General features: G+C 25.7%; 2 protein-coding genes across 2 annotated transcripts; one reads left to right on the top strand and one right to left on the bottom strand.

Annotated features, from left to right (window-relative positions):
• Positions 1-26,508: 26,508 nt before the first annotated feature.
• Positions 26,509-30,337, bottom strand: LOC145845165 (uncharacterized). Its single transcript, XM_082952587.1, has 5 exons — positions 30,100-30,337; positions 29,047-29,227; positions 27,698-27,833; positions 27,197-27,346; positions 26,509-26,847 (listed from the first exon to the last, which is right to left on the bottom strand). The coding sequence occupies exons 1-5, from the start codon at positions 30,335-30,337 to the stop codon at positions 26,689-26,691; spliced, it is 864 nt and encodes a 287-aa protein (XP_082808713.1). The 3' UTR covers positions 26,509-26,688.
• A 12,407-nt stretch (positions 30,338-42,744) lies between these two features.
• On the top strand, positions 42,745-64,460 carry LOC145843849 (rho-related BTB domain-containing protein 1-like). The gene is made up of 10 exons (XM_082951092.1): positions 42,745-42,950; positions 43,552-43,618; positions 45,745-45,848; positions 51,089-51,274; positions 54,901-55,053; positions 59,520-59,703; positions 61,417-61,908; positions 62,368-62,530; positions 62,750-62,940; positions 63,225-64,460. The coding sequence occupies exons 1-10, from the start codon at positions 42,796-42,798 to the stop codon at positions 63,330-63,332; spliced, it is 1,803 nt and encodes a 600-aa protein (XP_082807218.1). The 5' UTR covers positions 42,745-42,795; the 3' UTR covers positions 63,333-64,460.
• Positions 64,461-72,089: the final 7,629 nt, after the last annotated feature.

Raw genomic sequence — 72,089 nt, 5'->3', positions numbered from 1 at the left:
TTAAAGTTTATGTAACAAAGTTTTATTCGATTATTTTTGGGCGTCACATTTTTGGCAACAAATATAAATAAACGCAAAATTCCAGCTATGTTGAAACTTAATCGATTTTTTTAATGAAGTTTATCCGCATTATTTTCTAAAATTAAGTCAGCATCAAAATATTTAAATAGAGTTCATCACAGAACTGGCGATGAAATAAAAACATTTTAAGTTATCGACTGTTTTGTATTAGAAAAAAAAAAGTTATGTAAGTTTTTAAGCTTATAAACTTTTTTTAGATGGTTTAAATTTTTAGATAAGTTAATGAAACTGTTTTTTTTACTGAATATTTTTATTGTATGAGAAGTTTTTAGACTAAATTGGTAGAATTGTTGAACTAAATGTAAAAATAAAGTGATCAAGTGTTACTAAATTTTACTTAAAACAAAACAGTAAGAACTTATCACAAAATGTAAAAGTTCATAATTTTCTCAATTCTTTAAACATATTTCCTTTTAAACTATTTAGTTAGTCATATATGAATAAAATCTATTTATGAGTTAAGCTCTTAATTAAAGAAATATTTTTAAAGTCATACACTTTTTATAAGATCAAAAAGCTTTTTTAATACAAAATAAAACAATTAGGTGTCTTACTTTAATATTTTAAACAACCAAGTTGAAAATCAAACAAAATAAGCATTCAAAGAAGTTTAAACTATATTTTGTATTTAAGACAGTGTAGCATTTTATTTTAATTTTTAAGATAGAAAGTATAAATCTTCATTAAAAAACATCAATACTATATAACGGAAAAAGCATGTGAGACAATTATGTGCAGGAAAACGGGTAACGTTTGCACGGCGTCACTTTTGAACTAGTCGTAACTTTTGAACTGGCGTCACTTTTGCACGAATCTCGACTTTTGCACGAGATCAAAGTTAGGGTCTGAGTTAAGATTAGGGTCAGGTTCTGAGTTAGGGTTAAAGTTAGAGTCTGGGCTAGAGTTAGGGTCGAGGTTAGAGTTATGCTTTGGTTTAGGGTTAGAGTCAAGATGAATACGTAAAAGTAACTTCAAAGCAAAAATGACTCCTGTGCAAAAGTGACGAGTCGTGAAAAAATGACACCAAACCGTATAGGGAGGCAGTAAATGTACGTGATGACAATTAACAACCAAAATTATTATATCAATTTCAAATAATAAACGTCTTATTTTTTTATTGCAGACCGATGTGCGCAAAGCATTCAAAACACCAGCCGGGTCAGAACAACCAATCAGCTTCGAGAAGTTTAAACGGCGGCTTCCTATTGGACAGAATTTACTCGTTCAAAACCTTCCTGCAGCGCAAGCCGCACGCCAGGCCGGGAATATGCACGGTGGCGGTGGGACTTTCCCTCGTCATCGCTTCCGTTCTCCTTTTGATTGTGACGTCACGCAACGTCGTCGCCGTCTCCGTGGCGCTGCTCGGCTCGCTGGTGGTTTTGGTCGGAGTTGGGCAGATTTTCCTGTTCTTCCGTCGCGGCAGCTCGTCTCTCGACTGCGCCTCTCAAAATTGCGGTCTCAAAGAAAACTGTGTTTTTTCGTCCGCTAGCAGGCGCTATGGCGACGCCGAAAACGTCATGTGCACTGAGGCATGCTCGGTCGATGACGTAAAAAACTACGACGCGTCACAGAACAATTGTGACGGCATGAAAGGTGTTGAAATATTCAGGAGGTTTCGGGACCCGCTGGTGCTGAGGACTCCGACGTCGATCAACTTCAAGTGCCAACTGGAATTTCCCGCCAACATCGTGCTAAGTTTCCCGCCAAAATGTGAATATGAAAGCAGAAGTTTGCAGGGCAGGGAAAGCTTCACTTGGAAAAACCAGGGAATTGATTTTTACTTTGATAAGGAATTGCAAACTTAAATGTTTTTCATGGCTTTTAGTGAACATTTGTCAATTGTTTACTTGTTTTCTAATACATTAATATAGAACAGGGTTTTCCAAAGTGGACTATGGTCCTCTTTGGGGTCATAAGCTACGAATGGGTCACATGGGGGCCAAAATAAAAACTTTACACTAGATTACTAAAGTTGACGGCGAAGAGAAATAAATAAAAAGTCTCAGGCGTATGTAAGGGTAGTATGTAGTTTTTTTTATACTAAATATTCTTGAGTTCAAGATGAAGGGCAAAAAAAAAGGTCCTAGGCGCATTTGACATTAGTTTTTTGAAAGAGGGGGCCATAACTTTTTCAAATTGTTTTTCAAAATGGGCCTTATTAAAAAAAAATGGGAAATCCTGATCTTTTATTAATTTTAGTTTTAATTTTAACAAAATAATCATAAAAGTTATCGTTTATTTACATTTTTGTTTATATTTTTTTTTACACAGGACTTTTAAGATTTTGCAATTAAAACGAAACAGATTGTGTTATAAAAATCATACTATTTACTAGAGTGACAAAAAATAATAAGTTTCCGAAAATAAAATACTATTAAGATTTAAATAATACAACTATTTTATAATTTTCTTAGATAGTAAAACTAATCGATTGTTTTTTAAAAGACTTTAAACTTGTTTAACTTGTATAAGTTAAAAAAAAGTTGTAAATACTAACAAACTATTTAACTTTTGTTAAAACAAGATTTTTAGTATTTTTATTGCCAAAATACTTCTATCATAGTTTTATAAGACCACTTATGTCAATACTTTGATTTAATTTTTTCAAATGTTTTAATTAAACTTTAGTTTATCAATCATTTTCGAAATTTAAAAAATAGTTTGATAAGTTAAAGCTTTTCAGACTACCTTATAGGTTCTGGGACTTTATACTTTAACTGTTTCTCACACTACATGTGCTGTAACTTAAATATAATAATCAAATTTTATAAAAATAAGTGTTTTAATTTCAAATACAAATACATTATTTTGACAATATCTGTTCGTAAACTCTTTCATAAAAGTGACTATTTTTTTTTTTTTTTGCGTTTAATTTGGTACCAATACAAAACTTTTATTAAAGTTATAGTTTAATAGTTTTATACAGTTGAAATCAAAACTGTTTGTTTGATTTAAGAAAATAAACTATTAAAGTAACTAAAAGATTATGTATTAGTACAATTAAAATTAGATTTGTACAGTTAAAATCAAAAACTATTAGTTAGTTGACATCAAAATCTTTCTATTAAAAAAATAAAATATAAAGTAACTTAATTAAATACACTTTGATGTTTTAGTATAATAAATCTATAGATATACGTTCTTCGTAATCTGTAAACCTGTACACAATAATGAAAACAAAAATTAATTTACTTTCTAGAGAAAAATTCTAAAAAAATATGCTTAGCTAGGTTTTTTTTAACTTTCTATGTTTTTATAATTAAAGTTATTTTGTAGAACTTCTTAGTTCTTTTTAGCTCGTTTTATAGACACATTAGATTATTATACAACTTACTTTCAAAGTACGAGTAGGTGTTTAACTATAAAGTGTGTGCAAGATTATGCTTTAAACAATATTGTTAGTACTGGTAACTACTGCATTAAAGTATTAAGAAAAAATTTTAGTAGTCACTTAACTAAAGTATACTTTACTTTTCATGTTTAGTGTATTATTAAATTGAAAAACCTCAAAAAGTTTATGAAATAATTAAGTTTTTTTTGATAAACACTTAGAAAACATTAAAAAGAAGATGTTCAATAAGCTGACAGATTGTTATAAATTTAATAATTTTGAAACAAAAGTTTACAATTTAAATAATAGTATAAGTTGTGTTATAACCTACTCCTTTTAATATAAGGTAAATTATAATATAAACATAGCTAAATTTGTTTGAAACTTGTTATGTATCGTTGAAACTTATTTTCTGTTAAAACCCAAATTTAAACAGACTGAACTATTGTAATAATTACACTATAGTATGTCAACAATAAACTACGTAATTTATTTGTAAGAAAAAATAATGAGCGGCATAAAGCAGTGTTTGAAAAATATTAGTTAGCTTAGATAAACTCACGTTCTAACAGATGTAAGAATACAGAACGCCGTAAAACTTATTGCAAATTATGTAAAGTGCTTACGGCGTTTGTTAAATTTGAAACTGTTTCTTTTATTAAGTAGTAGAAAAACAGTTTGTAGATTGAAGAACACTTGTTTTTTTTTCAATTTCGACTTAGTGACAAGCTCCAATAAGAACGAAACCCGAGGAGTTTCAGTCTACCGAAATTTTGTGGTTTGACGATTCAAGGGGTGTGATCTCTGTGTAAACTTGAGTATGTCTAGGCATTGGCTCTGGTAGACTTTCGCCGATTTTTTCTTTTACATTTACACTTTGACAAGAACTTTAAGTTACTGCTAAACTTAAATACTACCAGACAAACAAAAGGTTTCCAAAATAGTTTTAGTTTTTGTAAATACAGCAGTTGTAAATGCTATGATTCCTTACAACTAGATTGTTATAGTTTTTTCAAACTTCAAAGTGCAAAAAAATAATCAATTTTTAGAATCACTAGAATTAAGGTAGCTTTATTTATAACGGCTTTGCTTTGAATAAAAATCTAATGCAAATCCGACTTGGGTTTGCGAATAGTCAATATGCTAACAGGTCTATGCTAGAGTAAAAAGCGCAGTTTGCATAACTTTAGTTTTTGTAAATTAAGCGTTTTTCAGGGCGTCTAGTTTTAATAAAAAGCTAGATTTAAAGCAGCTTTACTTGAGAATGGCCTGCTAAGAAATAGTTTTATACTGGTAATAAAAATGAAATCAGACAACGACTACAATTAAAACTAAATATTTTATTTTATAACTAGAAGAAACAAACTTTGTTTAACTTTCAAATTTAATATATAGATTGTTCTTGCAATAAAAGTTATAGGAGTAGTTTTATTGAAGGAAAAAATATAAAATTCAAACAAAAACATTTTTTATGCGTTTCTAGTAAAAAAATGCTTCTTTTCTTTTTAGGATCAAAAGTAAAGAAGATTAAAAATGATAAATAAATTTTGTCGAAGTCAACAACAATAGATACAACAAAAAAAAAATTAGAAAACTATGATTTATTAGTTAAGAAATAAAAAAGATTATAAGAACATTTGCAAGTTAAACAAACAACATTTTATAACTTTATAGAGTTCTATTTTTTAGGAGATCATTATCAAGCTTTTAGTATTTTACACTAAAATTTTATTAAATAAAGTTAAGTATTTGTACAAAAGTCTATATTAATGATCTATATGATTTTTTGCTTGACAGTAAATCTAAATCAAAAATATGTAAATAATAAAAACCATTATTAAAAGTGGTTTAAAACATTTTACGTTTGTTTTTATTACAAATTTAAATTTTTTTAAATACGAAAAACGAAGATATAAACAAAAGCGTAGATAAACGTAGTTATCATGATTATCATATTAATTGGTTGTAAAAGTATTGTAACATAACGTTAGCAAAAAATACAACCCTGTTAAAAGACTTTGTCTAAAGCTGTTACTATGTCTGTAACTCCTTATCAAAGTAAAAGTCAATTCCCTGGTTTTTCCAAGTGAAGCTTTCCCTGCCCTGCAAACTTCTGCTTTCATATTCGCACTTTGGCGGGAAACTTAGCACGATGTTGGCGGGAAATTCCAGTTGACACTTGAAGTTGATCGACGTCGGAGTCCTCAGCACCAGCGGGTCCCGAAACCTCCTGAATATTTCAACACCTTTCATGACGTCACAATTGTTCTGTGACGCGTCGTTGTTTTTGATGTCATCGACCGAGCATGCCTCAGTGCACACGACGTTTTCGGCGTCGCCATAGCGCCTGCTAGCGGACGAAAAAACGCAGTTTTTTTTGAGACCGCAATTTTGAGAGGCGCAGTCGAGAGACGAGCTGCCGCGACGGAAGAACAGGAAAATCTGCCCAACTCCAATCAAAACCACCAGCGAGCCGAGCAGCGCCACGGAGACGGCGACGACGTTGCGTGACGTCACAATCAAAAGGAGAACGGAGGCGATGACGAGGGAAAGTCCCACCGCCACCGTGCATATTCCCGGCCTGGCGTGCGGCTTGCGCTGCAGGAAGGTTTTGAACGAGTAAACTCTGTCCAATAGGAAGCCGCCGTTTAAACTTCTCGAAGCTGATTGGTTGTTCTGACCCGGCTGGTGTTTTGAATGCTTTGCGCACATCGGTTTGCTGCAATAAAAACCAGTTAATAATTAGTAAAGTAAAGATAACTGAGTTTTGCTGCTTAATTTTGATTCTTTAAAACCTACAATATTTGTTTTGTTATAACTCTTTTAATTTATCACAGAAGTTTGATTATCAGACCACAAGTTTTTGCTAGACTAGTCTCAACTGATAGCCGGGTTTTGTTCTTATTTAAACTTGTCAGTCAGCTGCAAACGAACAACGTGATTCATTAACCTACAAATGATTAATTATGTTTTACCATGAAGTTACCGTTTGCTGGTATTGATCAGTGACGCCAGCTTTGACGCAATGTTTAATACATTTTCTACTAGGCAAGACAGCTGGTATGTTCGATTTGAACACGACCAAAAAAAATCATCGGAGCCTAAGCCTGGACTTTCTTATGCCGAGAGAGCTGGTCAATACCAGCAAACGGATGCTTTATCTATATAGGCTCTATAGACTTTCACTGATGTTTTCTTTGATGCTTATCAAGACGATCGTACCAGCTGTCTTGCTTAGTAAACAACGTATTCAACTATTACTTTTATTTTATGTTAAGATAGAAATTTAAAACTTTAATAAAATATAGACTTGATACAAAAACATCTTTATAACATGTGAAATTAATTTCTAATACTTTACCAAACTTGTTCTATCTTTGTGAAAAGTATTATAGATAGTTTTTAGAACCTTTTCAATATTTAATGGCAGTTCTGATAATTTTACTTTTGATATTAATACTTTATTTAGTGTTAGCAGTTGGTAGCTGGTATTGAATAAAACTTGAAATTACTTTTTGAACAGAATTAAAATATCTTAGGTTTAACTTAATAGAAGTTCAGTGAACAAATTTCTATTATACTATACCTTTTCATCATTTTAAAATAACAATACTTATAAATATAAGCTGCTTTTTTATTCAACTTGTTTGCTGAAGAAGAATCTGAAAGTACTCCAAACAGTATGAGTATAAGATTAAAATTTTATAGATTTTTTTGAAATATAATAGTTATTAGATATAGTAGTAAAAAGTTTACCTTTTCATTATTTTATACAACGATATGCTTATGATTATTCTAAATCTAGAAAAATTGTTTAAAAAAAAGCCAATAGCTAGTAAGATTTATTAGAAAAAAAAGTTATATTACTGAAAAAAGTTGAAAGTTTAATAGTCGTTTGAATACCTGCATATATTCTTTTTTTATAGAAAAAAATTAATGTAATCATCAGTTTTGTGACAATTTATTTATTTTTGTTTGATACTGACTTTATTTTAGAATAAAATTCCGAAAAACCTCATCAGAAAATCAATAAAGTTTCAACATAGCTGGAATTTTGCGTTTATTTATATTTGTTGCCAAAAATGTGACGCCCAAAAATAATCGAATAAAATTTTGTTACATAAACTTCAACTATCACATGAGGACATTGTGTGACAAAATTGAGCTGTAAATTTTGTTTTAAACAAACTAAAAATATAACTAGAGCTTTTCGAAAAAAACAAAACAAAATTTTATGACCTAGTTATTTATAAGAACAACTATATTTATTAAAAACTTCAAGCTTTGTGTATCAGTTTTACATAAATAACTAAAATTATATTTTTATGTTTTTATGTTTCGTATATTTAACAAACTTAACTAGGAAATTAAAAAAATCACAATTTATAATTTTACTATTTCGAAGCTTCATATTGTTTTACACACCAAGTCATTAATAAAAAAGTCATAATGTTTTCAACTAACCCCTCACTCTTCCTTCCAATTCCTTTAAGAGCCAAATTAGTTGTTTGGTTGTTATGGTTACCTCCATCACCAGCTGCCTGAAAAAAGTTAGTGTGTTTATTTTAGCTACCATATTGCATAGCTTTTATAAAACTACAGATAGATGTCTGACTTGCAATTACAAATAAAGAAGTATACGCTTGAAATACAGGTAACAGTTTTTGTTTTATAATATTGAAAAAAAAAATCAAACACCAACATCCGTACGTAGTTTTAATTAAAATAAATAAAATGTCAATTAACATTTAATTCACGTGTGTAATTAATGTTTAAAACCTGTACTTAATATAACTAAAAATGAATACATTTTAAACCAATAAAACTGACACTCTATTAAGTAGTTTGAAATATAGTTTTTATAACACTTGTGTTGTTATTATTTGGTCAAAAAACTAAGTTAAACTACTTTGGGTCTTTTAGACAACATTTTATAAATGAAGCTTAAAAAATTTTGGGAGTGTTGAAATATAAATATGAATTTAATTATAAAGAGTCCGCCAAGTTAGGGTATAAATATTTAATAAGATATTGTGTGAGAGCATGCTGTTTGGAAAATTTTCAATGCAGTAAAAGAAAATTCCATTTGCAATTATATTTGTATGCAGGAGTGGAGTATGTGTCAGTAAAAACTGTGGTTTCATTTTAGAAATAATTTAGAATAATTAAAAATAAAATTATGCTGTAAAGATTTTATTTTATATGTCAAACCACTTCAAAATATTTAAGTTAAATTTTTCTATTTTATCTAATTCGTTGCTTTAAAATTTTTACTACTTTACTTTAGCGCTTTAACTAGTTTTTTAATAAAAATAAAAACATTTGCTTTTAAATTTTTTATTCATTAATATAAGTTTTAAGATAAAACAAAATTATTACTAAGAAATACAACTAAAAAGTTTAAAGCAACGACTATAAATAAATCGACTAAAAAGCATAAAAATATTTCAAAAATAAATAATGTTGCAAGCTTTTATACTTTTTCAAACTTAGAAAATTTACATTTTACTTTAAAGAATCATAAAATAAATACATCATAATTTTCTTATGATTGATAAAACTCATTATGTTAAACAATTTATTTGACTTCTTTAATGTTTAAATTTGGCAAAACTACAATAGGTTAATCCTAACCTAACTAAGCAGTGTACAATGTGATTGTAATTAGTTAATCTCATAAAAAGCTGGACACTCTTTCAGTATCTATTGTAAAAAGAGACCAGCAGTTATGCATCTTTAATAGTTCAAACAAAATTATTCAACACATCTATAAAACTTTCTTTGTTTTTAAACTAATTTACTAAAACATAACAACTATTCATACTGAAACATGAAAATTTAAATTAAGTAATAGTAAGAAAATGAATTCAAAGTACATCTTCAACTAAAACAGAACAAAACAATATTTATTTATTTTCATACAGCAAGTGACCACGCTTGTTTTGGAAACATGAAGTTTTGAAATCGATTCTTCACAACAAGCTAAAATGACGTCATATAACACTTTGTTGAAATTTATCGATTCTGAAGTAAGTGTTAAGATCAAATATTGTATTTTGCATGATTGATCATTTTGTGAATGCCTTAAAATATAATGTGACAACATTAATAAAAGTTTGGTAGTTTGTACAAACTTTCAGTTGCTTTGTTTTTAAACTAATTTACTAAAACATAACAACTATTCATACTAAAAGATGAAAATTTTAATTAAGTAATAGTAACAAAATAAATTCTAAGTACATCTTCAACTAAAACAGAACAAAACAATATTTATTTATTTTCATACAGCAAGTGACCACGCTTGTTTTTAAAACATGAAGTTTTGAAATCGATTCTTCACAACAAGCTAAAGTGACGTCATACAACACTTTGTTGAAATTTATCGATTCTGAAGTTAGTGTTAAGATAAAGTATTGTATATTGCATGATTGATAATTTTATGAATGTTTTAAAATATAAAATGATTTCATAAACAAAAGTTTGCTAATTTGTACAAACTCTTATTTGCTTTGTTTATTCTAACCGGAGTTTAAAACTAACTTGTCGTTTAAGCAAACTGTTGCTTAATGAATAAAAACAATAGATTTAATTATTAAAGGTTAAGTGTTCAACGTACAAGTTTTTTAATAACTTTGAATCAAAAAAACTTTTAAATTTAGTGACGATCAAATATAAGTTAAAGTATTTTAATAATACTTTTTGTTGTTTAAAAAACATTTAATAGAAAAATTAAGTATTGATATCTGTAGTTGTTGATTTTTTAAAGTTTTAACACTTATTTTTAAGCAATAAATAGTGTTAAGAAAAAAATAAAACAGTTGAAAAATATTTTTTTCCAAACATTTAAATGAAAAATACATGTAAATAACTAGTTTAAAGAGATTTTGTACATGGTAGTACTTAAATAATTTTATTATTTTTATGAAGCAAAGTTTATGATAACAACTTACTAAATAGTGTTTGTCGTATATTTGAAAATTTTTACGTGAAACTGTTGCAAAAACATTAATTTTTTTGTTATTAAACATTTTTTAACAACAGTAAAAACTGTAGAATAATAATCATATCCGCTTAAAAACTGTTACAAATTAATTCCTAGTAGCTATAATATTACTAACTTACAACTTTTTTTTTAACACTGTGTGCAAATTTAAAGAAAGTTACATATAATTTTAAAATCAGGTGTTGTAAGAAAGTTTGTTATGAAACTAAAGTTTTTTCCAATAAAAATAACCGATCATAAAAATTTATAACTAACATGTGTAAAGCGAATAAACACTAAATTACAAACTGGGAGTTTTTTAATACTCTGTTTATTATTCATACTTTTTTGTATAAGTCATTTAATATGAATTTCAAAAACCTTTAAATGACACAGGTATTTTTAGTAATATAATTATCAAGCTTTTATGATTTAGAACAAATTCATGTGATAAAGAGTATATAAAATACTAATTGTATTGTGTAAAATGTGAAATTTTTATCTAATTATGGTTTTGTATTAGTTGGGTTATTACTGAAAACCAACTTTTTATTTATTTTACTGTTTAATAAATCTTTAGTTTAGTTTAATATTTTAAGTTTAAACTCATAAAAGACTGAAAATTAACTTTAATAAACGACTTTTTAGAACTAAAAACTTCTAATTTAATATTCATTTTATTTTTTTTAAACACTTCACACTTAAAAGAGTTTTAAAATTTTTATAGAGTTTTAAAAGTTATTTCAGCAGAAGATATAAAAAATAAAAACACATGACTCATAATAAATTTCAAAATTAGTGAATCAGTTATTAAAGAAATAATTTATTATTTTTAGTTGGGAAAAAAATTAGCAACTAACTTTAAAACATTGTTAACATAATCGTAACATGTATCAAGAAAAATTGTTTTAAAGTTAAAATTTACAACATAGCTCAAAGAAGTATCAAGAGATCTTTACAAAAATCTTATTTATATTAAACTACTTTTCGTTCATACAAGCTGAAACATTTTATTTACAGCTACATAAGGACTCTATTTTAGTTTCAAAATAAGTTCGACAAAGTTTATTATCAAAACCTTCTAGTTAAAAACATATAAATAAAATAAATATTAGCACTAAACTAACATCTGGTGCTGAGTTTTGTTTTTTCATGGTAATAATTAGTTTTAGAACAGGAGTATAAACAATTTGAAGATCGTTTAAAACTAAGACGACACTTATTTAAAGAAATACAAGACGTAGATTCTTTTTTTATTCTCTCATTTTTTTTCTTAAAAGACTCGTGATTCTTGCTTTAAATAGCTTCTTGAGACAAATATTACAAATATTGTCAAGACAAGGCTTTTAAACTGATATAGACTATAACTTTAACTGAACGCTGCGTTTAAAACAAGTAATATTTATTTTTGTAAAATAATAATAAACAAGTGTGTTCCACCGTTATGGTTTTTTTTAATCTTCACATATGAGTTTTTTATCATGTGTTTGAAACTAGAGTAAACTTTAAACTAAATAAATTAAACTATAAACTGTAGAAACTGCCGATTTACTTAAAGTAATTTTAGTTATAAAAAATATCATATGCTTAGTTAATCTGCATTATATAAGTCACAATTTAAAGTTATAATATGATAAAGTGTTTATGACATAACAGGATCGAAACTGAAAATAGTTTATCACTTCAAAATAAAAAAGTTATAGTTATAGAAAAAAACTAAACATTTAATGAGTCACTTTTTGTAGTGTTCAAATGAACGTACTGAAATTTAATATTTCTTTTAGCTTTTAACGAAGCTTAAAAATGAAGTTTTAACACTTAAAGTTTGATTTATTTTATTTTAATTTCTGATGTTATTTAAAGACCATGAATTTTTTTTTTTTTTAATTTTTTAAGTTTCAGTTAAAACTGGTAACATGTTAACTAAAAATATTTTGTTAAACTATATTATAACTTTTGCAATTAAATTTTTTTAGTAGCTGTTAAATTAAGTTTATAAATTATTAAGAAATTAAAAAAGAGTTAATGTAGTTTTTAAATAAATTTAGTTATATAAAACTTTCTATGATTTTGCTTTTATTAAAAGTACTTTTACAATTTATATCTTATCTTTAGATATAACTTATCTTTTAATAAAAGTTACTATTTATTTTTTATTTTCTTTATGTCAATTAAACATTTTTTACTTACATACTGTTGAAAAGTAGCAAGTAATAATTTGGTTTGAACACATTGTGCACCAAAATTTAGAAAATAAAAACAGTTCCAACAATTAAAAAGTTTCAAGGATCATATTGTTCTAAATTTGTTTTAGAATTTTGTTTAATTTTCTAAAGATTACATAGTAACTTGAGTAACTAATCTAAAAATTTGTATTAAATAATTTAATTTTTATTACTTTTTTTTAATAACCTGTATATCCAGTTTTTTGTTTTATTACAAAACATAATTAAATAAATAAAACTAAACTCAAACATATTTTAAACTTCATATGCAAACAACCTTTTTTGTATCATATAATACAGAAAAACTTACACATATTAATATTACGAAGCGAAAAAAAGTTGTGTACATTATTATTCTGTTTTAAGTTATTTATTTTATTATGTTATTTTAGTAGCTTTGTATAAATTTCGTACTTTTAATAAAGAGCTGCATTTAAAAAATTTAGTTAATCGATTTTTTTGTACAATTATTTAAAATTGGTTGTAACACAACAGCTTTATGTTTTACAGAAAACAAACTTACCATTGCTTTGTTTGTTTTTTAAGTTTTCGTTGCTTGTCCAGTAAAAGATAAAAATAAAGTCTATGTTCTTTAAATAATAGATTCAAACCTGTAAATTTAAAGTATAAATCAGAACTTGTTCTTTTTACTTGAATACCTAAATACCTTTTAGTCAAATAAATAAACAAATAATTTGTATGTTTATTTTTTTTAAAAACTAAAAAAGCAAAAAATTATATCAATAGTTATAAAGTAGTATTTCACTTAAATAAAATGCTTAAATACTTTTCAGTTTAACTTTTAAAAGATAAAATAGTAACATCTTTATACACTATTGAGTAAATTTAAGTCTTGCATTAGACTAAAAGTAGGTTATGTAAACAAAAACAATTGAATAGTACCAAAAATTAATTAAAAACAAGTTTGTTTTAGTTTATCAAAAACAACTTTAAACATTAAACTTTACATTTAAACTATAGCAATAACCAAAATCTCAAACCTAACTAATTATTCTTAAAAATATAAAACCAAGCAAATTTTGAAATAGCTAAATGTTATTAATCTAAACCGAATGAATTAATGAAAACGTAGCATGATGCCAAGATGTTATAAATTACTGTTGCTAATTACCCTTTTATACGGTCTAAGTGGCTAAATTTTATTAATTAAAAAGTTGGACAACAGCTCACAAGTGGTAAGTAATTCTTTACACTAACTGATGCAACAAAATTTTGCTGTTTTTGAAATTATCTCCAACTGATAACTGTGATTATTTTATTTAAACAAACAAATAGTTAACCCTTCTGTATATTTTCCAGAAAAACTTAGTGTAACACAAGCTTGATTTTAAAACTTTTTTTTTAATTAGAAATACCTTTCATTAATTAGTAGAAAAGCAAACAAAGTGGCAATAATCGCGTCTAGACTACAACATCACTAAGTGTTTGACTCAAACTAAGTTTAAAATTCATTGCATTTAAAACTATGATTTTAGGTTTCTTGTTGATAAAAAAGTTGAACTAACCAATCGAACTTAAATCAAGTGACTTTTTTATGAGTTGTTTATACTGTAAACAATTTGCATAGTTGTAAATCTTTTTTTTACATAAATTATTATCAAAAAATGTAAATTTAAATACTTAAAAAAAAAAACAATTTAAAAAATAGCAATTTTCAATAAAAACTGTAAAAACATCATACATGTTACCGTAAAATCAAATTTAATTAGAGAAGAATATATCGAAAAAGTATTTTAATCTATTTTTAGCATCTAAACAAAGAAAACTGATAACAAAAACAAGAACATAATACAACATCTGCACATATAACAAAAAACTCAAAAAAAAAAAACTTACAAATAAAATTGACAAAAGTTTATTTTTCCAACACATGCTAAACTTTACTAACGTAGTTATTGGCTGCATATAACAATACTGCACTGCAAATTTAAGCCTACCAACAATAAGTATACAACATCGAGTATAAAATCCAATATGTTGTATTGATTTACTTCTTACTACACGTTTCTACATCTGCACACAAGTAGCTTCCTGTATTCACCGGCTCGCATAAGAGCTCAAAACGAGTTACACAAGCATTATTGCAAACCAGGTGTTACGCTGGGCGCCCTAACTCTTAACTGACTGTACTAATTTTAGAACCTAGTTTTGACTGCTCACTAAAAGATGTTTGAGTATTTTAAGAAAGCACTAATGCAAAGTATGTGTATGGCTTGTCACAATACTTTTAATTAGTTGTAAAACCTTTTTCTATACTGAATCAAAACATTTTTTTTGCATAAGAAAGTTAGTGTAATTTTCACCTTTTTTTTTGTGATAAATCTCTTTCATAAGTTCATTTGCATTTAGCTATGAACCATGATGAACTTTTTTTTTTGGTATCAACTTTACACGGTCAAATCTTTTCTTGGATGCTATTCACAAAGCTAAATTAAGCTTGGAGATTTCATTGATTTTATGTTTTATGCTAAGCTTTCACACTAACATAGCAGATTTGTTATGAAAAGATTTACTTATGTAATTACAAGAAACGTTCCAAATCTACCCAGTAATTAAATTTTTTCCAAACTCAAAAAAGTTGACAACAAAAAAGTTTTATAATTGCATTTATGTACTTTTTGAACGTTTATAAAACATTTTATTTTTCTACATTTGATTTTATGACATTCAATTATTTTTTAACTAATAAAATCAATAAACAATGTTATTTCTTTTCCATTTTCTAGCTTTTTACTTTAGTATTAGTGTACTTTTAAAGTCTTTTTTAAATATTATGCGATGTTCTTCTTCATTAAAACAATCGTTTTTAAATACAAATAAATGGTTATTAAACAAAGATCAATTGCTTTATTCTGTTAAAACTTATTTCAATTGAATTTATTGTTAATTTTGTATTGAAACTTATTTTAAACTTAGTCATATTTTGTTTTAAATTCTTTGGTCAATTATACATGAATTATTGTCACTATCACTGCTTTAACTAAATTTGTTGAGTTTTAAAATACTACATAGAATAGTAGCTTTATAAACTTTTTTATCAAACAAAAAATATAATGACTGAATTAATTACTTCAATATACTGTATTTTTATTAGATTACAAATTACACCAGTTAAAAATAAAGCTTTAATATATAATATTAACAGATTATAATTCACATTAAAGATCAAAATACAAACCATTCGAAGTATAAAAAAATTCTAAAGTCAAGTAGCGTTACCACACATAAACTTATATTCAAATAGTTATATTGGGAATTAGTATTATTGAACTAAAACTTCGATAAAAACCAACAAACATAAAAAGAAAAGAAAACAAAAAACGCCAATTTTTTTTTTTTTTTTTCAGCGCGTTTTTACAAGTTAGTCTAACTTATTCTGCATTTTTCCGTACAATTAATTGGCTCTTTTTATTTATTATTGATGCAACTTGAATATTTGTTCTTGCTACTTTTTATTTATATTCCAATCATACTGTACAACTTTTTTCGCCTCTCTTTTGATTTTTTTCCTGTAAAACAATGCATTCAAGCTTTCTGGTGTCTGGTACATAAGTTTTTACACACTGTGAATTACTTTATCATTTTCTTACAAACTTTTTATTAAGTGTTTGTATTTTCTTAAGACAACTTAAAAACTATTTTTAACTTCTATTAAAACAAATCAACAGAAAATTGTTTAGACTAATATGATTTATTGCACTACTAACTTTTCTTCTTGTAAACCGGTATTATTGTAACCCTGTAGCTCCATTACTAGTCTAAAAATTTTACAAGTTTTTTTAAAGTGTAAGTAAGTCTTTGATGTAGTTTTAAGAATAGTTCGAGAAACATTTCAAAATGAAAGTTTAGCAAAAATCAAGTATATTATGTGTTTATGTTTAAAATATTAGTTTTAAAAAGTACTCATACCTTATTTTAACACTTTGAACTGAACAAACTTTTACAAAGCTTAATTCAATAGTAACTGAAATGCTTAAGAGTTGCAAAAAAAATTTGAAGTTGAACATTAGTTAAAAAATGATCGGATTTTTGTTTAGCTTACAAAAAACCAAACCTGCTTGTTTTTGTTTTATTGGCTTCATTATGCTTATTGTTCGTACCTATAACAAAATAAAACTTAATAATTTTAAAACAAACTTTATAAAAACTCTGAAGAAGAGTTTGTTCTGATGTGTTTGAAAAAGTTACCAATAAAAATGTTAATGTCAAGTTATACTAAAAGTTAGTTTAATTCGTCAAAACTTACCATGTTCTGCTCCAATATTTTTGTCTGATTTTTTTTTCTTCCTCAACTTTTTTTCATCTTGTTCTTTCATAACAGGTCTTGTTTGATATTGCGGGTTATATTTAGACGGGGCTTTCAGTTTTTTTCTAGGCGAAATTTTTTCACTGCTTTTGGGCTCAATTGGATTTTTATCCTTTCGAGGACGCCCTTTACAACTTTTCGCCAGTTTTGCTCTACCAGCCTGCTGCGGAACAATTCGTGCATTGCGGGGTTTATTCTTCCGCATTTTTTTCTGTTTTTCTAAAAGCTCATCAAACTTTTTTCTTGGCAGAAAATATTCCTGCAATTCGGCCGGTGTGGGAATTATCGGTGTCTTGCGAAAGTAAGTCTTTCTTCTTCTGCTGCCCGTGGGAGCTCCCGCATCTGATTGAAGATTCTGCTGGTCGGCGTTTTGAAAGTTCTCGAAGAGTGGAGGAGTCTGAAGATCAGTGTTATCAGAGGGGGCAATGTTCTCTTTATCCGGTCGTTTCGATTCAACGTTTAGAACTTTTTCCTCAGATTTTTCTGACCGTTTACTTTTTGGCATGCTAGAATTTAAACGAGGTTGCTGCAATTTTGCTGAGATTTTCGTTTTTATTTATTTAATAATAATAAAAAAATTAAACAATATATTACCTAAGTTATTTTTTTTTTTAATTTGTTTAATGTTAGTCAAGTAGCAATTTTATTTTATTATGAAGCATTTGGCAAACAAAAACATAACGTAAATTTGATATATTATAGTTCTTTAAGTTTTGTTGATATTTTAACACATTTTAGCTTGTAGCAGTTGTAATTTAAATAAGTTTGGTATGAATTTTAATTAAAGATAAAGTTTTTAAACTTTTACCTTAACTTTGATTTTATTTCAGCAGCTTTATAAAGTAACTATATTTTAAAAACTACATAGATTATTACTTTTAATTTTTATAAAATTAGGTTATTTTATTTTCTTGAACTTAAATTAATAATTATCTTAAGATTTTTGATTTGTTGTGTATTGAAAGCTTAGTGATTTATGAACTTGACTTTATTTAAGCCTGACTCATGCTTTTAGCTTTAATAATGCATTAAACTACTTTTAAAAGTATTAATTATTAATAATTATTTACAAAGTTATTATTGCAACTTTATTTAGAAAGTAATCACACATTTTTTCCCTATATTATCTGTTAAACTACTAGAGGCACAAGAAACTTAAATATACTAATTGATCATTTATACACAAAAGTTGTACTAATTATGAAATAAATTTTAAAGCTTTTTAAGTAACTATTTCATACTAAACATTCAAAACATTTATAGTAACCAATAAAAACTACTACTTTTGACCTTTAGAAAAGTTTAGCAGTTTGCTTATTGTATATAAAATTAGCCATCTATTGGTTTAAAAAAATCAGTAAAGTCATCTTTTGTGTTAACAATTATAAAATTGAACATAATCGAACATATACTTAAAGTTTGTAAAAATATAAGTTCCAACAATAATACTTAGCACATATGTTTTTTTTAAAGAAAATAAATGTAGAGTAAGTCCTGGACAAGACATTAAACTGTATCCAAGTGGTGTAAAACTCGATATCCGAAAGGATTTTTTCGTGCAACAGGTCCGTAGACCAAACTTTTGAGCACTTTTTTCGGTCTAAAAATAAACAATGAATCTTCAACTTAACCTTATTTTAAAACATTTTAGATACGAAATATTTTCTTGGTTTTTATTCCAAAGTTTTGTTTTAAATTTGAGTATTTATATTAAGGATCTATTTAAAGCTTTATACATTTGGCAGAAACTTAAGCAGATCCTTTAAAATAGATTAAGTTTTTTTTAATTTGCTTAAAAAACTAATTTTTCAAACTTTAATAGATTCTGAAAGAATAGTTATAAAACTGACGTAATTACTGAAAGAAAAAGCTGTTTTTATTAGCCAGTTAGATTTGTGTAAAAAAGACTTTTGAGTGGTTACTTTTACAAAACTATATATTTTGTAGGTATAATTAGAAAATATGGGATAAAAACTTGAAACTGCTCACAAATAATACAACTTTCATCAATTCAAGTATAAAAAGTCTGAGTTATCCAAATTATTATCAATGTATAATATTTTAGGTAAAAAATTAAACTTAAAAGAATGAAGACTTCGTAAGAGTTTCAAAGCTGGGGGTTGCAAAGACTTTTTTTTACTTTATTTACAAAAGATTTATATTACATTATTTGAATGTATAATTTAAAACTTTAAATTCAATTACTTTTTCGACTATAATTCTATAGCTAGATAGCAGTAAAGTGCTCAAACAAACAAATATAACTAAAGAATACATAGGCTCAACTGGTGTTTCTTTTAAGACCAGATACAATATAACCAGCACAAATCCAGCCTGAAGCCTAACAATCCACACAAACAACGTTGTCAGTATAGAAAACAACTCAAACCATACTAAAATCTCATGGACTAGAAGACTAATCCTTATAAACCAGAAGCGTGTACTTGGAAAAAATTGCCATCGCAGAATTGAACGATATACTATCAAAATCCACCCGATCAAAATCCACCATTTTTTTTACATTTTCTTTGTTTACTAATTTTTATTTCTTTTGTTTTATATTTTTTTTTTCTTTTATTTATTTTTCACTATCACTGTTACCCTTAACCCTTAGCTCGTTCGGTAAGCGGTTTTCGAATTTGACTGGGTGGATTTTGAACGCGGGTGGATTTTGAACGTGTCCCAATTGAACAGAGAAAGATCGTGGAATCAGCAAACAGAGCTCGCTGCCCTGGGCCCCCTTTTCAGATCGTGCTATTTTTAATTTAATTTAAGCTTGTTTTATTTAGTGATAGTTTTTGGTTTGTTTAAATCGCCTTTTTTATTTAATTTACTTATTTCATTTTAATTTCGTCGTAAATGCTTAATTTAGTTTAACTAGTTAAACTTTTGTCCTAAAACTAATAATTGTTATCAGTACTTATAAATACTTTTAAAGTATCACTAATAACTCCAAATTACCTTCCTATCTCTATACAAATAAAAATAGATACTAATGACTCAAACATTAATTATTAATATTAGAAAATTAATTAAAGATTTAAAACCTTTGTCTGTTATAGTTTTAGTTTTATTTAGTTTTTTGCCTTCAAGCTAGTAATGTTATATAAAGTTAAAAGTTTTACATTTAGTATAAGTAAGTTTCAATTAAAAGACATAAGTTTCTCTGTATATTACAGTACGTAAGTAGCCTTAATTTTTGAGCCACTATTTTTTTTTGTCCTGAACATGACATTAAACTGTATCCTGGTGTATGATTCGATAACCGAAAGGTTTTTCCGTAAACTATGTCCTTGAACCAAATTTTTTGAGTTTTTTTTTTTCGTTCAATAAAAGTATAACAGTTTCATATTCAGTTTTTTAAGAGCCTAAAACCATAGTGTTTATTTAGTATTTTATTCAACTTCTTGATCAGTTTTCTAACTAACATGATTTATAATTTCTAATTTACTTGTTTTGTTTTGCTTTAAAATATCTAACATGTTTTGTTTAACTTTTATTTTTCAGATTTAAATTTTAACTGAAGATTCCTTAAAGGGTGAAACTTAGTTTTGCAAATAAAGATCTTGAATAATTAATCTTTTATATATCAAGTGCTTTAGATTGGCGTTTTACTTTTGTACCTGAAGAGCTGCCTAGCAGTGAAACCTCGGTAGTACCAAATAAACGTTTGTTATGAAGGTATTATCATTTTATTTTATTGTTTTTTTTATTTTTTTTTCAAGCTGTCATTCCGGAAATTTTTCATTATGTCTTCTTTTTTAATTTGCTTCTTACTACAACTTTTACATTTGATTCAGACGCAGTACTTTTAGTATTTTATACAGAATTAACTGCTTTGAAGTTTTAAAATGTCCTAGACAAGACAATAAAAGGTATATGTGGTGTACACATTGTTGAGTGAAAGGCTCTTCGTGCACCAGGTCCTAAAACCAAATATTTTAAACTTTTTTTTGACGTTCAAAAAACTACAGTATATAATAAATTTGAGGTATGGTTTTTGTTCATACGTTCTTCTCCCTCAGAAAAACTTCTTCTCGGTTCCTTAATGCCACAATTCCAATTTTATTTTTTGGTATATAAAAAAAAGTGTTGTTCACTTCAAACTAAAACTACTTTTGAAACTTCTACTGACTGACGGAATAACGAAGTCAAAACATTTTATTTAGTGTTAAATTTAGCATTTTGTTTTAATAGCTTTTATGCTCAATTAGCTCCATATAAATTTTATGATAGTAAAACGAATAATACTAAAACTTTTGTTAGAAATAATTTTTATATTACAATAGAAGTGGTAAAAGATGAACTACTAAAGTTTTCTTAATAAAAACAAATATTAGTAATAAAACAAATATTTTGTAATTAAAAAAAACACACAGCTACAAAATTTAATCTTAATTTAAAGACTTTGATCATCCAGGAAAGTAGCTCTAACAGTATCTACAAACTCGTGCTTACTAGAATGATTTGAGCTGGTATTTTAAATTTAAACAATAAGTATAGTTTTAGATAAGTACAAACTATGCTATTTTTAAACTTTGTTTACAGAAAAACAAATGTTTTTTAAGTATAAAAATTTCTTTTAACATAATTTTTTTAAAGATTTTGTTAACAACAAGAACTACTATGTAAGATATAATAAGATTTAGTATTAGAGCCTGAAAACCTAATTAACTTATAATAATTTACTAAAGTCATTTATTTGAGGAGATATTTTTCTTTTATTAAAACTAATATACCTATTAAAGACTATTTACAAGTTTCTGTTGCAAAATAATGAAGAAATTATTGAACAGTTGGGTTTAAAAGCTTGTACATCAATTGTAAATTTTTGGGTTGATAATTTTACAACATTTTGTGAAAATTATACTAGCATAACTGTTACTTTATATTACAAAGAAAAAATGTTAAAAGTCGTAAAAATAGTCGAATTTGACCTGATTTTTCAATCGAAAATATCGTTACTGTGTTCGATCCCTGTAATACCACTCGAATACTCGAAACTAGAATTTAAATCAAATTGGCTGAAAGCTTCTAAATCAGGGTTTCCCAAAGTGGGCCCTTTGGGGGCTAAGACAGATATTCAGGAGGCCTTGAGCAGTAAAGGAGCCACAGGGGGCCTTGATGTCATAATTTGAAACTTACCACACTAGATATTCTGGATTTGCAGATGAAGAACATTAAAAAGAAAGTCTTAGGTGTTTTTAATGGTAGTTTTGAAACTTACACTAGATATTCTGGAGTTGCAGATGAAAAGCAAAAAAAAAGGTCTTAGGTGTTTTAAAACTTACATTAGATATTCTAGAGTTGCTGATGAAGAACATTAAAATGAAGTCTTAGGTGTTTTTAATGGTAGTTTTGAAACTTACACTAGATATTCTGGAGTTGCAGATGAAAAGCAAAAAAAAAAGGTCTTAGGTGTTTTGAAACTTACATTAGATATTCTAGAGTTGCTGATGAAGAACATTAAAATGAAGTCTTAGGTGTTTTTAATGGTAGTTTTGAAACTTACACTAGATATTCTGGAGTTGCAGATGAAAAAAAAAAAGGTTTTAGGTGTTTTAAATGGCAGTTTTTTGAGTAATCATGTTGGAGGGGGCCATAGCTTTTTTAATTTTTTAAAAGGGGGTCATTTGGAAAACCCTGTTCTAGTTAGACGCCGACAATAAATTCACATTGATGATGAAAATGGGAGCTAGCCCTACACAGCTGTTAAAAATAAATTTAACTGTAAATGAAAAAATCAAAAACAAGTATCCATATACAAATATTTTATCCGGCTAAAAAATGATAAAAGTTTATGATTTAGTTTGCAAAAATAATTAAAATTCATTACATTTACGTATAAATAGATACCTGAAATTTATTATTAAAATAAACGAAAAACAAATCGAACTTTTTTCTAGTTTTACAAGGAAACTTTAGTCATGTTAGCATATTTTTCAGAAATGTAATAAAGTTATCAACTGAAAACATCTTTACAGTAGATTTCAGACAAGTTTTTAAACAAAACTGTTCAATAATTTTTTAATTATTTTGCAACAGATTTATTATAAATATATTAGTATTAATGAAAAAAAAATAATATCTCAAATAAACGAATTTAGTATATTACTTCCTACTCACAATGTATAGGCTTTTAAATGGAAAAAAAAAACTGATTAAACAAGAATCGTGTTTACAGATGTTTAACTAACAGGGTTTCCAAATGTTTTTTAAAATATCCTCTAGATTTTTAAAAGTACACATTTAAAAAAAAAAAAAAACTGAGTTAATTAGTATAAGCTACTTTAAATATGTTTAAAATAAATTTTACTGATGACAAAATTGTTTGATCTACATGATAAATTTTTGTGTCAAATCAAAACTTTACTAATTAATATTTTAAAATTGTTTAAAATTTCAGTGATTTTTGTTCATAATTCCTTTTTTTTTTCAAAATTTCTCTAATTCCAGTTTTTTAGCCTAAATTGTCAAATTCAAGGTTTTTCCAGAATTCCAGGTTTTTTGGAAACCCTGAATTGATGATGTCACATGGACCTTAAAAGGAAACCGTGCTATTCATTCTCAAAACAAAACTCAAATAAATCGTTGTTCAAACATCCCATAAACTTTTAAATAAAATGGTTGAAACTTTTAAAAAAAAATTAAGAACATTAGTTAAATGGTTCCCAATAGCATACATGTTACAATGTTCAAAAGTTTGAATTCTACATGTTCATTATTGGTTTTGACTTAATGATATTAAAAATATTACTTTTACATAAACTGTTATTTTTATGTATTACACTCAATTTAAAAAACATTTATTTTTATTAAATAAGGTGAAGCTACAAAATTTGTTTAATAGTGCTTATATTTGGCTAAAAAAAAAAATTCAACTTAAGTGTATAAATTTGTATCATTTACTTATTAAAAGAGCTTTGGTCTGAATACTATGTTCAAGCTATTCCTCATCAAAAAAGTTTATTTAATAATATGGTTAGTGAAACATATTTATTTACTGACTACTTTAGATCTTTTTATTACCAACTACTTAATTTATTTGAGACTATTTTTTACGAAAGTTTGGTACTTTTGTTCGAATAAATTTAAATAATACTTTCCAAATAAAAAATAATAAACTTCAAGGCATCATGAGCAGCTCTTACAAAATATAAACAGTTAAGGCACGTGGGAACAAGAATAAGCACAAGTTTATGTTGAAAAATAAGTACTTATAATTTATTTGCTTGAACTTCAAACTAATAAGTCAACAAAGTAAACAAATAGAGACTTACTAATTTTATTGAAATAAAACTTTTCAAGTCAGAAGTAAACAAATAGAGACTAATCTTGTTTAATCACGTACTTGTGTGGCCTTCACTTTATAAAATTTTTATAAATACTCAGTGTGAATGGTCAGAAAAAATTAAAACAAACAACAAGGCCCGAAAGTTAAGTTAAGAAACAACTATCAGAAATAAACTTTAAAACTGAGCTACTAGGAAAAACTGAAAGACTAAGTGCACAACGGTTTACTGCATTGAATCTTTAACTGGTTCAGAGTATAAAACTGGTAAAAATTTCAAGTTGCTAGTATTAAAACCCGATCAGCAAGTTAGAAAACAGTGTCTTAGAGGTAGAACTAAGTTTTACAAAACAATAGTTTTAAACAAATTTTCTTCAAATTCATAAAATACATATAGTGTTCTAAAACCTTTCAAAAACTTTGTTGAAAAATACTTGAACGCAAAAAGTACATTAAAACTAAATCAAAAACCTAAAGCACAGCAAAAATCTATTTAATTTATTACAATAGAAGGAAAGCATTGTAAACAAACAATTAAAAGCATAAATAAATAAAAAGTTATAAAAGCAAGAAAATGTTTTTTTCATAATCTCAAACTAGCTTTTATTTGTTTCAAAGCATAATTTTATGCAAAATTGTGAAAATATATATTTAGTGTTTGCATATTTTTCAAGTAAAATAGTTAATTCAAATCTGGAAGCATTGTGAAAAAACCGATAGAAATTATGATTCTTTTAAAAATAAGACTATATTTATTACCATGTCATTTTGAAGTTGGTTTATATTGAAAAATAAAATAAAACTTGAACTTTAAAATAACTTTAATTATTTTAAGAAACAGATCAAAACTTGCATCACTCGATATTTTAACTAGAAATAAATAATAAAATAAACAAAAAACTTCAATTAAGTTTAAACCTAACTGCTACAAATAATTTCCTAAATACATGTTTATAGAACTTAGCTTAGAAAAAAAGTTAAATTAATAATTATACTTTAGTTTACAAAAATCTACCATACATTATATTTAATATTTTAAAACCTGACTGAGGTAGTTGCATTAAAAAATTTAATTATTATTTAAAAAATTTATACTTAAAATAAAAATATATTTTGCTAGGATTTTTTTTTACATATTTAAAAATACTTTAATTTGTTTTAAATTTACTAAATTTTAGGTTAATCATTTTACTGAATTTCCAACATTAAACAGAAATTTTAAACTTTTGTACATTTATAACTTCTCAAGAAAATTTAAGAACTTTTTGTCATGGAAAAAAGTTAGTATTGAGCTTAGTAAAAATAAATATTAAAGTTTTCATGGTTGCCACTGATCAAGCTGAGAAAAATTTCCTGACTTTTCCTGACATTTTACCAAAATTTTCCTGACTTTTCTAAATCAGTTTTACTTATATAAATTGTTCACTTAGTTTAATAAAATACTACCCAAACTATCTAATATAAAATCCTTTAATAAAAAAATAATTAAAAAAGAATATACTTAAGTAACTGTAAAAAAAGACGTAAAAAAGTAAACTATATATCTGTTGCATAAAATAGTTCCTCTTATCATTTAGTATAAAATTTGTAACAAATAAATATATTCTTATTTTCTTTAAAAACTTAAGTTACTTTACAAAAAATACAAACAATAAGTAAACTTAATCTTAGTCTATACTTCTCTTATAACTTAATTTATAAATTTAAAAAATTTTGAAAAAATTTTAAAGAGGTAAAGTATACACATAAACTTGTTACATAAAATACTAAACTAACTGCTTAGTTATAAAGAACTCAATTATTTAAACAAAAAACACTTTGATTCTAAAATTAACTTTTGTGTATATATCACAGTTTCACTATGGAATTGTCCTTGCTACAGATCATCAATACTAAAAAGCTTACAAAATCTGCTTGTTCAAGTAGGGTACTTGTTCAATATTTAAATGGAAAACTTTTGCTGTTTTATAAAGGATATTTTACTAATTTATACCAGGTGGAGGCATTGGAAATAAAATTAAATATTTTTGTAAATTTCTATGAAAATTTTGGAAATTTTTTCTGACTGTAAAGGACTTTTAATTAATTTTTACCATTTGAAGGCTTTAGAAAACAAGGAATTTTGTAAATTTAAACTGACAAAATGTGACTTTTTTTAAATTTTATCAAATTTCCTGACTTTTCCTGACTTTTTTTTCAAAACCCCCCATTTTTTCCTGACTTTTGTCATTTTTTTAAATTTTTCCTGACTTTTCCTGATTTCCTGACCGAGTGGCAACCCTGAGTTTTAGAACTCTAAAAAAAATAAGAACTTTATAATCCAATGTGTTTTAGAAATATAAATAAAAGTCTAATAAAATTCAGTAACAAATCATTTGTACCTATAAATTTGACCCTAAATAATCAACATTGCTACATATCGTAAACATTAAGTCTATATTTGAAAATTGTTTATTTTTTATCACTAGAATTTCCATTAATTTTGCTTGCGGAATTACTGTTATTGCCATTAATTTTATTGTTATTAGGCTTCTTGGTGATTAGTGTTCTGTATTTTCTTCTAACATGAGTCTCGTAATGCCTCCTGTATTCTGCTGTGCTTCTTATTACCTTAGATAAAATATTTTCATTAAAATTTTAAAACTTAATATATACCTAAATAACTAAAAAAATCATAAGTTTAATTAAAACAGTACAGTATTTATTTAAAGTTACAACTTGAATACAAAAGTTGGCCTTACAATAGTATGTAAACTCTAGTACTAAAACACAATTTATAAATTTTAAAACTTATAAAATATTTATGTAAACTATTAAGATTTAAAATATAATATGACTAAAAAGGAGTTTTTTACTAACTTAGTAATGATATTTTTTGATCAATAAGGATATAAAAAACACCTAATGATAATTTATGGTTCTTATCAGAACTTTTTAAACATTTAATTTAACTACTCACCTGTTTAGTGATGATATTTCTCTGAGTGTTTATCAGTTCGCTCATAGTCGCACTCTTTGGTGGCGCTTTCAGATATCCGGCCCTCCTGAGAAATCTGTATGTGAACACAGTACCGAACACTGTGCACAGTGTGCGAGGTATCTTCAGTATCTGTTGATAATAAATTATTTTCATTGAATTTTTTGTAACATATATAGTTACGAACACCGCACATAAGGTGCGAAGAATTTACAACCGCTGGTTAATTGAACAAAGTTTGTTAGTCTATATTATATTTTACTATAATTATAAAAAGTTAGCTAAATTAGAAATATAAATGTGAGTATTGGATACAAACATGCTTCTTTGTACAGCTTTAAAATAAAAAAAAAGTAATTAAATGAAATCTGATACTAACACTAATCTCATATACAGCATATATGCGAGAACAATTTTTGTAAAACTCTTTTTGTGTACAGCATTAAAATTCAATGTTTTGTAATTATATTTTTCAATACAAACCTCGTATATGGCATACGTGAGTACAATTTTTCCAGCGTCAGGAGACTTCAATATCTCTCCGAAGTATCCCATGCCCATATAATCGAGGAATTTGAACAACCCGATCGCGTCGAAATATGATATCACGTCCACACCTCTGTGGGTACAAGAAATGTTTGTAATCTTAACTTATACTGAGATAAAATATTTATAAAATTATTAACTATTTTAAGATCTATTGACAGAGGACTAAGCTTTGACAGTCACTGGAGTAAATATTCATTGGAAGTCTCTACAACTTTTCATAGATACAATAAATTTTGTCAGAGTTGTTCAAAGTGTGCACACAAGTTTTTATTAGTAGTAGAAACATTACTCAAATAGTCGGAAATAGTTTGTACTTTTTTTTTGATAGCTTATAAAAAGTTTTAATATGCCGTTGTTTACCAACAAACGCTATAAAACTATAAGAATTGTATATTTTGTATAGAGAAAGCTTATAATGAGCAATCTAGAAAGCACATATTTTCAAGTTATCTATGCTGCACAGTTTTGAGGAATTTTAAAAATAGCTGCTCTTTAGTATCTCACTGTAAGTAAAATAAAGTTTCAATTGTGATTTAACACTTTCTTGAAAATGACTGTATGAAATAGTACATTAAATTAAAAATAAGCTTTGAAAAACTATTTCAATTGCTACATCAAAAAATTTAAACTTTTTACACACTATTTATACAACAGTATTGTACAAAAATCATAATTGTTAAACTTATTTAAAATAGTAGTTAATTGTGTACTATAAGTATTAAATGTTTACAAATAATTTATTCCTTTTAGAAAATACTTGAACTCTAACTTGATAAAAATTTCAAAATTAATTACTATTTAGAAAAAAATACCAAAATAAGAAATTTAAAATAGTTATTTCAACAAAAATAAATATATTTTTCGTAAACAAGCTTTTAAGTGTTATTTACTTCTTTAGATTAACACTTCTTTTCTAAACAACATATTTTCACCATAACTTTTATAGATAGAAGAAAACTATTGTTATTGAAAAACTTTTTAAGAATATGATTTCAATTTAGTATAATAATTTAAAATCTGATATAACCATAAATTGGTAAACAGTTCTTAAAAACAAGAAAAGATTAAAACTTTCCTATAATAGAAACAAAACAATAACTAATACATTCAGCAAATAGTATATAGTTATAAATAATTAATCAACACATATGTCAAATATAAAATACATAATTCCCAGCTTTTTAAACTACAACTAATATGCTGAGCAAAAAGTAGATTGAAGATTTTTAAGCAAGTGGATATCAAGATTTTCATACAACAATTAATAAAACAAACATACTAACATGCTCAACAAGTAGTATATAGATGACAACCACACAGCAGTGGTGCTCACGTAAACACCAATCAACACGCTACCGTACTGCTGAAACAATATCTTGAACTTTTGCACGTAACCTATCGACTTGTCCTTGAACATCAGCTTTAAAGCTTCTATCTCGTTGTCTGATTCCTTCTTTGCTTCGCCTGTATAAGAATGTTGGTTGAAGTTTAAAACTTTCTTCAAAGTATTATAAATAAAATTTCACGTAAAAATTATGGTTTTAATAACAAATATAAACTAAGAGCTATTAATATATCTTTAATTAAAAATACAATCTATTAAAATCCGTAAACTGAAAATGTTATTATAATATTATGCTTCAGTTTATTGTAAAATTGCATAGATAAGTTTTAGGCGTGTATACAAAACTTTTCAGCAAATAATGTACTTTTTTAAGTATACAACTGCTTGTAAACATGTTTAAATAAAAGAAAATATAAACTTAAAAAAGAGGAAAACATAAAATTCTTATAGAGTTGAAACAAACTACTTATTTGCAGCTATTCATCTATTATTAAAATAAGTAGTTTAAAAATTTGAAAACACATACAATATTTTTTACTTCATTAATTATCATAATGCTTAAATAAAAAAAACATGTTTTGTTAAACAATCTCTTGTTAGTTTTGTATATGTATACAATTCAGAATACCTACACAAATTAATTTCTTACTAACCAATTATTAAAAAAAAAATCATTTATTAAAGTTCTTCCATATTTTTTAGAAGAAAAAGTAACAAAATGAATAAAATACTATTTATTTTTTAATCAATATACAACTAAAAAGTATAAAAATATTAAACTGTACAAACAGTACCTATTCATCAATAACTTTAAGATTTAGTTTTTCTTAAATTTTAATAAATTATTCTATATACAACTATAACTAAAATACAAATTACATATAATGATTAGTTCTAAACTCTATTAACTATTGTAAACTGTGAGTGACCTTAAAGTCTTGGATATCACGCATATATTTGAAGCATATTAAATTAAAATAAAAAGTCTCACCATTTTCTTGTAAAAATGTATGTGTTGTATGCAAGTGTTGATTATGTTTAAGCAGGATTTTGTCGTTTGCTGTTGTAATGTCATTATCACTGCTTAGATGTGAAAAGTTTTGCACCTGCACTGAAGATCTTGCATTATGACGTAATAACAGACTTCTGGTGAGGTTTTTACTCCTGATTAAGTTGTTGTGACACTTGAACTTGGTAAGGTGCTTGCTTAAATTTCTTAGTATTAACATATTAATTCTGTGGCAAACTTATTCAATTCAAATATACTTTAATATTATATTTTCTACCATTTTAAGAACCAACATTACAGTGGTAAACATATGTTAAAAATTGGTACTTTTTTATTTAGACAAATTTGTGTATAGTTAGTTCTGTGCATAGTTTGTGTATATTTATTAATCTTTAAATAAAAATAAAGACTTAAGTAGTTTTAAAAAATTAATCATTAAAAACAGTTGTAATTATCATCTGGTACAAAGGGGCTGATAGCTGCTGTTTATACTAGTAAAAAGGGAGTTAAAGTTGTTAAACTGGTTTATGTCTTTGGCTAAAAAATTTTTTGTTAAACTATGCCTGAAAAACTTTAATGTGCACTGAAACTGTACTAGGTAGTGAAGTTTTTTTAAACATATTTTTGATAAAATTTCTTATAAAATATTGTTTCTTCTAATTAAATAAAAATATTAATTGTACTTAGTGCTGTCAAAAATATATATTAACCATAAAAAAGTTTTGTAACTTAGTCTAAGAAATATACATACTTAATATTCTAGTTTGAACAGAACAGGGTTGCCAAGGTTTTTGAAAAATTTCTTTCAGGCATTTTAGAGAACAAATTTTTGGGATTCTTTTAGTTTAAAGTCTAGCTTAAGGTAAAAAATTTGTCTTAATTAATGTAAAAACATTGAAAAGATACTGTTAAGCTACTTTAATTGTGTTTTTTTTTTAAAGTTTTGATAACAAAAAAAAATCTATATGATAGATTTTTAGAGTCAAATCGAAATTTCATTACTTAACATGCAAAAGTTATTTAGAATTCCATATTTTTAGTGATTTTTGTTCAAAATTCCAGGTTATTCCAGATATTTTTAGCCTAAATTGTTAAATTCCAGGTTTTAACAGGATTACAGGTTTTTTGGCAACCATAACAGGACGTATTCTTTAGTTTTCAAAAGATAGAGTAAACAGTAAACTTAGAGAAAAATAATTTCAAACATTTGTTAAATTTTATTTATTAGTAATAATAGAGGGTTGCCACTCATTTTTTGCTAGTCTGAGTTTTACACAATGAATTGACCTAAGTAAACTGATTCATCCTGAACTTTTAAGAATCATTTTAAAAATTGCTTGTAACACAAACACAATTTTATTTTTAAGAGTAGTGAAGATCTAGCCACTAGGTTAAAAAATTGCGATAACCATTTCAAAATCAATAAATAATCAAGTTCTTGAATAAAATTGGTTATAAAGAATAACTAAAAATTGAAATAGGATCAACTAAATCTGATTTAAGATCTAGAAGAAAATCTTTCCTGCTAAGATTAGAAAAACAAATTCTTGAGTTTTTCATAAAAAAAAAATATATCTTGAGTCATCATGAATTTAAAAAATATAATTCAAAATATCTTGAGATTTTAAAAAAACTTCAAAATATCCTGAGTGTGTGGTAACCCTGTAACAGGACTTATTCTTTATCCTGAGAATTTTTTAATTTAGAAATATCTTGAACAATTTTGAATGTCCTGAGTGAGTAACAACCCTGTACAATAAGCTAAAGTGGCATTTTTAGGTTCATACAGTTTACTTTGTTTTTAAATAGATTAACTAAACATTTTTGTGATAATTGCAACACATAAAAGTTATTTCAACAGAAAAATCAAATGTAGCATTTTTTATAAGCACCCAAATATTTAATTAACATATCATTGTCAGTTATGTTTGTCATTGACAGTGTTTATAACTTTTCTGACAGTTTTTGATTTCTCATAAAAAACTTTGACTTTTTTTTCAAATTTTTTCATAAACTTGTTAAAGTACAAGCACTTGAAAAATAAAACTAATACTAAGCCTTGGTTAATACAAAAATAATGAAAGAAAATAAAAATAAAAATTCATGAGGTCATAAATATGTTTTTAACTAGCTGATCTTATTAATTAAGTTTTATTTTAGCTAACAGAAACTATTGACTGCATAAAAAACTTAAATAAAACTTTTCAGGTGTATGAGATCATAGTAGGTGAAATAAATAGGTTCTTAATAAAAAGTATAATTAAATAAGTAGTAATCACTGGACTAAAACTTCTCCTTTACTTATAAACTATCTTCTTCATACTTTTATAGTAAAAGTCAATTACTAATGTTTTAAACTTACTATCAAATACAGTTGTTAAATTTAAGTAATTTTTTGATTGATTTTATGAAATATTTATTTTTAATATGTTTAAAATTCAATTAATTTATCTCTTTAAACTAATTAATTATTTTTTGTGAAACTTTGAGGTCTCTTTTAAAATTTTTACTTAGTTTTTTAATTTTCAAGACAATTAACAATGAAAAAACTGTGGTCATTTATGTACAGTAACCTCTTGCTTATTTACGCATATTGTTTCCACAGAAAAAGTGAGTAAAGATATGAGAGATCGTAAAGATACTAGAGGTACCAAATATACTTACTATAATGGCTGTTTTTTTATATTGCTTCTAGTTACGAGCAGACTTGGGATTTTCCCACTTTTAACAGTTTGTTTACTTAAGTTATAAATATGAAAACAAAAGATAAAACTATACATATAAAAAAAGGGTGTAGTTTTATATAAAATAATAATATTTGTAGCAAAATTTTACTAATTTTAATAATAAATAAATTTTTTCTTTATCTTTATTTGTATGTGACTTATTTGATACTTAACATTTATATGCTATTCTACTTAGCAAATTCAATTTATAGTTAAGCATTTGTTTACAATCAAAAATGGTGTGGTGTCTAGATTAAAAATTTTTTCTATAGCCTTTAACAAAAATATGCATTTGGTGCTGTAACGGATTTCTTCTTATAAACAAAAATATATAAAATATAACAAAAATGTTTAAAAAATATTGTTTATGTTACTACAACTTTTTAACAAAGTGTAAAGATTGAGGTGAGTTAGCATTTAAAAACATATTTTTAATTAAAAATATACAATAAACCTAATTTGTATAATATTGAAAAAAAAAAAAAAATTATTTCTTGATTTTGTCGTAATTCTAAAATGCGTAAAGATGCAAGAGGTTACTGTATGCATTTTTTTAAGCAAAAATAAAAGTACTTAAAAGATATTTAAAAATTTTATTTTGTATAATAAAAACTTAATTTAAATTTATAATCCAAGCACATTTAAAACATGAACAAATTTTTGTAACTAAAAATGTCTAAATTGTCCATGTTCTTAAATTGAAGTTTTTAAAATCAACACACGTAAAACTAAATCATTAAAATTATATGTTTAATGCAAGCTTATTTTTTGTGAATCTTACTAATTAATAATTTTAATTATCTATAAAAAACATACAACAATCAAAATTCCCATTGACGTGAAGAATTTTAACTGTATGATTTCTGGTATCTAGCACCAGGACCTCCCTAACTTCTTGGCTTCATTACTTCTTGGATTAGCTATCAGATGAGATTTGTTGGAGGATATATTTGACCTTGTTCTTGGATGCCTCATTAACAAATATCTGGCAATAAGCTTTATGGATGACATACACTTGAGAAACACAGACGTCCTATACTCTGATTTTGACACCATTACTTCAAATCTGGCTTTGCCAAGGAGAAGGATTGGCTTCTGGAGCTTGTATTTGAGGGCTTCAGGGTGATGAATGTATAATAAAGGTAAATATATTTTTAGAATTTTAGAACCAATGAAATTTTTGAACACTCACAAATATGGTTACTGTCTGGTGTGAAGAAAAATCTATCAGTCATTTGGGAACACTTTATTTGCTTTCACGCGCTGTTTTGAGTTATTTTCATTTAAATCAGTATTTTCCAAAGTGGGCCATAACAGAAATATAGGGGGCCATGAGTAGCAAGGGGGGAGGGCATGAGGTGTAAAAGGGCCACACTGGGGCTACTTACACAAGATATTCTGGAGTTGATGATGAAGAGCAAAAAAATGTCTTGGGTGTTTTAATAGTAGTATTTTGGGTAATTCTGTTGGAGGGGGCCATAGCTTTTTGAACTAATGTATAGGGAGCCTTTTGAAAAAAAGTTTGGAACACCCTGATTTAAATAGCAACAAAAATAAAACTTTTAAAGTCATTTCTATACTTTCTTTTTCACCAAACCAAGTAATAAATTTAAGTTTAAAAAATGGTTAGCACACTTTTTAAACTTAAATTTACTACTGCAAATATTGACCATGGAAACTATAGACTACAATTAGCACGACACTGCATCTTCAGATTTTTACAATCATTTACAATCAAATTTTATATTTGCCCTTTCTAAAACCAACCACAAAAAATTTACCAAACTATTCAAAAGAACATTATAAAAACCATATTTTTATAGTAAAAAAAAGGCTCAAAGTTAATAAAACTAGCCTGAGTTTTGCAAAAAATTCACACAGACAGAGTTTTAAAGTTATTTTAAACTAGCCTGAGTTAGCCTAATTATGTATGCCAAAAGTGTGTCATTAAGGTTTTTTTTAGTAAACAGTGTTTTAACTCATGTGTATTTTTACTCACTCGCTTAATCTCCAAAATATGTTTTTGTTGTAGTGAGACATATGTTTTTTCTTTAACTTTTATTAAAACATAGAAAACAAAAGAGTTTAAAGACCAAACTATTTGTCCACACACAAACAAAAAATAGTGAGCCATAAATTGAAATTTTACAAAGAAAAATCTTCAGGTGTATTCGAAAATAACATTTAACTTCTTTCTTTTATTATTAATGTAAATATTTAATTATACAAACAAAGGCAGGTTCAATCGTCTTTTTTCAGGCAGTCTATGGAAATTATGTTGAAATTTGGAAATTATTGTTTTAAAGTATATTAATTTTCATCTAATTAAATTCGTTAAGTAAGTATTAAAACAAAATGAATTGTTTTAATTTGTAAGTTAAGTAAAGTTTTACACAAAATATTCACTTGTCATTGCAATTACAATATTTATTAATTTTAAGTTTATTTCAATTTAAAAATGAAAGTATCTTTGAATCTAGGCTCAGATTTATATTCAAAACTAATTTTTGGAAAAGTCAAAAATTAAACAAAAGAAAAACTATTTAAATTTCTATATATACGAAACGTTTAAGTTTTATTGTTAAAAGCAGCTTAAAATAGTTTTAAGTTTTTGCTCGATGTCACATTTTCATATTTTATATCCATATTTTGTAATGTTCTAAAAATTTTAAAAATTAAATTAATTTAATAATCGAGTTAGAACTTAAAAAGTAACTAAAAGCTAAAAACATTAGTATTTACGATTGAAAATTGTTAGATTTAAAATCGAACTTAAAAAAATCAACCATAAAAACTTACAACAATAAAACTACACTTTTAAAAATTTTAAGAAACGACTACTATAAAACTATTTAATAGAAATATTTTAAAGTTCTAGTCTGATATACAAACTTGTTCTACTTACATAAACTGGGCGATATAATTGACTACTCTAGGCTTCTATATTACATTGTTTATTAAACGATAAAAATAAGCGCTCAAAAAGTTTGGTCTAAAGACCTGGTGTACAAAGGAACCTTTCGGTTATCGAGTCGTACACCACATGCTTATAAAATTTCTAACGACGTATAACACATAGTTTTTTTATCATTTAAATATTCAAATCTTTACTAATTTAAATGTTTAAACCTTTACTATAATATGTAGTTGAAAAGAGTTTCTCATTAAAACAGAAAAATTCTCTTCTTTACAGAATATTAAAACACTCATACACTCATAATTGTCAACTGAGAAGTATTGTCTAATCGCAAAAAAGTATTTGTTGCAGGTTTTTTTCGAAAGACCTTCAGAACCAGTTTTTTTAAAACCAGTTTTTTTTAAATCACATTCTGACCAACTTGTACGTGAAACCTTTAAGACGTTTTTCCTAAGTAGTCACTGCACTACCACATTGATGACTAAATTTTTAAATGATATTATTTTTTTCCTAGGTGATAAGAACATCTTTGAAAATTCAACTAAGAGGTCGATTCGATCCGTACACAAAACTGTTCTTATACGAACAGAACCAAAAACTAAGTTTAGTAACTCCGAAGTTCTGTTAGAAAACTTTTTAAAAACATTGTCAATGTAAGTAAATTTTAATTACTTTCAACACTGGACTGAATATTTCTGAGGGCAAGTCATTTTTAAAGCTGTTGAACTCCTTGATCTTGTTTTAACTTTCGTTACGAAGTTGTATAACCATGAGAAAGAAAAGTTGTTTTGAAGTATTTTCCCTCCGCTTTTAAGATAGCAAGGACTAAGGAGAACAGAGTCTGGTAGAACGCTCACCATACCCGTCAAAATTTTAACTTCTGCTTGACTGGAACAAAAGATGCCCACGGAAAATAAAATACCTCCGAAATAAACTTTTGATGGATTTTAGTTCACCACCACAGATCAATGGGTCAAGTATCTAAAAAGTTTTATGAATTGTTTGGTTCTTCTTCTTATTTTAAAAACTAGATGTCTGTGAAGATTGGTTAAGTAATTTAAAAAACTGGAAGCTTTTTGTGTATAGTTTATTGAACGACAAAAAAAGCGCTTAAAATATTTGGTGTTAGGATCTGGTGAACGAAAAAACCTTTCAGTTATCGATTCGCACACCACGGATACCTTTAACGTCTTGTCCAGGAGTTGTTCATTTGTAAAGATGTAAAAAGTGTCATCTACGTATTAAGGATGCACAAGAGGTCTTTTGCAGCTCAAAAACAGCTCACTTTCTAGGTAGCCAACAAAAATATTGGCCAAGATTGGACCCAGAGGTGAACCTATTACCACCCCATCTACTTGTTTGTACATTTTACCATAAAACTAAACTCAACCCCCAAAACAGCTTTTAATATTGAGTGATACAATAACTTTAAACAAAAACCAATAACCTCAACTACTGAAATACTAGTTAACAAGCTTTTGATATTATATGAATCATATAACTGTTTTTGCCTTTAAAAACTTATTTTTTCTACAAATTGAGAAAAAATTTTAAGACAGTAATTTGAAAATTTGTCTTAAACTGGTGCAAGTTTTACTATAATTTAGCATTAACATTTTGTCGAGAACCTATCATGGATAAATTTAATCTTAAAGGACAATCGTTTTTATGTACTTTAGGAAAAACATAAAGTTTTGGACCTAATAAAGCCTACCGGTTTGATTAAATTTTACGTCATTTCATTAATGTATTTATGTTTTTACCAACCTAAAATTCAACTATAGTATATACATAGTATCAAATCTTGTACAAAAATATAAGTGGTTCTGATTACCGTTGTTGCAATCAAAAGCTATAATGTGATTCATAAAAGTACACACTCCTTCTAAAGTCAGATATATCTGCTATTTGCTTTATTATTTGTAATCAAGAAACATGTTTTTACTGGCAGAACGTCTTTTTTTATTCCCACCAAACACGTAAACGTTACCTCTAGCCTGGACAGGACATTAAACTGTATCCAAGTGGTTTGCGACTCGGTAGTTAAGAGGTTTTTTCGTGCACCATGTCATGGGACCAAATAATTTGGGTGCTTTTTTTGGCGTTGCATAGGCAATAGAACTGTTTTGTGATAACGACGAGTAAACTTAATGCTTCACAGTATACGTCTTTGCAATTAACTTCTTTCACTCCGATTAAGGAATGAACAAGCTGACTAAAATGTTTTAAGGGTATTGACTACAAAACCTGTTTGAATAAAATCTGCTGGACTTTGTTTCTGTTTTTTTTTTAACCTGTGTCATTTCTAACACAGCTTTCAACTTTTTTAAAAGTCGTATTATCTGACAACATCGGAAGACGAACTTTTAAGAAAATTCTTTTTAACTTTTTTTTCATAGTCATAACTGAACCAATTACTTTCTGAATTTGATTCTGCTAATTCCAAATCACTATGAATGTAACTGAGAACAGTAAATAATTTGTGAAAAATGGGTAAAATCTAACTCAAAAAAGCTGATAGTTTTGCAAACGGCTGTATTTTGAATTAAAATAATAGTGAAATATGTATCAACGTTTTGAAAGCTTATTTGTTTTTAATAGATTTGAATGTTTCATTTAAAAAATTCATCCAGTACAATAGTTTTAGCTTTTAAAGTTGTGATACGACTTTTTATTTCGTTTGTTGTTTGCAGTAAGTAAGTTTACTTTGAAATAATTAATCTTTTTTTAATTTTGTTTTATATCAATCTGTAATTTTTTTGTCTTTTTATCATTGTTTATGTATATGTCATAAAATTTAAACCACTTTTAAAATGAATTTTAATTTACACTGTATTCTTAGTTTAAACTATTTATTGATAAATAATATTAAGCTTGTAGTAAAAAGCATTGCCAATAATATGTTGAAAACAACTTGAAAGTACAAGTAGTTTTTCTGTTATACCTTTAAGTTGAAAATGTTTAAATTTTTTATTATACAATTTCGATCGTTTTAAAACTTGTCTGTCAGTTTTACTGTTTTGATACTAGTGGTAAGGAATGAAAACCAATTACTTTTTTAAACTGAGCTTAGTTTCGTCTTCAATTAAAAGTCTTTGTTTTAAAATGTGGAATCGTAGTAGTATAATGTATCTTAAGCTAAAAAAATCATTATCAGAATAATTCTAATTAAGATAACAACAAAACCTTACTATCTTTAAGGTATATGCAAACTTTTAAGTTGTAAGAAAACAATTAAAATTTATTTTTGCTTTGCTTTTTTTTCGTTGGATAAATATTTTAAAAGTTACTTTTGCAATTTCTACCAATATAGTCAGACGGAGCATGATAATTTTGCATTAGGGGAAAATAAATTATATCATAACAACTTGTTCAGCTTGTATAGCTAGTTTAACAATAACTTTCAGGAAATTTAACTGTAGAAATCTCACTGTCAAATGTTGAAGCAAGGAAAATGCTTTAAACTGATAAAGGATAAGTTTTTTGCTGCTGTACTAGCCAACAATACCACTTACCATAAACATACTAGAGAAGAATTATTATAAAATATAGTAAAAGTGTTTTTTTTTAATACCAAATTAGTTTTTGTTTAAGCTCAATAGTTTTTTTTTTCTTATGTAAAATGTAATGAAAACATCAGAGGTATAAAAAAGAAGTTTAAGCATTCTAATACTGTGGAATAAGTAATTGCAATAAATGTTTGTTTATAATCATTCTTTTTTTTATGTTCGGTTTTTATTTGAATTTGAGTTAACATTGAGGGTTTTGTTTTCTTTTATAAAATGTTTTAGATTATTTTTTTGGTGAATCTAAGAAATTTGAGGTTTTTAATTGAACAAATAAGTAGTTGCCATTATTAAAAAAAGTTTGTTTGATCTTGTTGTTTGTGACATTTTTTTTAAAGGTAGAAACATCCCAATTAAAACAACATTTTAATTATTATTAAGAATTCTTAACACTTTTATAATGAGTAATTACTTATTCAGTATTACTTAATATTTAATATTTTACATAATAAACTAAAGAAATAATTTAGTAGAAGCAAATTATTAGAATCTTAGTTATATTTTGTTAATTCTATATTCTTTTTTTTTGATTGACTTATACTGAAATTACAAAAAAATGTACAAAATTTATTAGTTTGACAAGCATTATATTGATACTTTATATATACATAATAGCTTTAGTTTCTTTGTTTTTAATTTTATAAAAAATTAGTTAACATATTGAAATTAATTTAAGAACTTTTATTGGTTTACTGATATCTTTAAAGTGGCTATAGGTATTTTGTTTATTTAACTATGATAAGGTAGATAGAAAAATTTATATTGTTCAGAAATTAGTACTTTCTGTCTAAACATTAATTCATAAAATTAAAATTAAAAACTAAGCTTCATTGTAAATAAAAATTTTGTAGTAAAATTATTTTAAAATTTACAAAAATAGATATAATCACTTTATTTTGTAAATATAAACAGTTTTTGAAATATTTTGTTCAAGCATGCTGCTAGTTGATTTCATCATTAGTAATAAGAAGATTTAAATTGAATAGTTTTGTGAATTTATCACTAAATGTTCAAGTAGTTTATAAAATCACTGTTGCATAATAAAACTTCAATTAGTTTTCTACATATTGGATTTGCTGCATATTTACCCTTTTTTAAAATTTCTTCAATAATTTTTAAACTCAATTATTTTTTATATGTTAATTAATGATTTTTTTAAACAAATTTTAACAGATATTTGTTCATGTTTAAAAGATGTTTTTCATATATTAGATAATCAAACTAGAAACTAATGCAAAATCTTAACAAACAAAAAATTTAATTAAAAAAGTATTGTGCAACAAAATACCTTTTTTATTATGTTGGAATTAATACATACATCAAGTGTGAAAGCATATTTTTACAGTCCTTCTCTTAGTCATTTAAAAATAAGTTTATATAAGCCAAAAGCAGTTATTTACACTTAGTAAACTAAAATCATTGTACTGAAAAAGTGAGCACAGTAATTCACTGATTTATTTTTTTTTTTTTGTTAATAAAAAACAGAAGATTTACTTGTATTTATACTTACAAAATATATTTTATGTTATAAAAAACTATACTAAAAAAATATTAAATATATATGTATAAAGAGGTTTTTTAGGTCATGAGTTTTCCTGTGTACACTTTTTTAAAAATACAATAAATGAAATTAGTTATTAATAAACTAAGTCTGATTCACACTAGTTTTTATGCCTTTAAAAGTGGCAACCCTCTTATTAAATTCAATATTTTAAATTAATTTTTCTTGAAAGTATTTACAGTTAATTATTTAAACATTTAAAAGTTTTTCTTTTTTTTTTTACTAAAATATACAATGAAATACATAAATAAAATCTTTTGTATATTAAAAATATAATTACTATATGAATTCTTTTGTTATTTGATCTAATATTATTACTCTTTTATAATGGATACTTTTATAAAAAACAAGCTAGACTTATAAAAATAATGATATTTTTGTTTAAGATAATAAGTAAGATTTAATTACATAAAAACAAAGTACACAAAATATTAACAATATAAAAATAATTATCTGCAAGTTTTCTTAAAAATTTTAGCTTTTTTATAGGCTTAAAAATATAGTTTTACAAAAAAGTTTATGATTATAATATTGGCAAACTGTAGCAAATCCTCCAGCCCATGAGTTGCAATTTTTAGCTTGAATAAAACATGTGCATAACAAGCAAATTATAAAAACAAAATAAATATTTCAAAATGTGCCCTTAATTTTATGAAGAGTAAACAATAGGGTACATTAAAAGGTATTTTAACTGCAAATTAGTGTTTAAAATTTCTTTATTTATTTGTTTATTTTTTACTTTTAAAAAACTGCTGACTTGTAGAGTACAATCATAAAATTTCTTAAATCTACATATCAAAACAGTTATCAAAATGTTTTTATTTTTAAAATTTACAATATTTAAATATTCAATAATACTATTAAACTTTAAATAAGATAGAAAAGACAAGTATGAGTATACTTATGCATTTAATTTGTTTGTAAATTTTTACATAATATGTTTTTGCAGCAGTTTTAACATGTCAGCTATTTTACAAACAGCTGATTGCTAGTCTTGTGAGTTATTTCATAATTAAAAATAAAGTTATTTGTCTTAACTAAAAAAGATTGCTTAATTTACTGAAATGTAAAGAGCTTATTTAAATAAAGATGTGCAAGTTAAGTATTTTATTTACTACCAAGTTTCGGAGGCAAAAAATTGCGACTATTTCAAGAAAAATAAAATAGTAAACTGCACATAACAAGTTTTTAAATAACACAAAAGCAACATTGTTATGTGCAGTTAACTTTTTTATTATTGTTAAAAAGGTCGCAATTTTTTGCCACCAAAACCTGGTAGTACATAAAATTATTTAACTTGCACATCTTTATATAGCTAAAATTATAAAAAAATAAAATATATTAAGTTGTTACTTAAAAGTTGTTATCAAATTTTACTTTCTTATTATTTTATTTTTTATTTGAAAATAAGTTTTGTCATTGGCAGATGTTTATTATTTTTAGAAAATTTACTATAAACTAGTAGCCAAAAGTTTTATATAGAAAAATTTTTAGATAAGAAATGATGTTTTAGTTGCTACATAATTTCATTCTAAAGACCATTAAAACAATACTAGATATTTACATTAAGAATATAATTTAGAATGCTAAAAATAAACTATATTCAATTAAAGTTTTTTTTTTCAATTTTTTTTGTTATTTTCTTTGGTTTAAAATTTTATTTAAGATAAATTGAATAACTTCCAAGCATTTAAGATTCAAGCGTTTTTATTTTTCGGAATAATTTTTTTTTGTCTCTAGTTAACTTATTATTCCTGCAGCTTAACAATAAAACACTTAAAATTTTCCTGAAATTATACACACACATATTCTAATATGTACTAGCAAACCATTAGAAAAAATTTTACCAGATAAATAATTAATACATGCCAACATTCAACTTTGCAACAATCATTTCAACATCGCAACATGGTCAGAGATGCCAGTAAAAGCTCTAAGATGTCGGAGCTGAACGAGGATCCGAAGGAGGAGACGATCAAGTGTGTGGTGGTCGGTGACAACAACACTGGAAAGACAAGGCTGATATGCGCCAGGGCGTACAAAGAAACTGCTCCTAATTACAGGTGGGTTAGGTTTGAAGTGTTTGAGTAGATTTGTTTGGTTTTGATTAATTTAGATGATAATATTTCTAGCAATGTGTTTAAATGATAACTGTTTGTAAAATGTTTATAGTTGTTTTCAGTACTTTTTGAAGAAACTGCTCCAAGTAGTAGATAGAGTTTAAATATCTGTTTATAACAAGATTTGTTTAGTTTAGAGCTTTAAAAATAAAGTAATTCTTTTTTAACATTAATTACTTAACTTGTTAATGAAATTATATTACTTCAAAGATTTATCAAGCTTTCTTTCATTTCAAAACATCACTTCATAAGTTTCATACTTTGATGGTTTATGAGAACAATTATAAGTAGAAATGTTTCCATTTAAATTAAGTTTTTTATTCATTTTCAAGTATTTTTAAATTGACATTGTATTTTAAACATTTAAAGTTATAAAGTAAAAACTAAACTTATAAAAAAGTTTATTAACTTTGATTTATATATATATTTTTAAATATATCAAATAAATACAATCATTACTGAAACTGCGTTTAATAAATTTAAAATTCTAAAGCTACTATAGTCTAATGTTATAACAAACCTGAATTCACACTTTTTTTTTCAGGTGTCTTAAGAATGCTCATCATGTGCCAACAGTTTGGGCAATTGATCAGTATAGAAACAACATTGAGGTAAGTTTTTTTTAAAAAGAATAATATATTTTTTTTAAATTCACAACTTTATTGTTTTGATAAGTTCACACTATTTGATAAAAGTTTTGCTGTCAAACAATTTGAAACTAAATACCAATACAACTTCAACAGCACAAAGGCTTGATGAACTTTCAACTAACTTAAATGCTAGACTAACTAACTAAACAAACTTGTTTGTATGTTAGCGTCATTAACTTTCAAATGAACAAAGTGTTGAAGGGGTTAGAATATAATTTAAATTTTTAACTTGTTCTGCTATTATGTGGTCATATAATACCGAGTAATTATAAAAACTAATCAAAACAGTTTCTTTATCTTTTCAAAATGTCTTAAATATAGTCCAACCTTAAAATAAAATAAAAATAATATTTACTATGGTATCTAGTAGATAGTATTTTAGCAAGTGAGTCACATTTTAGAATAGTTTTGTAATTTTTTTAAAACTAATTGAAGCCTTCTCTAAGTCTTATCAAACTAGCTAAAGTTCTACACAAGGCGTTTTTATGATATTTTCAAAATGCAGACCAAGGTTGTATTTTATAAGCGCCCTAGACTGTACATTCATACTATATAAATTAACCTTAAATGCTAGTAACATAATAAATTTCAATAATACTACTTTATTTATAATGAAAGTTTTAATATTATAGCTTGATACTTAATTAGGAATGCTATATTGTTTTATAAAAAAAAATCTTGCTTGTTTAAACTAGCTCGAGTACTGATAACAAGTTTTTGGTTTAAAAATATTATGATAAACCAACAAAATAAGTATTTTTTTAAATATCTTTTTTAATTAACCTTTTTTTTTAAATGTGCCAATATGTATAACAAAAAAAAAGCATATAACTTATAGAAAAAATGAAACCACTGCAAATAATTTATAGTTGTGGTTTAAGTCTCTTTGTATATTCATATAATTTTTTTTTTGAAAATTTATACTGTTTTAAATTTTGAGTGATAACGAGCAATTGAGCAGAACTTAAATATAGTTGTGGTTTTCTGAAACAATAATTTATAAAGGCCATACAAAATAGATTTTTTTTAACTGGAAATTTTGTTTAGACAGGTAAAATATTTATTTTAACTTACTTAAAACTTATTTTAATTGTGCATACGCGTTTGATAATAGGCTCTGTACAGCATTAATAAAAAGGTTTTGGTAAAAATTTATGATACTTATAATCAGTTTTCTTAAAGTTATTTGTATACAATTTTCAAAATTTAAAAATTAATTGTAGTTTCACAGGTTTTATAAAAAGCTAGTTGTAACATCTACAAGAAAATTAATTTTATTTCTCTCTCAATGTTTTTTTAATTTTTTTTAATGTTATTCTTTAACACAAGTGTTAGAAAAAGCCTGTTGTAACATCGACAGGGTAGTTTTATTAAAAAATAAAACTATATGTTAAAAAACATTTTAAAAATACTTGATTCCTTTCTCAATGTTTTGAGATATTGTATATTTGTTCTAAAATTAAATTTTCAAAAATATTCAATCATACAATGCGTATTACTTATTCCACTGTGCACCAAAATTTCTGTAGTAATTAACTATAATGACAAATTAATTCACTGTGCATACTTGAAAAAATTTAGAACCTACTGCAAGTAATTTATAGTTGTGGTTTCAGTTTCATTGTAAGTGTACATAGAGTTTATTCGAAAAACTTTTTTAATTTGAATTTTGATTGATGACAAGGAATTGAGCGAAACTTGAACATAGTTGTGGTTTTCTAAAACAATAATTTATAAAAGCAATACAAAAAAGATTTATTAGCAAATCGGAAGGCTTGTTATCCAAATATGCATTCTATTGTTTAAAAAGACTCACTGTAACATTGATAAGTTGCTGTGTTATTAAGAATAATATTATAAATTAACAGATCTTGATTTTGTGTTTATATTTCTTCAATAGCTCCTTTGACTTATTTGGTACACTTGTACACATGTACTAGAAAAAGCCCGTTGTAACATTGATGGGGCGGTTTTATTAAAAAAAATAAAAATTTAAGTTAACAAACCTTAAAGAGTTTAACCTTAAAAAATATTTTATTTCTTTCTCAACGTTTTTAAACTTGTTTAATTAAATATATTGATAACAGGTGTTAGAAAAAGCGCGTTGTAATATTGACGGAGTGGCTGTTTCTTTGAGACTGTGGGACACATTTGGGGATCATCACAAAAACAGAAAGTACGCTCTTGGAAAGTAAGTAAAAGTTATTTCTGTTAGTTTTCTTAAACATAATAAAATATTAACACACTGTTGGTTTTAGAGGTGCTTTTTTAAAGATAAATATACAAATAAACGTTTTAAAGTTAAACTAATTTAGTGAATATAAATATTCTACATAATTCTATTATATAAAACTATATACTAAGCTGGATAAAAACTAAACCAAATTCTTTTTATAAAAAGTTAAAGCTATTTGTTTACAGTTTTATTTATTTGCAATTTTTGTAGATTTTATATTAAAGTTTCAATCATAATCATATTAACAGTGGTTTTCTTAATAATTTTATAAAGCCTACATAATGCTGTATACTCATATATAAGTACAATAACTTTTATTTATCTGTGAAAGCATCTCACAGATAAAAGTCTTCAAAATAAGAAACTTTTTAAAACACGTTGTCGTCCCCTCTTATAAACTCCATGTACGTGCAAACTAAAAGCTCACCGTTTTGTCTGCAATAATGCAACACTATAGTCTCACCTTCCATTAATATTTGTCATTTTAGCTCACACCCTAGCCAGCCTGACAAATCAAACTTTAAAAATTCTGCACAATAGTTTACATTATACAATTCAGTGTGTATCGTTGTGAAAGAGCATGAATTTAATACATATCATTCTAGTAGAAAGAACACGTTGTTTACTGAAGTTTATGTTGATTTCATCAATATTCCTCTGTCATGTAAAACACACCTCCTTCTTAAGGTAACACGCCCCCATTTTTGAAAAAGTGCTTAACTGCATCTTTTAAAACTTTTTGTAATAAAAACATTAACGCAGACAGCACGATTATTTCAAAAAACAGCTGTGCCAAAAAAACATTAAAATTTTATATTTTATATTAAAAAGAACGATTGTTATAATTTACGAGGTTTTATGTTTTTGCAGCATTGTTAAGCCAAACAGTTGCAAAGTTGTTTGACAGTTCTTAAAAGCCTGTGTTTTCTCCACATGCTTTATTTACTTTTTAATTTAGAATATCTGTCATTGTTCAAACTGTAAAAAACCAGCGTGACTTTTGTCACGTTGCTGTTTGTTTGGTTTTTTAATATTTTTTTGTAAATAACTATCAATAAAAAAGAATTTATGTTTTTAATATTTTTTTTTAACGGATTTTTCAAAAACAATTTAGTTAACTAGTTAAACGGTTAATATATTTTTTTTTAAAGCCTAAAAAGTAAACATTTAGTAAATTAGTTGGTTTTCAGAACAAACTGTCTCCAACAAGTTTTATTACTAACAATATAAAAAAAAGTTTTAACCAATGTGTAACCAGTGAACTTTAAATAGAAAAGTCCTATTAACAACGTTTTTACAAACACATATTTTTGAAATACCGAGTTTAAAAATAACATTTAAACCAAAAAACTACAGTTTAGTACAAATTAAGTAGTTTAAATGTGAGTTAACTGATAGTAAAAATTTATTTTAGTTTTTAAATGTGTAGCCTATTACACATTGTTGCAAAAATAGTTTTCCTGCAAGTAAATGTATTTTTTCAATAAATTTGCTTCTTTCATAAAAAAAAAATATTTTAATATTTCAACTTACATTTTTTCATTTTCAGACTCACATAGAAGGGTTTAAATGCAGTAAAATAGTGGTTAATGGAAAATAGACATATTTTAATATTAAGATGTTTCTTTAATTAGTGATTATATCAACATATATCTTGTATTTATCAAGAATAAAAACTAACTTAAAATAATAATAAAGTTGACGTATAAGCTGGGAACAACTTTCATTTCTTACCAAGGGCTGTTGAAAGTCCAGTGCGAAAAACAAGTAGCCAGAAAATTGCTTGCTATTTGCGCTATTGTGACGTCATAACGAGTATAATGAGTCACGTGCCGCTAGTTTCGAGTGGCATTTGAACTGAAGAGCTTCAAGTTATTTGCTCTTCCAGTAAAAAAAATTCACATGACAAGTTCAAATATGCGCTAAGCCGATTTTTTCGTTGAAAAATGAACAAACAGTAAACAAACATTTTGATAAAAAAAATTCAAATATTTCGAAACTTCAGTAAGATTTATTTATTTAAAAATCTATTATTTAAATATAAGAATATTTCTAGAAGGCTATAACCTTTTTTCAAAAAAATTAACAAAAAAATAAACAACGGCAAACATTTCGATGTGAAAATTTTCGAAAACGGCATAAATTCAGTGTTGTTTTGAATAAAAGATACTAGAGTATAAATATCGGTACTATAAATATTGGCTTTATTCTTCTCAAAGTTTAAAAAGTGAGCCATTGTGAATTTTTTTTTTGCGTAAAAGATGAATTAACAATAAACAACAGTAAAATTTTGGTGTGAAAATTTTAAAAAAATATTAGCAATTTTATCTTTTTTTTTTTGAGGAAAACAAACTTGTTTAAAAATAATACTATAATACTTAAACTTCTTTAAACAATAAAGTTATTGTGCGTCTTTGAATAACGCAATTACATAATTTTGCACAAAATGAAGCTATTGTTCCAAAACAATAAATATAATGCCATCCGGATTTAGAAGACCTATTTGCAGCTTTTGCAAAGTTTCATTTTGCGTTTTTAACTTTGAACTTGGCAAATTTTAAAAAATATTTTAGTCACAACGGTTTATTTCAGTAATATTAATCATCAATTACGCGCTTTTATCACGTGTGATAATGCTGCAAAAATAAAAAGCTTTTTATGAAATTAAAGTTGAAAAAACTTTTTATATTTTATTTTAATTTAAAAAAATTTTGAATTAAATTAAAAACATTTTTTTAACACGACTACTTTAATTTTAATAAGCTAAATAAAGAATTTTGTAAATTTTTTGGAATTAAAGAGAATTAAGATGAGTTTTACCTTGCAATATTTGCAAATATAAAAAATTTATGGATTTTAAATTCAAAAACAGTATTAAGGCAACATTTTTAATTATTCTTATTTCAAAGGTCTTTAGAAAGGTGAAAATAATACAGCCTGCTATTAAATCAATCAAGTATATGAAAAATTTAATCCAACAAAAACTAAATCAAAAACTGCACATGTATTAACTTTAAGTAAGCATTTTATTAAGCTTTTTTTTCAATGAAATTTTAAAGCAATTCCGTCACTTCGACCTCATACGATTCCCATAACTTTCCCATTTAAATGTTAAGCAATGAACTTTGAAACTTGATGTAAATTAAAAATAAAACAGCTTACTATCAAATTTAAGTAAAAAAATTTATCCCAACAAAAGTTTATTCAAATATTGCATATGTAATCTCCCTAGCAATTTTTTTTCAATGAAATCGAAAACAATTCCCATAACTTTTCCATTCACATATAATGTAATGAACTTGAAAGTTCAATGTTTGCTTCTGGTAATTTGACGTAAATTTCCGGTCATCAGAAGTTGAAAGTGCGCCTTGGTGAATAATTAATCGCAAACCAAATCTCCACCTTAAATCGACGAATTGAAAATCAAAGTTTTCAACTTAAACAAAATCACCGCTTAAAATTTCGCTTTATTGTTTTTAGTAGTATGTTCTATAGTTTGTGAAAAATGTAAGTAGAAACATTTATTTCAGACTTTTTTATTTATGCATAAAAATCGCTTTAATTTAGTTTAATTTAAAGAGTTTCTATTTCAATTGAACATCAAATTTTTCAACTTAACGAAATTTCACCGCTTAAAATTTCACATCAGTCGCCTGTTTTGGTCTTTCAAATAGTTTTAGTAAAATTTGTTTTTTAAAGTTTGTTTATTGTCATGCATTAAAACTGTTTTTGATTAAGTTAAATAAACCTTATAATTGATTAAGATTTATTTATTTATGCTGATGAAGTCATTGAGCGAAACTCTATTTATGATACAAATTTTTGTAAAAAATAAATACTAGTATTTACTCTACTTTGCCGAAGTTGAGAAATTTATTTGTTTGATCAACGACCATAATAGTCATGTGGTCACATTCAAAAATTTGTAAAACTAACAAAAAGTGTTTTGTTTTCGAAGTTATTAATTTTATGCATTGAAACTATTTTGACTGAATTTTTAAAAGTTTAGCTTTGGTTAGGATTTGTTTATTTATATTGATTAGGCAATTTAGCGAAACATTGTTTATAAAATAAAGTTATATTATAAATATAAATATTTACTCATTTCCGCTAAACTTTAAAACTTTACTGTTTTTTAAATAAATAGAATCATAATTTTAATTATTTTTTATCAAAAACAGTTTAAACTATGAGCAACATTAAAGTGTAATTAGTTATGCAAAAATGATAGTTTTTTTGTTTGTGTAAAAAATTCTGAGTAGATTTTTGCTAATCATTTTATTCAAGAGCTAAATGTCTAAACCACCAAACTGATTTTGAATTTGTTTTATTGTTTAAGACTTTTACAACAATTTTTTAATAACAAATTCTAGCTTTATTGTTCTATAGAATATCAACCCCTTTTGAGTAAAAAAATCGAATTGTTATTATAACTTTCATACTTTTTTTATTGGGTGAATGGGGTTTTGATTTTTATTTTTGCTTAAAAATTAATCCAACTTTTTTACATTGTTTTTTTTTTCCTCTGAATGAAAAGTTTAAATTTTTTTTCTAAATGTGACTACCTTTACTTTTCACTTTATTATTAATATGAAAAAAAAAATATTTTGCTTATGCCGACTCAGAGCTTACTACTATTATGTTTATCCTGAATAAGTTAATAATTATATTCTTTTTGGTTTTGTTAATTTTCATATAATTGGTTTTTCTTCCTCACAAACATGACGTAGTACTGATATGCTTTTCCATTACAATTATTTTTTACTTATTCATTTGTAAATATGAGTCTTTATAAGTATAGTATTGTTTTAATGTATCTAATTTAAAAAAAAATAATTTCTCCCTGATACAGCAGACGTAGTCCTGATATGCTCTTCCATATGATTTTCCTTTGCAAATATTTGTTAACTATTTATATGTAAATACAAGTATGAAACAAGTATTTTTTACTTAATTACAGCTTACTACTAGTATGTTTCTCCTGAATAAGTTTTCATTTATTATCATATAGAGCTCACAAGTATGTTGTTAATATTATCTCCATTAGAGTGTTTATTACTTATTGTAAAGAAAAGGTTTTTTTTTCAGTTAAAGTTAATTCATACAAATTAAATTCTACCTCCCAGGTCACATGGTCGTTATATGCATCTCTGTATGCAACTACTATTTTTATCAAACTAAATTCTACCCCACAGAGCGGACGTGGTCCTGATTTGCTTCTCAGTGTGCGACCGCAACTCGCTCCGCAACATCCTGCTGTTCTGGGAGCAGGAGGTTAGGCGGCACTGCAGGAACGTCCCCATCATAATCGTGGCTTGCAAGATGGACCTCAGGTTCACCAACATGGTGGACACCTACAGGAAACAGGGCATGCTGACCAGGTTTTATTTTATTTGAATGATTTTAGTGAAACTTTTATGTTTAAAGATTACAATTAGATATCTTAACTTGTTTTTAAGGAGAATAGTATGATGTCAAATATTTTTTTTTCTAAACAATTTTTCACTAAAAACAAGAGATCATCAGTTAATAATAGAATTTTATTCAAAAAGAATAACTCTAAACAATTTTTTACTCATAACAAGAGATCATCAGTTAATAGTAAAATTTTATTCAAAAAGAATAACTCTAAATTTTTAAAACAATTTTAGCAAGTAAAGTTTAATGAAAAAGAACAATTGTATCATCTTTTGATCATCAGTTATTTGAAGTTGAAAATTAAAAGCAAAAAGTTATGTTGTATTTTATAGTTGTTTATTTAAAATGTTTTTTATTATAAATGTAAAACAGACTCTCAACAACGGTTTTAGGTATTGGTGGAACAATTGTTTCAGATAAAATATAGTGTTTTAAATTAAATTATTTAAAAAAAAAATTATATTTCTATAGACTAAAGTAGTGTTTTTATTTAAGTTTTAGATAATTTATATTATTAATAACTATTAAAGCGCATAAGAAAAGTCTACCTTGTTTTTACATGTTGATTTTGTTTTGTAGAGCTCTATTTTATCTTGTAAAACACTTTTTACCACTTAAAACAGTTTAAAGCAACTTTTAGATGTTAGCAATAAGTTTATTTTGAAAGGCAAAAAACATTATTTAACTAACAAACTATTTTTTCCTTAAATTTTTAAGCAATATTCTCTAAGCTTTGGTGTTTATTCCATTACTACATATGATAACCCGTAAGAAATCTATCAATTTTGAAAATAACCACTTTTTTTAAATTTTTATTTAGATTTTTTGTTTTTTAATAATTAAAATAATCAAAATTGAAAGTTTTGAAAAATTTCTTAAAGTATGTTTCATTAAAATCTGGGGTCTCTAGCTCAAAAAAGCAATTTAAACTTTAAATGTAAGTTAAGATAAATTAGTTCGTGGTTTAACCTCATGTCAGTTTCAAAAGTAAAGTTTTGTATTATAAATAGCTGTTAATTTATTTTTTCATAAAAAGTAGTCACTTTGTATATTAATGATGTCGTTTAATGCTAAAATAGCTTTAAAGTTCTAAATATATTAAAAAAATATAAAAATAAGACAACTAATCAGTATACTTGACCGAAATAATGCAGTACTTTTTGAAGTGTTACATTTAAAACAATCTAAATGACTAATATATACGTTTTTATGCGTTTTAAAACATATAATCAATGAAATTAGTCATGAACTTGAACTAGTTAGATAAGAACGTGATTTTTTTTAAATTAAGTAATTAAAAATATATATCTGTTGCGTGTTATTATCAGTTGCAAAATTTTTAACAAAAAAAATGTTAATTTGATGTTTTAAGCATAAAATTAATAAATTTTTTGTTATAGGAAATAATATTTTTGTTAATTTTTATTCGAAATTTGGTATTACTAAATGTTACAACTAAATGCAAAATTGTAAACTAAAAAAAAGTGTTGATCTGATGTTTTTAAGAATAAAATAACAAACTCTTTGTCATGAGAAGTAATATTTTCATAAAATTTATTTAAATTTTGGTATTTTATAAACCAAAGTTCAAAAAGCAAATATATTTTCAACTAAAACAATAAATACTTCCCGTTGGTGTAAAATAACTGCCAAAATAAACTTTTTGTTTAAAAACTTTCTTTGCGGTCGAAATGAAAACAAAACAATGAAATATTCTCATTTCCGTTTGAAATTGAATTTGCAGTGAGAATTTGCAAAACTTTGAATTCAATTTGCAGTGAGAAAAACATTTTATTAGATTTTATTTATTAAATTGTTTTTGATGAAATCAGATGCATTTTAAACTTTGTAACAATAATTTGGTACAGGTTTATAAGCTTGACATAATAATGGAAGCTAAAGTTGGTTTGCCTTAATTTTTCAAACAAAATAAAATGTATTCAAATTTCCCAGACAACTTTAGTAAATTGGATTACAGCGAGAATGAACTTTCTAAACTTTGAATTCAATTTGCAGTAGAAAAAAAATTGTTAAAATGTTTTTCTTGAAATGAAATGCATTATTAGTTCTGTAAGGTTAAAATGGTTTGAAACAGTTTTATGAGGTTGTTTATAATTTAATAACATAATTTAAACTGCTAGCATGAAGTAAATTCTCATTTACTTATATTTAAATTCAATAAAGTGAAAACGATAAGTTTTTTAAATAAAATAATATGTACTTAAAATAGCAACTCAAACTTGGAAAAAATTTAAAGTCTGTGGCTAACATAAAGAAATTGTTTGATAATTTAAAAAAATAATTTCAATTATTTTTTATCTAGGTGTAGAACTATTTTACTTATATATTTTTTTATGGGGTAAAAAATGAAAACAAAATTATTTACTTTATCAAGACACAAAAGTCAATAAATGGTTCACTAAACAAACTCATTTAAACTTATTCTATCATCAGCATAATTTTACCTGGAAATTGGTTTTTAATGAGGTAATCATTATTTGCAAGTAAATTAAGGTTGCAATAAAAGCTTATCTTCATTTATACATAAATAAAAATCAATTCATGTAGATAAGCTTTAAACTCATTTGTGTAGTTTAAAAAAAACATGAAGTTTAAGTTGAAAAAGAAATTATAAAATCAAATAATTAATGCCTTTTCAAATCAGTTGAGTAATTTAGACTTTGCTATTTTCTTATATTACATATGCCACAAAGTATAGATTTTTAATTGAATTTTTAAGGATTAAAAATAGTTTTTTAAATAAGTGCTTTATAAATAAATGTGTTGGAGAACATAGTTCAGTCTAAGACAAAAAAAGATTAAGTAGTTTAAATATATTAAGAAAAAATTAAACTTATTGAAACATAAAAAAGTTATCAGAAAGTTGTTAAATAAAAATTTTAAAAATAGTTGTAAATACAAATAAAGCATGTTCCTTGATATAAAAAAAAGGATAAGTTTTAAACTAAATATTACTTTTTCGAAATTTTACCAATTATTTTTTCTTCAAATATCAAAAAAGGTTGTAAACAAAAAAATAGTTTAATAATTCAAATAAACATTTTTGTTTACCTTCTATTGAAATAAAATAAAAAATATCAACTTTTTTAACCAGTTTTTAATGTTATTTTAACATAACAATAACACATGTAATATCAGGACTACTGTCTTAACCATATTAATAAAAAAAGAATTGAAACATATTGGGTTGAAAATTAAAAGTAGAATATTTTCGCTCTATTGAAAAATAAAAAGTTTATGCATTTTACAGTGACGACAAATTTGCAAGTCTGTTACAGGATTATATAAAATAAAAATTTTTTAAATGTACTACATTCTAAAAATTACAATTCTATATATGTTATTTTTGAAAAAATAGAGGTAGTTTTTTTACTTGAAATGTTTTGTTTGTTAATAACTTTACGGCAATTATTTTTACAGTAACAGTAGACTGCATTTATAAAACATTGTTTCATGCAATTTGCAGTAATGACAATTTTTCAGTAACTACAAGTTTACAGTAATGATAAATTTACAGTAACAAATCATTTACAGTAACTACAAATTTACAGTAATGACAAACTTACAGGTCGGTGAAGCCGAGCGACATAGTTTACCCGGAAGAAGTGTCGCTGATGGCCAAGCAGTTGAACTGTCACCACTTGTACGAGACCTCGGTGTTCTTGGGTCACGGGGTAACAGACGTGTTTGAGAACGCTTGCAGGATCGCTTTACTACACAGGTAAAAAAAATATTAAATTTATATCGTAAAAATAGAAATGAAGAAATGATGTGTTTTAAATTTTATTTTTTATAAATAATTTTATTGCAGGATCGCTTTACTTCACAGGTAAAAAAATATTAAATTTATAACGTAAAAATATAAATGAAGAAATGATGTGTTTTTAGTTTTATTTTTTATAAATATTTTTACTGCAGAATCGCCCTACTTCACAGGTTATAAAATAAATATTTTTTTAAATGTAGATAATATGTTTTACTATAAAAAATTGTTTGCAATGCTCATCACTTAAAAGACTAGGTAGAGAAAAATATGCATAACTAAAACTAGTGTCTGTTTTATTTAGTTTATGTAAACTAAGATGTATTTTTTAAAATAAAAATAATAGTACAGGTGCAAGTTAAGTATTTTATTTACGACCAGATCTTGGTGGCAAAAAAAAATTATGACCTTTTCAAATATAATAAAATAGTAAACAGTTTACTGTTTTATTATACTTGACAAGGTCGTAATTTTCTTTTACCAAAGCTTAGTAGACAATGTAGTAGTTTTTAAGCGTACCAGATGTCTTGCCTAGTGGACAATATTTTAAACGTTGCACGGCAAAGACAATGCTGACGTCACTAATCATTGCCAGCAAAAGGTTGCTTCATGTGAAGCATCATAAACCGTTTGTAGATTGAAGATTACAAGTTTTTCGGTTGTAACTGACTTATGAGTCCTAATAAGGACGAAACCGGTCTTAGTCTACCGAAACTTGTGGTCTGATGATCAAATTGGCATGATCAACCCTTTTGTCAAAGCCTAGTAGTTAATAAAATATTTGATTTTCTCTAATATTATTATTTATTAAATAAGCTCTTTACATTCCAGTAAACTGAGCAAAAAATTTTAGTGAAGACAAATAACTTTAAGATTGAAAACAACAAAAAAAAATTTGTTTAGTTCGAATTATATTTGAAATTTTACTTTTTAGCGAGTAATCCTTGTCTTGGTTTCTACTGCTTATTTGTAAATTAAATATAAACAATTCAGTGACTTTAAGTTTATTTCAAAACTGGAGTTTCGCATTGGTATTGCTACCAGTTCTCTTCAGTCAAACTATCTGAATTTTATCCGTTAGTCTGAAGCTCTTTGAAGATTTTTAAGTTGAGCAGAATTGTATTAGCTTATTTCAAAGTGGTTGAATATAAAAAAAAATAAATTAAAACTAGCTCAGCCAAGTTCCATGAAGTTTTAAAAACAAGCATTAGTCAGTACTTGACTCTTTACATTCTAAAGCTTGTTTTATAAAACTAAAAAGGTTTATGTTAACTTTTAATGCACATTTTAAAAAGAGTTACAAAGTTTAAAAAAGTCTAAATTTGGCTAAAGTTATTTATAGTACATTTCTTTTTTACTCAATAAAAATTTTTCATGTTCTATAGAATAGCATAAAATTTATTAAAATTACAAAAACACCACTATATTTTCATCCAGTTATAAATATTTAATATGTTGGTATGAATTACTTGAAAAAAGCTTAGATATACCTGAGCATTGCTAATATTATTATTGAGTTTTGTTCATTAGAATGCATATAAACAGTTTTTTTAAAGTTTTCCGAGTCTAAACAAAGGTTAAAAAGTTTCACAATAGAATATTTACACCAACTTAATGACTCATTTTCACTCTGTGACAAAATTAAGTAGGTTGAAAACAAAAACATATTGCAAAAAAAAAACATATTGTAAAAAAAAAAACATATTGTACGTCTGCAGTCTGGTGAATGGAATAAACAAACGTTAAACATGTTAATAATAAAAACATCTGTTTATAAGCCGAGTTTTAAATAAACCATAAAAGTTTCCTGTGTTTAAATTGTATTAAAGTTTTGTTTTTTAATCAGTTTAACTTTTGATACAATTAACAATAGTTTATATTTAAATAATTGCTGTGTTTTAGTTTAACTGTAAATTTTAAAAGCTATACTTATTTACCTACAGCATATCTGCAATTTTCTGAATAATTTTTAAAAAATTGTAGAATTTATTTAATACCAAACACTTTTTTTAGCTTTTCAAATAGTTTTAAATTTCCCAAAAGTGAAAAAATACAAAAGTTTTAAATTGTATATAAGTTTAATGTATTTCTGTCAAAATTAAGTCAACCTAATAGGATTAGTAGCTAGATGTTGGAAAGTTTTTATTTCGAAATAAACGTAAAATAACAACTAGATTTAAATCAGATATTACTTTTAGTTTATGCTAAGAATTATAGAATGTTAAAAAATTATTATATACATAAAAATTCTAATATTCTACCCAGTAAATAAGTATGTTTTTTAAAGTTTACGCACTTTTTTTATTGTTTGAGTTTATTTAATAATTGATAGTAATTTTTAATGAAAAAACCATAGTAACATATAAAACTATTTGTAAGGATAGCACAAAACTTAAAAATGTGTTTTAATAAAAACATTTTTGTACTATTAGAGCAATAGTTTATCAGTTTTAAAATGTGTGTGCACACTATTTATTAAAAATAAATTACTTAATTATGTCTCTAAGCTCTGCATGTTTTTTTTATTTGTTTTGTATTTAAACATACAAAAATTATTATAGTTTTGAAATTTATTTATTTTTATTTTAGAGAAAATTTATGTTTGGAATAAAAATTTTAAAAACTAACATACAAACCTTAGAGACATAATAGAAGCGCATAAAACAATGTTTTAAATTATCTAGCCTCACTATTTAACTTTTTAACACTTTTTTTCTTAAAGGCATTTCAGTGCACATTAAAACTATTAAAGTAGAAACATACAGAGACAATAAAATGTCCAGCTAAATACATGATATAAAAATACTTTTTTTATTTCTTAATATGTTTGCAGCGAAGGGTATATTCTTTTTTTAATTGAAGTACATTAAAAACTCAAAAAAATATACAAATACAAAAATAAATCAGTTGTAAAGACAAAAACTTAGTTGATATAAGAGGAAAGATTACAGCACATCTTATAAACATTAAAACCTCAAATTGTTAATCAAACTGGTAATTTATGATTTTTGTAAAGTCTGTTAAGTCTTCTTATTATATATTAGTATAAAAGGTAATAAAAAGAAAACTTTTAAAGCTTAGCTACATACTAAAGACCATAAAAACTGTAAATTTTAATGGAATAGCCTAATTTTCTTTGTTATACCTTTTTATGTGTTCATGAATCCTTTTTTTATTTAATCGTTTTAGTGGACATAAAAACTATTAAAAAAACTGGTACAAATATAATGGAAAAACAAATTTAAGACGCAAACATAAGTAGCACATTCGCATTGCGTTTATTCGGTTGAAAACTTGTGAATAATTGATGAAATTACAACTTTCTGCACCAGGGCAAAATTAAGAAAAAAAACAACAACAGTGGTGAAATGGATTAATAGTTTTTTTTTCAACTCATTAATTCTTTTCTTTATTACGCAACGAATGCGAAAATAGATAGAAATTTGGGTGGATCGATAATCAGATCTGTTTGCGAGAATTGCGACTTTTAAAAAGTGCTGAAAGAAACTAATCTATATTTAAAGGTCTAGCTTTAAATTTTGTTGGGTTTCTTTAGAACAAAAAAGTTTTTAAATAAAAAAAATTTACTTGGACAAATCAGTATCGTTGCTTGCAAACTGAACTTATAAAGTAGTAATACAAGTAAATTTTATACAGATAGTTTTTTTTTTTGAAACTTAGTTTTATTACCTAATAAGTGTTACGAAAGACTAGTGGAAGCTGTGATCAATAAATTAAACTTTTAAAAACTTGTACCAATGCCACAGTTTTGTTCACCTCTTAAATCAATTACTTTTCATGTTTCAATCACATTGGAGTGGCAAATTTATTTTATTACTTCAATTCCAGTAAGATGTGTTTTATTGAGAACATATTCGTTTGAAGTTATTGGTTTTTAAACTGCCTTGACTTTTCCTGCTTTCTTGAATTAAGTTGCGTGTCGTTGAAGTTTGACACAAAAAGAGAATTTTTTTATAAAAGCATACTACATCATATACTATTTTTTACCGTAGATTATTTATTTGTATACATCTTATTTTTAATTTAATGCAAATTTTCTGGTATACTTCAATTGATATCAATAACAGCAAATATTAACTGTATTATAATATTCAAATGTATACCATAATTTTCCAAACTCATTTTTATAATCACCCACTTGGCAGAAAATTTGAACAAAATAATCGCCCCCTTTTTAGGTACCGGCCCTTTACAGTTTGATAACCCATTAGTTTTTTAACGCCCCTGCTAATTAAGAAGTTGTTATTGCACCCTGATAGCCAACATCGCCGTCAGAGGGGCTATATTTGCGAAACCTGATCTGAATTACTAACAAAACATTGAATACTTTTAGCACTTTGCTTTTAAGTATGAAAGTATTTAAAATTGTACAAATAAAATAATTATTTTGTTTTATTCATTAGACGGAGTGTGTCAGTGTGGAGCAGCTCGGCGCTGAAAAAAGTGAAGCGGCCCCGGATACAGGAGCCCAAAATTCCCCCCAAACCGAAACAAGTGCCCATTAAAAAGTGCTCAACGAAGAACAGCGACAACTTGTGGCAGATTTACAAGACGGAGTCTCTTTGTGACGTCACATTCATATGTCAGGTGAAAAATGTTTAAAATAATAGTTAAATTAAAAATTTAAAAAGTTACGTTCATTTGTAAGGTTAGATAATACAAAGTTATATAACTGTTAAACTAAAACATTAAACAAATTTGTTAAACACATGGGTTTTACATAAAATTGTAAAATATAAATATAAGCAGTAAAAATCTAACTGTTTGAAATGATAAAATAGGATATAAGTTTTGAAAATTATACTTACTTAACTTGATTAAAAAATTGTTAAATAATAATGTTTTTTATTTTTTATATGTAGTATTTTTGATACAAGTTTATGCGGAAATAGTTTCAAATGTCTTTTTACAAATCGCATTAAACTGACTTAAAAATTTAGAAATTGTTCAAAATGAAATGGAACAGAAATATACCATAGAACTTTTAAAGAATTAAATTACGAAGAGCTTATTTTTAAAGAAATTATTTTAAGCTTAGAAATAATAATTTCAGTTCTATTCTTTGCAAACCATATGCTACTTATACTTTGAGAAAAAATCCGGAAATACAAAAATCAATTTTTACTTCAAGCTCTTGGAGTTGAAACATATGTTCTAATAATTTCAGTGATTCACCGAAACATATAATGGAATTTTACTTATACATAACTTTTTTCGGAATACAATACATAAGATCAGTTTTATTTATTTGGAATCGGAATGATCTTTATTTATTAAAATTTTTACTTATTTACATATATTCTTTGAATCAATTGTTTGTGCCGTAGGCTTTATTTTTTATAAAAAGTTGTTTACTTATAACTTTCAACAACTTGCACAGCGCAAGTAATAAACATTGTTGTTGATACATTTAAAGTTTTTAAATTTTTTATTCATGGACAACAAAAAACTAATAATAATTAATCTTTTTTGGATTTCTATTTAGATAACAATGCTTAAATTAAAGAATGACTTTTCAAGTTATAAAAAATAATTCTTTATTGATAAATTTTACTTTGTGAACTGAAAAGCTATTTTAGCAACGAAACGTTGTTAGTTGAATTTTAACACAAAAAAAAAACTATTTTTTAGTAAAAAACACAATTTTTATTATTTTGTCTCTTTTGTAAGTGGACTGGTACTTATACATCTCTGCAACTAAGTAATTAAAAAGTTTATTATAAACTCGCTTCATCAATGAAGGTACTCTAATTTCTAGTTTAAATTTAAGTTACAAAGGAAATTTGTAAAAATACTCGTTTTAAAATTATTTGGATTTTTAGCAGAGAAAAATCAATACCAAGTAAATGATTAATATCAAAATTCAACAAAATATTTATCTCTGTTTGATACTGTCTTGAAATCAATACAATATGTTGAATGCAAATTAATTTTTTTCATACAGCTTGAGCAAAAGGTTAAAATTTATTGATTTTTGAAAAAAAATCTTATATCAAAAAACATATATTTAGTGTCTAGTAATCAATAAGAATGCAGTTATTCTTTAAAATTCACTTGAAAAAAGATTATTGTTTTTTTTCAAATATACCAAAATATTTATAAGATAAACATTTCAAAAACATGCATAAAAAATTGGTCAACAGAATTCCGAGTTCATTAGATTAGAGCTAAATAAAAGAAAAACATTTTAAAACAAACAACCAACTTTAGTTTTTTTTTCACAGAATTCCGAGTACATTAAGTTAGAGTTAAATAAATAAACATTTTAAAACAAACAATTAATTATTTTTTTTTTCACAGAATTCCGAGTACATTCGCGCGCACCGGGTCGTCCTCGCCTCCAAATCAAACTTCTTCCTCCGCCTCTTCAAGCAAAGTTCCCCTCAACCAGAACTACCTCAATCACAAAATTCCCCTCACCTGAAACTGCTCAACGAGGATTTTAGGAACCCCGTCTACCTCGTTCCTTATGACGTGACAACGCAGCAGATGCGCCAAGTCGTCAAGTTCTGCTACGCTTCCGATTATCCGGACGACACGGAAAATCGGGAGTTTCCCGAAGTAATGAAAGTTTTCGGACTTTTAGAGGAGGGAAAAGGGAGTGATGAGGTTGAAGAAGAAAGGAAGCGGAGGATAAGAAACGAGGTCATGACGTCACATTCGGTTTTCAGTGACGTCACGTTCCAGGTGGACGACGGTCAGGTGACGACGTCGAAGGCGATGATGTCAGCCAATTGTGACGTCATGAACGCCATGTTTACCGGAAACTTCATCGAAAGTTCCTGCGATCAGGTGAGTTGAGAGTTTCAATTGAGGATTTTTTCCTATTTTTTATATTCGCATCTGAAATTATTAGTTTTAGTTTTTTGCAGTACCTTACTATATAGTTATTTATCTTAACTAAAAAAGATTGCTCAGTTTATTGAAATTTAAAGAGCTTATTTAAATAAAAATGTGCAAACTAAATATATATGTGCAGTTTAGTATTTTATTTAACTTGAACAGATCACAATTTTTTGTCACCGAAACCCGGTTATTTTATGTAGTAACTTACTAAAAAAACAATAATTAACTATTTTTTTGGGTTTGTAGTTCCACAAATAAATAGTTTTAATTAATTAATAACTTCTATGAATTTTTACTTACCACTAAGAATGCCTGGAAATGGTAGTAAAGGTAAATGTAGACTTTTACAGGATAAAATTGAACAGAATAATTAACATAAACTTTTTCAGAACCTTTTATAAACAGGTGAACTTGCCAGGCACAAACTGTGCTACCTTGGAAAAGCTGATTGAGTTCTTGCTACTGGGCGAAGTAAAAATAAATCCTAGTGAAGCTAATCCAACTTTCATTCAAGACCTCTTGAGTTTAGCAAACAGGTTCTGTCTGCCTAAATTGGTCAATATCGTCGGTTAGTATGTTAAATTCTTAAACTTTTTAAAGTAATATTTAACCAATATTATATGAGTTTAATATTTTTATTATTATAAGCATTTGCAATTTCAACTATCTTATTTTAGATTTAAAAATTAAAATTTATTTGTAAAACTATTCTCTACATAGGTGTAAATTACTCAAACTTTTATAAAATTGCTTTGTGCTAAAGTTTTACTGGAAATTCATTTCAAAGAGTTGGAAGTGATCTCAATATTCGAGGACGTAGAAACGAATAGCTCCACTGAAGTGAACTTCCTGATAGACGTGGCAACTTTACTGCAAGTTTCAAAGTTCTACAACTCGACCAACCTGTACAACTGGTGCCTGCACTACCTCACCGTGCATTACAACCAGGCCTGCTGGAATGTCCCCAAAGTAATCAAGGTTGTTTGAAAGTATTACAAAAAAAAAGACTAGGTGTATGATTGTTTTAAAAATATGAAATGAATTCGCTTAAATTAAATTTTTTCGTTGTTCTAAAACTATGTATATTAAAACTGTTTTTTTACTTTAAATAAAAATAAGCAAGTAAAAATGTAATGTTTCAACTTTTTTTTGTTGAATAAACTAACTTTGTTTGTTTTTTGCTTGCCTAACATGCCTAAACAACTTCTTGATTAATAACTTGTTATAACTCGTAAAGATATTTGAAATAAATATTTTTAAAGGCCCTACCACTGTCAGTCCAGAATCACTTGAAAGAAAACAGATGGCCACCAGTTTGGTACATAAAACAAAAAGATGTCTATGACAGGAACAAAATTAGTGAAAAATAAAAAGATGTCTATGACAGGAACAAAATTATTGAAAAATAAAACAAAAAAATGTCTATGGCATAAATAAAATAGGTGAAAATAAATCAAAAAATATTTTTTTATGGCAAGAACAAAATTAGTGAAAAATAAAAAGATGTTTATGGCAGAAATAAAATTATTGAAAAATAAAAAGATGTTTATTGCATAAATAAAATTTGTGAAAAATAATAAAACATTATAAAAATGTCCAATAGTAAAAAAGTCTTCCAAAAATCAACTACATGACATCATTCCAAACAAGAAACACAAACACTCAATAAATATTTTTTTATTACTTTTTTTACCAATGTTTTTACTACATGCTCTTAATCTCAATAATATTTTTTTTATCTGAAGTCGAATAAAGTTTTTTTTATGATCAACTTAACTCAATGACACACTCAATTTAAGGTACATGTTTCAAACAAGCTTTGTTGAAATCTCTTTAAAGTCTTCAATACAATAAAAATTTTAATGTCATTCAGATACTTTAAAATCAACAATGTATTTATTTAGTTTAAAACTTTAAGATGTTAATAGTTGCCTTTAAAAAATCTTAAACTTTCAGATAATTAACGTTTACAAAGACAATGTTTTTTAATTATTATCATAAATATATTTTTAATCAAAAGTTTTGAATATTGAAGATAGCTGCGACCACTAAGTAAAAGTTTTAGCTAATTTCTTTGATAATTTCTTTCTATAAAATGTACTAAAAATTGTTTTTTTTATACACATATTTACATGGCCTATTTTATTTTTGGGTGATTTTTTTATTCACCTTGCTATAGTTGTTTAAATGTTTCAGTTTTAAAGTTGTAATTAAAAATTTATCTTAATTACTTCAACTTAACAGCTACTGTTTTTTTTTTTTACAAATGCGTTTTTTAAGCTCCATATGAAATATAAACAACTAAAAGTTTGTAAAAAAATATCTTAAAACTTTTAAAGCTGCCAACTACACTCTGTTGTACTTTCATATTTTCGCTGCCTTAATAATTTTTACATCAAAATTTTGATAATTTGTCGAATTGCTTCAAAGTTGAAAACTTTTCCTTATAAAAATGTTTATTTTATGATCCAAGTGTTTGAACGTTTAAATTTATTCATTTTAATCCTACAAAAGATAGGAAACCAACAATTGTTTTTTTTTGCTGATTTTTCGTGTTTTTAGAATGTTCTCAACAAATTTTAGTTTTATAGTTTTGATAATTCATTGTTTTTATTCACAAAAAAGTGATTTTTGTGCAATGCCTACTTATATTGTTTAAAAAAAACTGACTTTAATTGTCGCAATGGAATAAAGAAAATTAAACAAAGACTTTTCGTTAGATTTTGAAATGAATAACTTTATTTGTTAGTATTTTCTTTGTTAATTTAAACAATTATAGATCTATTTTAAAACTTATATATTAATTTTTATTTAATATTTTAGTAAATAAGTATGTTTTGTAATTGTTTAGTAGCTTGAAAATAATAATAAAACTTGAAAATATGTAACAACTAAATTAGAAATTTAAATTAAAACAATTGAATATTATTAGGTAAATTAAAAAAAAAATAGAAACTAAATGCAAGTAAAGTTTCGTAAGTTTGATTATATTGACAGTATAACTTTATTTCCAAAACTTGTTAAAATATCAGTAAAAGTAAGAGATTTAAATTTAGTAAACTAAAGTTGCTTTGATGAAATGTTATCTTTAGTAAAAGAAGCACAAGCCATTTTTCGAAATTAACTTTAAAAGGTTATGCCTAAATAGCATTTGCATAAAAAATTCTTTATGTAAAGCAGTCATAGCTAGTTTATAAACATTTTGAATTTAAAATCTAACAAAACAAAAAATTCGCGAAAGCCAATGTAATTAATTGATTTAAAGTAACTTATTACAAGCTGAAAAACTCTTTATCAAGTAAATTAAACTTTAAAAGAATAAGAACATCTGAACAAATAAATTTATTCCCGTTATGTAAACTTAATAACAATACTTTTATCGATAAGTCAATATTATCTTATACATGAAGCAGTCAGTCTTCAATTCGTAATTACCATTTAGAAGAAGCTGACATCCCTGCTTTATGTAAGTTAAAGCTTGTGAACTCCTGGTATATTACTTTTGTTACTTGTTTCGGTAGTGAGGTATACAGTAAAAAGGAAAAAATTAAACTTATCAACAGCTCGAAATTGTAAGTTTAAATTACCTTTTAAAATAGTGTTTTGGGAAACAGAATAAGTTTAACCTAGATTTTATCACAATCATAATCAACAATTAAACTAAGAATATGTCCCTGTAAAAATTATTTACTCAAGTTTTCTTTTAAAACCAAGTAACAATACTATAATATTTAATTTTCTCAAACCGCCCTTTAAGTATGTAAATTATTTTTCGAGATTTTTTGTCTTTATCTTAATTACTATATATATAAAAAGAATAGAAATAATAGTTTTGCGTTTTTTTATTAATGCTAAAGTATAATATATATATATATATATATATATAATTAATTGAGAAAATTCGATTAAGAAAAAAACCGAACATACGTTTCATAAAAACAGTTGAATAATACATATACATATATATATAGCTTTTAAAACCAATAAGGAAATTGTATTAATTTAACAAAGAACTAAAAAAGTATCAGATTGGCTATGGGAAACAAGCTTAACTTTAATAAAACCAGAAGCATGATTCTACACAAATCAAAAACTAGTTTTTGGAAAAATATAGAACTTAATGTTAAAAAAGGTAAAACAGTTGTAACAAACACAGATAGCTATAAATATTTGGGAATAATTTTAGACAGAAATTTAAAATGGACAGAACACATAGAAGCTATAAAAACAAAATTACAAAAAACATTGTGGGTATTATATAAAACCAGACATTTCCTAAATGAAAAAGCATTATATTTAATTTTTAATTCTTTATTTATCAGCAATGTTATATATGGCTTGTTGTGCTGGGGAAGAGTAAAAAAAAAAGTATAAATGATATCATTGTTCTCATAAACAGAGCACTTAGATGCATACATTATAAGAAGTATGATGATAGTGTAAGAGAATTAAAAACTCAGAAAAAATTATTAGATGTTGAAAGTCGGTATCTATATAAAATAGGTCTGTTTATGTTTAAGTTTAACAATAACTTGTTACCAGATAACTTTAATATTATTATAAAAGTGTAAAAAATGTCCATAATTATCATACGATGTCTTCAGAAACAAATTTTTTCCTACCTAGATTCAACAGCAAAATAGGTCATAAATTCCAAAGAATGTAAGTTATGGATTAAGCTACCATTATACTTAAAAAGTATAAGTCATTTTGGAAAGTTCCAGGATGAACTTTAAAGTTATTTTTTAAATAGTGATTCTCAAGGTCATTAGTGATAATTCCTACTCGTGTCTTTACTTTGTTTAAGGAGTTAATATTATTTGTCTTTAATATCCAAAATTTTATTTATTTTTTTATATTTTTGATTTTTTGCTCGAAAGTTGGTTTGTTTGGTTACATTAACATTGGTTTAGTCTAGGTTTTAGCATTTTCTATCTGGTTATATTACAAGGTTATTCTTTAAGATTACTATTTTGAATTAAGTTCAGAATACTTAAAAACTTATTTTTTTGTTATGCTTACATTTATTTTATTTTGTAGTATGCAAACATAAAAAAATAGTTATAGATGTTTATACTTTAGCAGAAAATAAAGTATCTAAACAGTAAGCTGAGATAACTGTTCCAAGCAAACTTAAGTTATATTTTATTAATTCTTTTTTGAGGAAATTAAGAAAAAAATTCTTCCTTTTATGTTTGCAAATTTTGTTTGCTTTCTATTATTACAGTTTTAGACTTGGAAAAGTATCGAAAAAAAAAAAAATAAAAAGAAGATTTAAAAAATGAAGGAAATTTATTTTTCATAATATCTTTGTTGTTAAAGTTGTTATATTTTTTCACCTTTATTTCTTATATAAAGCATAAATTTTACACTGTTTTATTTGATATTTTATAAAAGTTAAGTTCAGTTATTGTAAAAATCACTTCTTTAAAATTCTTAAAAAAGAAATTGCAATAGTTTATTCAACTATTCAAATGTAAAGTTGTTCTTACTGTTCAAGTTAAATTAATAAATAAATTAAAAATTACCTTTTTAACAAAAATAATTATAACATTTTTTTTTTTAATTACAGCTTTTTACATTTTACTTTCTTTAAAGAAGTTGTAACCTACAATTCAAGTATTCACACGTTTGTTATTAGTGTTGTTTATCTACTTTTAAAGGTTAGTTTAAAGTTTTATATATTTTTTTTAGTTCATATATTACTCAACAAGATTCATAGTACATTGTTAAACACAAAATTCAGTTGACTTTCGTTAAGTTTTATTTTCTTTCATTTTCTTTTCGTTTTATTGATTTTTTATTACTAAAGAAGAATCTATCATAAGAATCTTTATAAGCATGTGGTGTAAGACTCGATAACCGAAAGGTTCCTTTGTACACCAGGACCTTAGACCAAACTTTTTGAGCGCTTTTTTTTATCGTTCAATAAACAATAATGCGTTCAAACTTTTAAACATTTAAAAATCCCTTTTGTTAGTTAGGCTTGTGTTAAATAAGTTTTAAAAAGTATTCAAAGAGTATTATTTCAAAAACCCTTAGCCCAACTATTCCAACCAACTTACAATCAAATAAAACTTAGAGTGTTATTTGTTTTAAACCAAGTTCTAACATTAGAGCTCAAGGACCCAACCTCTCACCTAGATATAAGTTGCGTCGTATACACATTTATCTGCTTTGTGAAATAAGATATATTGAGTAGATTTTCAGGCATTTTAAAACAAGAGTTAAAGAGCATTTACCTAAATGTGAATTAAACTGTATGAAAGAAAAGACATGCAGTAAGACCAAAGCAGTTACCAATACTATTAAAAGATCATTGATAACACAACATTTAATTAACAACATTGATTGTGCAAATAACTTTAAGCTATCGAACTTTAGAGTTATCAACCATTGTAGTAATTTAATCGACCTAGTAAGATTATAGGCTATTTCAATATTTTTAAACAAATCAGAATTATATAAACAAAAATAATTTAAGTACTAAGTGTCTTTACTTGTTTAATTAATTAATTATTTTGTTTTGTAGGTTTTTCCGGGCACCACGCCCTAGAAACAAATATTTCAAGATAATAATTTTTTTCGTATATAAACAATAATTATATCTTTTACACTGAGTTTAATACGAACTGTGGTGCACGACTCGATAACTGAAAGGTTCCTTTGTACACCAGGTCCTTAGACCAAACTTTTGGAGCGCTTTTTTATCGTTCAACAAACAATAGTAATTGTTTTTACTTGTGCTATGTTCATTTTATTTAATGACTAAGTAGCTTTAAAAGTTTTTGTTATTTTTATTAGAAAACTGTTTTTTTTGTTTTTGTGAAGTACGTTTCTGATTATATGCAGCGAAAACATACTAAAGCGTTTATACAGGGTTTTTTAATTGTGCCAATTCTTTGTATTTCATACTTGTATACGACTAGCACCTAAAGTTAAAAGACTGCACAATACACACAATGAAAGAAATATTACAAACACAAGATCAAACACAGCATGTAGTTGTAGAGATAAATATTATAACTAACTATTTACGAAGCTGTTATTTAAGAATTAGATGAGCATTTACATGTTTCAAGGGCGGCTGTATTCTTTTAAAGTGATAAATTTATTTGTTTTGTAAAAGAGAATTTATTGACTGTTTACGTACGACATTTTAAAATGAACTAAGCTTTTACTCTTTTGTTATCGCATTTGTTTATTATTATAAATATATAATTAAATATCGATAAAAGTTGTTTTAGAATATCAATTTTATTTATTTTCTTTATAAATAACTGAAAAAAAGTACAACTTTTTCAGCATACTAATAATGTTTATTTATTTATTTTGTGCTCTCATTATTTATTAAAAACTTATCATGTCATTTTAACTGTAGATAACCTATACTTTTAACTATGGTAGCTTTTCAACTTTTATTTTAAGCATAAAATTAATTTTCAAAACTTATATACCAATTTGTAAAAAAAACTGTATAGTTTAGAGTTTAAGTGTTAACTCAATAGATAAAAGCAATTTTTCTAATTATTAACAGTTTGTATCTTACTTTATTAAAAACAGGCCAAATGGAAAAGTAATATAAAAGTATACGAATAACATCTCAACCCTTTTCCTCATTTCCCATTTTACTCAAAATTTCGAATCCTTACTTCATCTTTTAATCTAAGTTAAAGATAATATCAAAACTTTACATTAACTTAAAAATTTTCAAAAGGCTTCTATGAAGTTTTATTTGAAGAAAAACATTTTTTTTTGCGTTTTGTTAAAAGTTGTAGAAGTGTGAAACCACACTTAAATACATGTAAAATCAAAAAATTTCATGTTCAAGAATGGGAACCGTTCAGTTCAAACTGCACACAATTCCCACCCGATCAAATCCCACCCGAATCAAATCAAACCCGATCAATTTCCATCCGATCAACTCAAAACCAACCAATTCCAACCCGAATCATTTCCCGCGCGAATCAATTTCCAACCGAATCTATTCGAACTCGAATCAATTCTAAGTCAAATCACTTTCAACCTTTTTATATGTTATCAGTTTAATCAAATCAATATAGTTTACGCATTAATTCTAAACCGTGAAATTTTTGTATATTTAAAAATTATGACAAAAATTTAATTTTAAGTCAAGTTCTACATACAGTAACCCGCCAAATAGGTACGCACTTTCTAGGTACGAACTGCCAGTATGGTACGCACTTTTTAGCCTAAAAACTCTATGTTTAACACGATCACTTAAAAAAAAGTTGTATTACAAAGTATTATATTTTAAAAGTGATTATACTGTATAAATTCAAAGAATGTTAAAACAAAATGAACCAATAAGAAGTTGTAAACTCACAAATTTCAGATCAAATCAAATGTTTAAAACAAACATATTACAGTTTATTTAACAAAAATAACGAACAGTGCAATTTGAACTTACATACGCCATGATTAATACATTGGAACAAAAACTACTAAAAAAGTTGTTCAAATTTTAGATGAACAAAAAAATAATGATTAAAACAAGGTTTAATAAAACTTAGATAAAAAATATAATGAACATTGAAATTTACATTTACTTACCCCATGATTGTAACATAAACGTAAAAAAAAAGAAAAAAAAAAAGCTAAATAATAAGTAAGCAAAAGTAAAATTTTATAACCCTAAACTAGCTTTTTAAATAAACAAAGTTAAATACTGGTTTTTCTTCAAAAGATTTTTGTATTTTGATAATTTTTTTATACAATACCATAGTCCAAATATCACAATAGTATTAAACTTAAGTTTTGGTGAGCACCAAAACCTAAGTTGACTACTGTTGCATCGTCCTTTACGTTATAAAGCTTGTAACAACACACAAGTGTATTTTTACTCTTATTGCTAAACCACCTACAACTTTGTCTTTGTGCAACTGCAAGTTTTTATTAGTTGTTTCAAATTATTTTAAGCATCCTTCATTTTCACATAAATAATGAAACATTATTAATTGCCAGCCGTAATTATTAAAAAAATATTATAGATCAAGAGTATAAAAAAATAAGAAATATTATCAATTTTAAGTTCCATAACTTTCATTTAAGAAAACTATATTGTACAGTACTAAACTTTTTTATTGTTTAACTAAATAGTAAAAACTAAAATTTTATTCTGTGTAAATTGTTCCAACTCGCACAAAAGAAGATTTAATTAGACATAAACCATCATAAAAAATAGTTCCGACATTAAAAAACTAAATTGTGCTTTATTTAAAGTCTGGATTAAATTTTACTAGCTATAAAAGCCATTTACAAGTAACAGACCAATTTTCTGCTGCCCGCTATTATTCAAAATTACCGTCTTAATAACAAAGAAAACCTGTATTAGACTAAAAAACTACAAAACTAGTTTTAATAACAATTTTATTTTGAAATACTTTAATTTAATGAATTATGCTTTACATCACTAACTTTATTCTTCAACTATTTTTATAGAGAAAAAAAGAATTAACTTGAGCTCCTTTCGTATTATAGTTTTTGAATTTTTCAAGAATAAGTTTAATGTGAGTTCTTTTCATATTGAAATTTTTAACTTATACAGTGATAAACTAATCAAATTTGATAATTAATTGGGAATTTATTCTTGTGGAAATTAATCAGGTTGGAATTAATCGGGTGGGAACAGGTCAGGTAGGAAGTGATCGGATGAGATTGATCGGATGGGAATTGATTCGGAAGGGAATTGATCGGGTGGGAATTGATATGGTGGGACTCGATTCGGGTGGGATTTGATTCGGGTGGGAATTGATATGGTTGGAATTGATCGGGTGGGAAGTTATTGGGTTGGAATTGAGCGGGTGGGAATTGATTTGAGTAGAAAATGATTTGGGTTAGATTTGATTGGGTGGGAATTGATTTTATTGGGAGTTAATCGGGTGGAAATTGATTCAAGTGGGAAATGATTCGGGATTGGAATTGATTTGAGTGGGATTTGATCCGAGTGGGAATTGATCGGGTTGGAATTGATCGAATTGGAATGATCGGGTTGGAAGTGATCGGGTAAGAAATGATAGTTAACCTGTTTAAAATCAAAACTCATCCAGTCATGAAACATCTAATGTGACGTAGCATGCTCATGCACACTAAGATGTTTTGTATGC

Source organism: Thalia democratica, chromosome 9 (genome assembly GCF_965202585.1).
Source record: "Thalia democratica chromosome 9, ktThaDemo2.hap1.1, whole genome shotgun sequence".
Lineage (NCBI taxonomy): Eukaryota > Metazoa > Chordata > Thaliacea > Salpida > Salpidae > Thalia > Thalia democratica.
The sequence above is the reverse complement of the archived record's forward strand: the minus strand, read 5'-3'. Positions and strand labels throughout refer to the sequence as shown.

What these genes read in the sequence shown, in the direction of transcription:
- LOC145845165 (XM_082952587.1), bottom strand. Translation starts at nt 30,337, where the DNA reads ATGTTAATACTAAGAAATTTAAGCAAGCACCTTACCAAGTTCAAGTGT. An exon ending in TCACGTATGCCATATACGAG is followed by an intron (nt 27,347 to 27,697) that starts GTTTGTATTGAA and finishes TATTATCAACAG; the next exon opens with ATACTGAAGATACCTCGCAC. An exon ending in GAAATATCATCACTAAACAG is followed by an intron (nt 26,848 to 27,196) that starts GTGAGTAGTTAA and finishes ATTTTATCTAAG; the next exon opens with GTAATAAGAAGCACAGCAGA.
- LOC145843849 (XM_082951092.1), top strand. Translation starts at nt 42,796, where the DNA reads ATGGTCAGAGATGCCAGTAAAAGCTCTAAGATGTCGGAGCTGAACGAG. An exon ending in AGTATAGAAACAACATTGAG is followed by an intron (nt 43,619 to 45,744) that starts GTAAGTTTTTTT and finishes TATTGATAACAG; the next exon opens with GTGTTAGAAAAAGCGCGTTG. An exon ending in ATGTCCCCAAAGTAATCAAG is followed by an intron (nt 62,941 to 63,224) that starts GTTGTTTGAAAG and finishes ATATTTTTAAAG; the next exon opens with GCCCTACCACTGTCAGTCCA.